Source organism: Sturnira hondurensis, unplaced genomic scaffold (assembly GCF_014824575.4).
Source record: "Sturnira hondurensis isolate 20B ecotype Veracruz unplaced genomic scaffold, ASM1482457v3 Scaffold0004068, whole genome shotgun sequence".
Lineage (NCBI taxonomy): Eukaryota > Metazoa > Chordata > Mammalia > Chiroptera > Phyllostomidae > Sturnira > Sturnira hondurensis.
The window spans coordinates 3533562-3605650 of NW_028076699.1; the positions used below are offsets into that span (position 1 = coordinate 3533562).

The following is a 72089-nucleotide window of genomic DNA, read 5'->3' on the forward strand; positions in this document are numbered from 1 at the left end:
ACCTGGTGTGTTGCACCTGAAGTTTGGAGGTTAAGTAACGTAAGTTCTGGTCTTGGCTCCCACTCCACTTATGGATTATCTGTCTCTCGCTTTTCTCATCTGCTCTGTAACAGCCACTGTCTTAGTTGGTTCGGGTTGCTATAACAAATACCATAGATTGGTGGTTTAAACGATTTATTTCCCACCATTCTAAAGTCCGGGAAGCCTAAGAGTAAGGTGCTGGCAGATCCAGTTCCTGGTGAGAATCAGCTTCCTGGCTTTCAAGGAGCCTGGCTTCTCACTGCTTTAGGGAGAGGGAGAGAAAGGGATAGAGAGGGACTTCTGATCACTTCTTCTTTTTGTGAGGATACTAATTCCCACCCTCATGTCCTCATCTAAACATAACCACCTCCCAAAGGCACCCCCTCTACACACCATGACTACATTGGGAGTCAGAGCTTTGAGACATGAATTTGGGGGTACACATTCAGACAATTGTGGCCACCTTATTAAAATATACTATATTCCAGAAATTTTATTTATTTATTTATTTATTTATATTGGTTCTAAATTTTCTGAACAACCTGTAAGGGAGATACTAACTTTGTTATTCAACAGTAAAAAAAAACAAACAAAAACAAAAAACTAAGGCCCAGTGAGCAAGCGTAAACTGCACAAAGTCACACAGCTATATAGAATTTGAACCCAAGTCGCTGCAAAGCTCCTATTCCCACCACTATGATACATTAACTTAGTGTTTTTTAAAAATAGGTTAGATTATATAACCATGGATTCTATTTCTCTGAATATTTTCTGAAAAAGAAAGTTTCACTGCCACAGAATGTGTTGATTTGTTAGCCTCTTGAGAAAAGCAAAAATTACCTAAAGGGAAACCTATGTTAAAACTTATACTATAATGACTGGGAGTACCTGCACCCATCTGACTCAGTTCCCTGATGGGCAAAGAATTGGAGGTGCAGGGAATGGAAGGGCCCTGCGTATGAATTCACACTACATGGTATAGCAGATTCAGAACGTAACTCCAAAATTCCTGGACTCATTCTCGGGTCTCTCTCCCCCAGAACTACACCTGCTTAGTTAGAATGACTTGTCTCTCCGATAAGAATCAGTGTGTAAACTTTGAATTTTAGTTCCCAAGAGAGGTATTATATTTTGAGTAGTATTTATATGCAAATATGACCTTCCTAACAGGTCAGAATACACAGAGCTGTTTTGTTTTCCAGGTTTAGGGTGTTGCCTTAGTAATGTCAGATTGGGATTTTCCCTCACAAGTCCGAGAACATTAGTTTAGATTTGGTTTCCCACTCTAGCTGCTCCTAATAAAAAATTAATTAAAACTGAGCTCCATGGCCAAATCTTAGGCATAAGTACCTATTAAATAATTTGGTTTAAAAAGAATGTCAGAATACAAATCAGAAGGTCTCTCTCTGGTCTCCTGTCCGTCACTAGCTCACAACTTTCTCCCAGTCCAAAGTAATCACTCCTGCAGACCTGTTAGCTCTGCCCAAATAAGCAAATCATTTCACTTTGTTGAAACTCACTTGCCTCACCTATATTGTGGGAATAATAAATTCCCACACCTAAAATGTGGGAATACAGAGGGTTATGAAGTTCTTACAAATTTATGAATATAACCATGCTTTAAAGATTATAAGAAACTGAGATGTTATTTGATTTTTAAGGTTTTAGAATGGGGACTCAGTATCCAGATCTTAACTCTCACGCCTGCCTCTAGAATTTCCTAATAAACTTCCAGTAGAGTGCCTATACATAATAGTTAATAACAAAGTCTGAAATCAAGTATTACATGCCTTACAAATACAAAACTTTCTGGTTACATGGGATTGGATTTTCTACATAAACAATTCTGTCAACCACAAATAGACTATTTTCTTTTCCTCTGGTAACATTTATTTTTCATTTTTTTCTTGCCCTATCTCTATGGCTAGGACTTCCAATCTGACAATAGATCTGGTGAGAGTGGCATCCTTACCTAGGTTCTGATTATGGAGAAAGTGTTCAATATTTTATCATTAAGTATAATATTAGCTCTAAATTTCTTATAGACATTTTTTATCAGATTGCTTAGTTTGCTATAACTGATAGGTTTTTAGAATTTGACTTCTACTGGGAATAAAAGGAAAGGGAGAAGGCAAAGTAGAAGTTACATGGCTGATATTTGGAAAATCATCAGTAGAATTTTAATAAAGCAAATATTCTTTGTAAGACAATTTCTTATTTGATGATGAGACATCTAAGGTTTTAGATTTCTACAAAAAGTGTGACTATGTGTCTTATTTTGTCTTAGAAAGTTCTGGTATATTATTATCATCTCAGGGACTCATCCAGTTTAGAATTTGTCCCAAATTTATTTTTTAAAAAGATGTTATTATTAATAGTTGTTGGGAACCACCCTGCCTGGTTTCAGAAACTAACCCCTCCAGGCTAAGGCTGAGTTAAGGATCTTGAGACCATAAACCACTTAGGAGACAAAGCTTATCCTCCCAGCCAGGGTGCAGCCTCTGCCCCCTTTCACCTCACCCTGCTTAGCCCCAGGCGGCTGACTGGTTAGCCAGTGATGAGTAAGATTCCTCAAAGGAGGGACAACCTAAGACAGGCATGGCCTCCAAGGGGCCCTCAGGGAAGGACTTGAGGGGCTATAGAAAAAGGTGGTGCTGGACCCTTGCTCCTCAGCTTTGACATAGCCTGAGTCCTCATTCTGTCTGAAAAAAATCTCCTAATCTCTTGGCTGCTTTACTTCCCCTGCCTGACTTAATCCTGAAACAGTGCCTTAAGCCTGAAACAATGCCAGAGGTAGGTGCCACCCTATACTGGAAAGGGTGGGTTCCCTGGGGCAATCAGGCCTAAGAAAGAATGCATAAAATCCTAAGAAACCTACTTTGCTAATACCTTCAATTTAAATAAGGGTCCAAACATTAAGTGAGTTTGTTCCCCAAAATATTATGGCCCTTTAGCTACCTGACCCTGACTCAGAATAAGCCCTCAGAGTTCTTTGAATGTTATCTATTGTTTGATCATTACTGCTGGACAATGACTGATGAGCTTTACGTATACACCCTGTATTCCTGTGCAAATTAAACCCAATAAAAGCCTGTCAAGGCAAGGGTTAGGGCGCTCTCCTCATGAGAGAGTGACCGTGCCATTCCACCTCCACAGGACTTTTCCTCCACAGGACTTTGGTGGTCCATATGAATTTGTCTCGCCTCATCCATAACGCCACGGACACTGCAGGCCAGTGTCTGTATCAAATAGTTGCATTAAAATGTCCTGTGATTATCTGGTAGAAAACCAATCTGTCCAAGTTTTTGTCATGATCTTGTCAAGTATGTGTGAGATAAACTCACTTTTACACATAGAGAAATATACAAATAATCACAATGACCTATATGATAATATTTTTTCCCTAACACTTTTCAGATGAAAGGTAAATATAAAATTCTCCAAGAACAGTTTGCTGGGTATTCACTGATAAAAGAGAATACACTCAAATATCACTGCATAGGAACATTGAACTCCTTTTAGTCTCAGGTGGGGGCAGTAGAAATTCATTCTGCTTCCCCTGCCCCCCATTTGGTGCACAGTCAATTAGTTGTGCTTTGGCCCTTGGACATAGAGATGCATAAAGCCATCAGGCTGACAGTCAGTGATGTCAGCAGAAAGTGTGTAAAACTGTACATTAAGTTTAAGTGAAATACATGCAAGGGGAAAAAGAGGCTGAGCAGTTCCTAAGGTAGAGTGTACAGAGAACAGTCCAAACATGCTTGTTACACTGGTCCTGTAACTATTTGTCAATAAACATTTAGGTGGCAATAGAGACAAAAATGCACACTAATGAAAACTAAGTATTAAATTTTCAGTTGTAAAGAAAGTTGATAGTGAACATGTAACATGTTGATAGTGAACTTTCTAATGGTCATGTAAGTAAAATAGAGATTTTTTAATTACTAAAGATGTTACTTAGTTTTTAGAAATGTTTTTGAAAACAATATGTGTATTGTTTATCAAGAAAGTTGATAGTGAACATGTAACTGTCATAAAATGTTTTATGATATTTCTGATCTGCCATAGGGCCCATAGTGATATCAAAAACTATGTGAAGGCTAGACACAAAAATGAAGGATCGTAATTCATAATTTATTTCAAAATTTAGTTATTTTAAGAAAACGTTTAAGAGACTTGACCTGAAGTTGACAACTAGAGAAGGTTCTCTCACATCATCCTGTGAGGCGCAGCTTTTCATTTCGACCAAACACCTCTTCTTAAAAACTAATTTTTCTCACTTTTCAATTTGATTTTCTTGTGCTTGCATTAAAAAATGAAATGATAAATGTTAACAGATTAACACCATTTTGAGAGGAAAATATCTTGACAAATAGCTAATGCCAGCTTTATATTAGTGTTATCAGATGTAACAAATAGAAAGGTGTTATTTCCAACAATGGGCATTGTTTTCACCGAATTTCTAGAATCAAAGTAAAATTTTTAGAAGTCTATTCTAACAAAGAGGAAATGTCTAATATTACCATTTTGCAGTCATAGTTAAATATTGAACATAAAAGTATTTTGTGGTGGTAGCATGAATAAAATTTTTTTTAACACAGCATGGTGCTGAAAATAATATTCTTACTAAATTAACAGATCTGTGGTGGGGGGCAAATACACTTGGAGTAAATAGTGATATACAGTCATTTTGCATTTATATAATAATTCACTGTCATATTCTACAATTGAAATATAAGGTGTAGGTATCAAAATTTGTTTTAATATAGAGAGATTTTGTGGCAGGGTTAAAAAAAATTGAACATAGTTGTGAGCATCTTCTCTCTTTGCTGCCTATTAATTAAATTTTAGGAATGTTTGAGCCTATGAAAAGACTATGTAAGTCAACTGAAGTGTCATTTGCAAGTGAGTATTGTAAATTTTGATTGCATGTATTCAAAATCAAATAAGAAGAAAATTTAAAAATTCAGCTTTTGAAACTTTTAGAAATTGTAGCGATAGAAAATAAAGCTTGCAAACAGAAAAAGATAGATTTTTCTAAGCAAGGGAGAAACTGAACGACTTTGACATTGAGATCTCAAACAGTATGCAACATTTAACTTTGAAATTCTGTAATTGCACTTTGGAATGTCTTAACTTGAGAAAAGAATCTTGATAAAGTTCCTGTTCTAATTGGATAAATATGTATTCTGTGCTGAAACCAAACACACTGAAAAGACCTACATTTTTGAAACATGCAAATTTGGTTAAAAAATAATTATAAAGAAAGAACTTATTTGGTGAGCTATATTTTCTGAAAATTTTTGTCCAAAATTTTCTAAATGAGGTAAGTGATAGTATCCATCAAAATATAAATATATTTTAATACACAAAAAATAGAAACTGTAAATATCGTCATTGAACAGAATTTCCTCTGACCTTACCACATACCACAATACCTATAGTTTTTTAAAAACATCATTGTCTTAAAAAAAAAGTTAAATTGAATTTATTAACAAAAAAATACAAATTAAAGAATGTCAAGCAATTGTATGGAAGAAAATTAAAATAATAAGACTATACTGGACAAAATAATTCTGCAGAAAAATACCAATGATATGGCACTACAAAGGAATATTGTGCAGAAATGTATTAAAGAATGTGGGCATGTATAATTATTGCATTACTTTCTAATGGTCATGTAAGTAAAATAGAGATTTTTTAATTACTAAAGATGTTACTTAGTTTTTAGAAATGTTTTTGAAAACAATATGTGTATAGAATTATTTTAGGTTGATAAATTTTTGTTAGCCAATCAAAAAGTATGTAAATTTCATTATTTTAGTTCATTGAAACATATCCCAGTTCGGACAGTAAACTGTGTCACTCTGCATATATGGGGAGAAATTATCTGGCCCACTCTGTAAACAGTGCAGCCTCCCCCAATTAGTTCTGTTCTCCCTGAAGGTTAAAAATGTCCTACTACAAGAATGACCCTCTCCCAAACGAGCATTTCTGATGGAGACAAATCTGCAAATTCTGAGAAACCAGAAATGACACCTCTCCTCTCAATCCCTCTAAGGCAATGGGCCAGGACATCTATGTTTAAATTCCCTTCCAAAAGAGAGCTCACAAACCAAGGAAAATAAAACACCAACTAGACCAGCCGTAGGGGTTTTATTTATAGTACCTCAGAGAATGAAATAATGCTAGCTAGAGCACTATGTCAAACGCAGGATAAACAAAAGGAGGAGGCAATTAACTCTGGCTGGGGGATCAGCCACGGTGACATTGACCTGGGTCCTGTTGGGTTGCCAGCGTGCGGACGGGTACTTCGAACTGGGCGGGAGAGAAGGCAAAGAAGAGGGAAAAGGGCCTCACACAGGGAAGGTCTGAACTATCGTTTTAAAGAGTTCGGTGGCGCCATACTGCCTATAATGCAAAGATTTGTCATGAATAGCTTTACCCAAGTTATTCTTAGGAGGATCACTTTGATAGCCATATGAATAACTGATTGTAGAGAGAGGAGGCATTACAGTAAATGTTTAATCAGAAAACCGATTAAAAAGCTATTGTAATGATTCAACATTGTAGTCTATAAAGGCAGTGTCATGACAAACTCAAACTACTTGGAAAGTCAAATAGAAGATAGTGACTAGCTAGATATGGATGTCTGGAAAAAGGTCCAATCACGCTGGAGAGTAATAACAACAACAAACGATTAAATAGAAGGAAAAGGGATATGAGGTCTGCAGGGGGAGATACATTGAACTGAATTTTGTTCACACCAAACTGAGTTCAGACCTAGTGAACTGACCTTTGGGTGGGAAATATCCAGCAGATACTTAGACACATGGATGTAAGTCTCATAGGAGTGACCAGGACATTTTGGCTACAGCCACGTGGGAAGAAGGAACACCTCCTCTGTTCTATCAACTTCTAAAACTTAAGAGCTTTTTTATCCAGAAATATGGAAGGTATCTTTGAAAAAAAGGTGGTAGCTGGATGGATAGTCTCCTCAGATGTGCAACACAAAAGATGTGAAAATGCCATTAGAAAATCCATCCTCATTCTAACAAAATTTTATTGCGCTAGTTAGTTGTCCCTAACTTTGCAAAACCCTGTGTTAGTGCATGTCTGTTCTTTCTCTTCATAAAGGCAATTATATTTTAATGCATTAGGTTGGAATACTGCCAAAAAGTTTGCAGGCAAGGATATGCAATTGTAACTGAAAATACCCAGCACCTACTTGGCCAAAAACAGTCCTGCTGGGGACCACCCATTTATACAGCAAGGGAGCTCTGTGTTGTGCCTGTTCTGCACCATTCGTTGTCCCAATGATACAAGGAGAGGATGCACCAGGCTCGCTAAAAATCTGGATCCTATTCAGGGAGGTGAGGGAGTAAAAAGGATAAAGCATGTGGAGATTGAAAAGCAGGAATGAAACTGGGAGACTCCAGGCTCTGCTTTGTTCCCAGTCAGATGTGAAGGAGTGGCCAGCTGCCTTGGCCCGGGACTCCTTCCACATCCCCGGCCAGTGCAGGAGCAGCCCCTGGCAGGGGCTGGCCTTGGATGAGCCAACATTTAAAGAATGAATTTGACTAACATTATGATAGTTATAGGTGCTTGATATTAAGTTTCCTTTGGTTTAAAATCAGCTAGCACTGGCTTAGGTTTAAAGGCAGCTGGAATTTTTTTTAAAGAACACTGGGATATCATATAGAATCCAAGAGAATTAATAAAGTAGCAGAATGGGGTAAGAACAAGGATTTCTTCAGGGACCAACACAAGTTGGTAGATTTTTCTTCTGGAAACATTTAAATGGGTGGGAATTGGCTCCCAATTTTTAGGTTCCAGGTGTTGGGTAAAATTCTCAAAGGAGAGAATTTGGCTCATTTTGACCAGCTGTGGCCAAAGGGTGAAAAAGAAATATAATATCATTATGGCTTCCATGGCTCTAACCTATGCCCAGGACCCTCTCCTGCAGCAGAGAAAAGTGGCCGGGCAGACATTCAAATCAATGTCTTCCACACAGGAATAGTGGCTTTAATTGGACTGTTCGGTATCGAGGTTTATCAGTCACATTTCACTAGGGTATCCTGTGATGACAAGCAATATTGATGTCATAACAAAACTTATTTTCCACTCACATTGCCTGCTGGCTTCACATAGGCTGTGACTCCATGCTATGTCAGGGATCAGCTGCAGCTTTGCTTCATGTGTCTTTTTCATTCTGAGATCCAGGCTGAAGAAGCAAGGCCCTGTCTGGGACCTGCCATTCTTGAAAGGTTGAACCACAGAGTGGTTCTTAAAATGTCTTCAAGGACATGTGTACATACTGTCATATTCTACTGGCTAAATCAAATCACATGGCCAAGCTTGATGTCTGTGTTGCAGGGGATAATACTCCTTCCGTTGGGAGGGCCTGCAAGTCCACGACCAGAGGTAGATCTATCTAAGCCTTTGAGATAGGTATGTACAATCATTTGCAAGGATAGGAGTGAACAACCATAGGAGTGAATCACCATAAGTGATCGAGGTCTTCAGTACCAAGGCAGCCTAGCTGCTGACGCCACTCAGACTTTAGATGTAAGATGTGGTCTCGATCACTAAAATAAGCATAAGCCAGTTTTCTTGGCCTTGTTCCCAGCTCTCATTGCGAACATTTCTATCACTGTGTCTGGTTGCACTCTAAGTTACTGGCAGGATAACATATCTGGTAGCCCTGTTTAGTTCCACCATGTGCATTTAAACCAGACTGACCTTCTCATATGTATCACATGTGGCAGCTAATAAAAGGAAATGTCAAGTTGATTGATTACAAATTGTTCGGCTCATCTATTCTTTACTGATTTTGTTTAGTTGTTATATCAACTAAACAAAAGTTTCGTTGAGAGAGGAGTATCAGAATATCGGTGACGGTTACTTTTATGAGTCATCTTGAGTAAGCCATGGAGGGCTCAGACATTTGGTCAAACACTATAGTTGTGTCTGTGAGGGTGTCTCTGGATGAGATTAACGTTTGTTCACTGGTAGCCTGCATAAAGCAGATCGCTCTGTCTCGGGGTGTCCAACCTGTGACCTGCAGGTGGTGTGTGGCTCAGGATGGCTATGAATGCTGCCCAACACAAAATCGTAAATTTACTTAAAACACAATGAAATTCTTTTGTGATTACCTGTGTGAGTGGGCTCATCTAATCAACGGAAGGCCTAAATAAAACAAAAAGACCGAGTAAGAGGAAACTTCGCCTGCCTGACTGCTTTAATTGGAATGTCAGCCCTGTCCTTGGACTGCAACTCACACCATCAGCTCTCCTGGTTCACAGGCCTTCAGACTCGGACTGGAAGCATGTTATCAGCTCTCCTGAGTCTCCAGCTTGCCAACCATAGATCTGGGGACTTCTCGGCCTCCATAATCATGTGAGCCAATTCCTTGTAATAAATCTCTTTATTGTAGGAATTCACACACATCCTATTCTGTTTCTCTCCAGAACCCTAATTAGTATAATCTCCAACTATATTTTTGCAAATGCCTATTTCTCATTTCTGTTCAGTCAGCTTTAAAATGTAATTTAAGCCCTGGCTGGCATAGCTCAGTGGATTGAGCGCGGGCCTGAGAACCACACGATCACGGTTCGATTCCCAGTCTGGGCACATGCCTGGGTCGCAGGCCAGTTTCCAGCAGGGGACTCACCAGAGGCAACCACACATTGATATTTCTCTCCTTCTCTCCTTCCCTTCCCCTCTAAAGATAAATAAATAAAATCTTTAAAAAAATAAATAAAATAAAATGTAATTTAAGTTTCTGGTTTTAGATGCATACATATTTATAACTATTATATCTTCCTGGTGTAATGATGCTTTCATCATTATGAAATAATCCTCCGTCTCTAGGAATTTTTTTTTGTCTTAAAGTCTATTTTTTTCTGATAATAATAAATTTACTCCAACTCTTATAATTATCGTACACATGGTTTATCTTTTTCTCTTTGAAAATTTTTTCTCAACTTGTTTATTTCTAAATCTAAGATTTAAAGATGGATCTTGCTTTTGTATTCAGTTTGACAATGTGTGCCTTTTGATTTAAGTATTTAATCTCATTTTTCCATTTATTGATATGGATGAATTTATGACTGTCACTTTGCTATTTGTTTTCTGCATGTCTTGTGACTGTTTCTTTTCATTTCTTTTATTGCCTTCTGTTGTGTTATATGAGTATTTTTAGTGTCCCATTTTAATTACACTGATAGTTCAACTGTATTTTTAAGGACTTTTTAGGGGTTGCTCCAGAGCTTTTGATACGCATCCATAACACCACAGCCTGCCTCAAGTTAACCTTGACTGACTTCGTTCCCACAAAGGATAGCTTCTTTGTACCAGTATAGCTCTGTCTCCTTCCCCTTCTTGGTGCTAATATTAGCATATCTATTAAAACTATATAGGCTACCAACCCAACAATACTAACTATGCTTAATTGCTTATGTTTTTTATATAAATCAAGAAATGAGAAAAGCAAAGTGTGTATATTCTGGTGCTCTTCATTTTTTATGGTGGTTCCAAGTTCCCACATTATGGTCATTTCCTTTCAACCTGAAGGACTTTCTTTAGTATTTCTTGCAGAGAAAGTATCTGGCAATAAATTTCCTCAGTTTTTACTTTGGAAATGTCTTTATTTCACTTTTATTTTTGAAGGATAATTTTGCTGGATATAGAATTCTTGATTGACAGGGCTTTTTCCCCCTCTCAACACTTTGTATATGTCATTTCATTGCCATCGGGACTTCTTTGTTGCCATGAATTATATTGTTTCCTTGTGACAAGTTTTCTTTCAATTTCAAGATGTCTGCCTTTGCTTTAGCTTTCAGCAATTTGACTAGGATGTATTTATGTATGGTTATTCTTGTGTTTTGTTTTGTTTTGTTAATTTGGGGCTCATCATACTTTTTGGATCTATAAGTTAATGGTTTTTGTTGAATTTGGGAAGCTTGAACCATTATATTTCAAAATATTTTCTTTGGTGTTTTCCTGTATTTACCCTCCTACTGAGTCTCCATATTACATATATTAAACACCTGACATTGTCTTACACTATGCTAATGTTTCTTCAGTTTTTGCCCTGTAATTCCATTTGACAGATTTCTAATCATTTTTATGTTTGACTGATTCATCTGCCCTTCCAACTGTCTTGTTGAGCACGTCTGGTAAATTGTTTTTACTTCACTCATTTTACTTTGTTAGAATTTCCATTTGATTCTTTCTAAGATATTTACCAGACCTCTTGTTTGTATTGAACATAATTTATTTGAAATATTTAAACATATTTATAATGGCTACTTTGAGATTTTTTTCTGGGAAATCTAGGATCTGGATTCTTTCACCCACTCTTAGTTGTTCTGTGTGGGTTGGGAATGCATTTAACGCTTGAGGAAATTCTCAGGTGTACTTTGTCTTTCATCTTTTGCCACACCTTTTTGGGTCTCCCCTGTACATGTGTAGTTTTCCACGCAAAAGAAAAGTATGAAAAAGCTTATCTCGGGCTTTCTATAACTGTCCTCTTTCCACAGTCTCTTCATAAAGTTTCTGAATATCTGTCAGTCATCCTAAATTGGAATGGCAACCTTGGTCCTGCACAGCTGTGGATTTTCCCCATCCACTTCCAACTAAGTCTGCCATTTTAGCTGGCAAAGCCGAACGTTTTTGCTTCCTGTCGCTATTTGAATTCATTGCTTCTGGCAGTAAAGCTGCTGGTTTTCACAATCAGTCCCAGTTGGACAAAGTTGCTGTTCTTCCTACTAATCTGGAGAAGGAAGGGAGGGAGGGAGGGAGGGAGGGAGGGAGGGAGGAAGGGAGGAAGGGAGGAAGGGAGGAAGGGAGGAAGGGAGGAAGGGAGGAAGGGAGGAAGGGAACAGATACAGGAAAGACGACCAGAGTTTTGTCCTTACCCCAAACTAAAGCAGCTTTTCACAAATCAATGCTTCTGAATTTTTTCTCTGCCCTTAGTTCCTTTTGCCTTGAAATGGTTACTTTTGACAATTTTGTCCAGTTTTATACCTGCTTGTTGTAGAAAAGAATCACCATCTTCTTCAGCCATCATTATTGAAAGTTCTCTCTTTCCTTCTCTTTCAATGTACAATAGTCACATCTAGCTCAGGTTTTTGAGTGTGAAGTGAGATCACCCATGCCAGTGATGTAGTATTTCATGATTACTTTAACTTTCAACACTTAGAAAAAAGATATAATATTCAGATCTAAATGGAAAAATTGAGTGTTTTCTTGATGAAAAGTTAATAAATCTACCCAAAGATGGTTTCTAAAGAAACCTAAAGAAAAAAACTAAAGAGAAGTTGCTGATGAAGATTTCCAATACCAAACTTTATTAAACATTGAGTGCAAGAATCTTTTGGTATCAGAGAGTGAATATATAGATATTAAAAAATTTCAAAGGATTATGAAGAAATATGAAGAAAATATTCTTCTGAAGTTTTAGAAAGCTTCATTAGAGATAATGTAACAATGTGAATGTTACATAGCTACATCTATTTTATATTTTGCAAAAAAGTTTTTACGGTAATTTTGACTTGTTTACTAGATAAACAGACATTGAACAGAAATGAAAATGAAATAAAATAGAGCAAAATTTCTCTAAATCATATTTTTAATAAAAATGTCCATGATGTATGGTTAGGTAAAAATTTTAAATAAAATACTAGATTTTGAATAATAGTAAAATTGATAGGCAATGATTAGGAGGATTCACTGATAAATGTAAAAGCAATGAATTAACTTGTTCAGCATTGAAAGTTTGTTTTTTGGCAACATTAACTCTGATAAAGTTATTATTCACCTTTTTAAAGTTAAGCATATAATTAAATAAAAATGAAAATTATCTGGATTTGCCAACCAGCTTGGTCAGTTTCTCAACCATAGGACCAAAGTGTTAGCATCACTATCAAGCCAATGGCAGCTTCCTTGGATTGCAGAAAGAAGTTCAAATACAGAAACATTGAAAGCAAAGGCTGCTTCCATGAGTTTCACATTCATTTGGGGGTCTAAGATGTATATTAGTTCCCTTTCTTCAGAGTCTAATTTTCTCAGAAGCAAAATTAACACAAAATTATTTGTATAAAATGAATGCCCCCAAATATCACTAGTTGAGGTGGGGGGGGGACCCTATTACATTCTAAGACCTAGTATCTGGGCTTCTATCTACCTTTTTTTGAGAACAGTTCCTTTCTCTTATTGTACTGCTTTTTTCTATTACGGTATTTATCCTGTATTATAACCAGTTTCTGTCTCTTTTTTTCCCCACTAGACTAGGAGCATTTAAAGAGTAGAGATCGTTTGATGTACATACAGGTTTATAGAACCTTCTGCAGAATCTGATAAAAAAGAGGTGCCTGATAATTCACTGATGTTTAAATAATTATTCAATTTATTCCTTCTTTTAGAAGCTCTATAGTGATTCTGGCAACATTATGAACTACAATAACACATTCACATATAAAGGTTCACTAAAATTTTTAGAAACTGGATATAAATGACAACTAGTTTTACTGTTTCATAAGAAATAAAAAGGAAAGTTGTATGTCAGCAGTGAAGATACGTTATAAAAATCAGCACTGATTATGTAGCTTAGGCCGTTCAACACCAAGGGCTTTGGTTTAATTATTACAGGGGAAAAAAGGATAAAAATGAGTTGGAACCAAGACAACTACATAAGCCTAAGACTCTCAATAAATGCAACATCAGAACTCATCACAGTTTCAGGTTGCTGTATCGGTAAACAAGATTCAGTTGCTGCTATAAACCTGTAAATCTATAACAATTAAAAACTGTAAACACCATTTACAATAACAAGAAAAATTAAAGGCACTTAAGCATAAATTATTTAAAACATATGTAGCCATCTGCTAAGATCTTTATAGAGGAAATCTTAAAACTTTATTGAAGAACATAAAAAAAGAATCTAAATAAGTGAAGATTTAAATTACATTCATATTTGGGAAGACATTTCCCAAAATTGATGACATTTCCCCTAAATTAAAATAAAAATGTGTATAATTCAAAATTTAAGTGTCTGCAATGGTTTTTTGTGCAAATAATATGTTAATCCCAAACTTTTACAAGAAAGAGTGAAAAGTCAAAAACAACTAATCCAATGGAGGAATGAAAGGAGAGTAACTTTTCCAGATGTAAATATTTATCAAAAAGATACAATAACTAAACAGTATGGTATTGACACAGAGCTAGACAAACCATAAAGTATACTATTTAGAAACAGATCAGCATAGATAGGAGAACCATGAATAGGAGAAAGGGATTAGAACTTAGTGGGGAAAAAGGACTAATTACTGAATGGTGCTGGGGTAATCTAGTGGAGGAAAAAAAAAGGTAAAATTAGATCTTTTCTTCAAAATTAATGAAAAAATAAATCTCAGCAGGCCTGAAGCTGTGAAGGTAAAAGCACAATTCTGTAATTGCAATAGGGAAAAATATCTCATGAGTTCAAGAGAAGGAATGATTTTTCTTAGTCAGTAGACAAAATGTACATCTAAAGGAAAGATTAATAAAATAGAATAGATTAAAAATTAAAACACATGTTCAGTGAAAACCAGCGTCCTTGTAGTGGCAAGACAAGGGATAGAGGGGAACAGGATATTGGTCATGCAATGAAATAACAGTTCTTAAGATGTTTGTAATGAGAGCAACTTCAGGAGAGCTCTGACCTCTGAGAGGAGCTGGCTGGAGCAAGGAGGTGTGGGATGTACCTGTCATTGTGAAAAGACAGAGATACAGCAAATTTTGCAACATGAAGACTACTGTTTCTGAATGATGAATGTACCTGGCCATCTATTCTGTGATTTTTCTCATTTTTGTGTATTTCAAATATTTTATAATTAAAAGAAAAACCTTCCAACTCTATAACAATCACCTCTCCCTCTTTGCTACCCTGCACATGGACAAGCTCCCTTGCTACGTTCTGCTTCTGTGGATGTAGGGATGAGAAGAAACTGACACTCAGTCCTTAAGTTGTTCACGGTAGTGGGCAGAGTTTCTCATAGATTTGTAGTATGTGGTATATAGCAGCTGCTCAATAAATGCTTGTTGAATTGAAATAATAGATTTCTGCAGTTTGCAGGATTTCCTGTGTTTCCCCTCAGACCAGGGCTCCCAAAGCTCCCTGTGCTTTGCCCTTTCATCCAGCACTCATTAGACTAGACTAGAAGGATTCAGGTAGTATCTACGTACCTCTGTGAGGGCAAGAACACCTATGGGCTATGACAGCCCCGGGTGACAGCACAGTGCCTCACACTTATGGACTAAAAGAATTTAATTTCATTAATAATCCCATAATATAAAGGTTCCGGTAGTCATTCTCCACTATTGGTAACTACCCAAGATGAGCATATTCCCACCTCACCATAGGTGGGTTTCCTTTGCCTCCTATGATATTGCCTCCTAGAGCAATATTCCAGGCCTGCTCCTCTCCTGCTCTTTCTGTCTCTAAACTCTGCCGGATTGAGGACCACCTTTGCAAACTTGTCCTCAGGGTATCCTCTGATTTTGGTGACCCTATACCCAACACCTCGGCCCTTGCTCTCACAGCCACCAAGAATCTTTTTCATCCTCCCCTAGTCTTTGGCCACCCAGGAAGAGTAAACTCAGTTCAAGGGTAAGTTCATGCTTAGGCTAATGTTAGCTTTGGGCCACCTTCACTTGGCAGCCTGCCTATAAGGAAACTATCACAGAGCCATTCCATTGAACAGGGCCTACTCCCAGGGCACTGAGAAAGCACTCAGAGTCCCTCAGACCTGCATCAATCTTAAATGGCTAGTTTTGACCCACATGGAAACTGCCCAGTAGACAGAGTGACTTTGAGGCTGCCTGATCTGGTCCCCAGGAGCTGGCCCTGCACTGGCCAGCAACAGTCTGAGGTAGTCACACAGCAACCACAAGTCAGGGCTTAACCATTATTTCCAGTGCGGAAGCCCTATCCTGGGCTAGCAAAGCTGGGCTTAGTGAAATATGCCCTGGTCGCCCTCTCTTTAGACGCGGATTAGAATGGGTGCTTGTTTTGTTTTCTTTCCAGTAGCTGAAGTTCAGACACTCCCCTCTCCTAGCACTTAACATTCCTACCCTGGGCAGCACTACTGCCATATATCACTTACACTCCCTGCTGATGTTTTATGGGGATTTTAAAGCAGCAGGTGTGTGAGATAGAAGCCATTGTCAATCATTGTGTTAAAAATGCTTCACCCTTTCAAACCCCTAATCAGCAGGTTTGATGGGTTGCAGCTGGCTGCTAACCAGCCAGGTTTTGAAGCTTTCAAGGCAAATAGCCCCGCCCCACTCTGGGAAGGGAGAGGGTGGAAGGGGGCAGCTGAGAAGCCCAGTTAAGGTCAAGGCCGTACAGCCTCATGGTGAAAGTGGTGGGAAGTCTTATCAACCAAATTGAAGTCAGCAAAATAGGAACGGTCTTGCCCCTCTACAGTCGTGAAGGGCTCTATTCAGAGGAGGTCAGCCTAATGCAGGGATTGATTTCCTCTTTAGATAACCTGACGGAGGAGTCCCCTCTAAGGGTCTTGCTGAAGTCTGGCACTCCTACACTGGGTGTATCAAATAAAAGACAAGTCCCTGACCACTTCATATTAGGGTCCAGATGGGCCGGGAGATTGCTTCTATGTTTGCCCGTTGGCTAAATTAAAATTAAGTTCATTCAGCTTATCTCAGATTCTCTCTCTCTCTGCCCCCGCCCACCCCACCCAAAGCTTTGGGGGAGAAGCAAGTACTATTGCGGTAAGTCCTTGGCCCTTCATTAATGTCAATAACCCTACACTCACTTTTTAATTTCCATGATTTACAGAGCCTTAATCTTTCATAAGAAGCTGTCCAAATATATTTCAAGTGTCCTCTTTTGATCCAGACTGGACTCCCAAATTCTGCCTACTTATAAATACCACAATTATACCCAAAGCAGGGTACCATGCCTTTAAGTCAAGTGAAGGAGCACCGGGGTGGGGAATGTATTTGGGCCTTTGTAACCATCACAGGATGTTTACATGCGGCTGTGTGGAGACCCAGTGAATAAATCTGAGTCTCTGTCAGTCCTAGTTTTGGATTTGCCTCTCACACACTGACTCTCTATTGTGTCCCCTCTTGAACTTCCTGTCTCCTTTTGTCAACTTCACTTGTGACCTCAGTTTGTCCACTCAGTGGGTTCTCTGCATGCTCACTGCTGACCTGTCTATGACCCCAGCATTTGACCTCAAGTGCAAACCCTATTTCCATCTTTGAGCGGGCTCTGGCAGCTCAGTGGACCTTTGTTTATGAATCTTTCATCCTCGCTCAATCAATAGCCTCTGGAAGGAACAGACTGTCTTTCAGCCATACTTCATTGGTAATAACTCAAATACAAAGTGGGTTGTCTTGTTAATCTCTGCATTACCAGTCACCAACCCTCTATAGCACTTACCATATAGGATCCAACTTCCATGAGCTCATAGTCTTCTAGGAGGGCAAGGTAAGTCAACGTATCTTAAGGAACTACACAAAAAATACCACCAAGGGATTGTGTATGAAGGGACAGTGAAAGAGTCAGCCAAGTTACAAATACCCAGAATATTATGGGATAGGAAGTTAATTCTCACATGGGGACTAAGAGATGTGCTTAGAATAGGTGATATTTCCAGAATACTACAAAGCCTAGAACTCCCACAAGCAAAAGAAGAGCTGATGCTGAAAAGACAGGTAGAACCTAAGCTGTGGAGGACCTTGAATGTCATTGTAGGGATGGGGTTAAAGGAAGACAAGACACAGAACTTCAACCCTTTCCCCACAGTCTGTTCAAACCCATCCTGTTTGGCTATTTCTCAGCCCAGAGGGTGAAATCCAGGGCAGTTCCCTCCCGCCCTTAGCTCACTCTTTTTACTTTAGTAATGAAAAAAACTACAACCCCATGTAATAACCAAAATTTTCAAATTTTATTGAAAGTTAAAACATGTTTTCTTTAACAGATTTAAGGGGTTAGCATTTTTTTCTATGTCTGGTCTCCTAATTCCTTCCCCCATGCCCCAGCTTGCTAGCCCAAAGTGTAACGAGGGGTGGGCAGAATCACAGAGGGAGGAGCGAGAAGTCTTCCTATCTTAAAACAGTCGTGATCTTCCATTAGGGCCCTCTGGGATGGATAAATGTTCAAAGCCAACTTTTCTCTAATGAGCTGCTTATGGGGACCCTTCAACAACTGCGTTTGGGGAACATTTGACTACCACTCTCAACAAAGACGTATTAGTTATCTATTGTCACGTAGGGCTATATAAAATATCCTAAAACATAGCAGCTTAAAACAATAAACCTTTATTATCTCACACGGTTCCTGTGCTCAGGAACTCAGGACCAGCCCAGCTGGGTGGTTCTGGTTCAGGGTCTTTCAGAAGGCTGCAGTCATTGGCCAGCGAATAGGTCATTTGAATGCTTGACTACAGCCAAAAGATGTTTCCAAAATGGCTTAATTCAAGTGGCTGTAGGCTTCAGGCCTGTGTTCCCCAATATGACAATTTCCCCTCAAAGCTGCCCTGGTGTTATGACAGGAGAGCAGGTCTCTTACTACTCCCTCCTCCAACCTTCACATGAAGTCCTCTTAGGTGGGATTCCTTTTAAAACAAACCTCCATGGGGTCACTCCAAAGGGCCAACCTGGTTTATGACACCAGGGAAGTAAGTGCCACTTGCTCCAAAAGCAGCCACCTCTCTGCTCCACCACTATGGAAATAATAAAAGCTCTTGCCCTTGGGACATCTCAGATACGGGTCAGGCACCGGCCTAGGAACACATACCTGTCTCTCCATGGACTTTCTGTAGCCCTCCTAACTAGTCTTGAGATGGAAAAACATCCACAGAGGAGACAGAACAGGGAAAATGCCACAGCATTATAAAAACATTCTCCTCAGTCCAATGCACACCTCAGAGATGGAGAAACAATTGATGCTGAACAGGCCGGAAGTCACAAAACCTCCCAAGAGCATCCCCTGTGCAAGGCCTGCACAAAGTGGTGGCCCCCTGTTTTCTACCCACTAGTGAAAGTTTCATCCAAAACTGAGAGCACCCATTCTATCTTAACATTTTGTTATACCAGGACGAGTATTTCATCAATGCAAGGGTCAGCCCACCTCTGTATTCTGAAAGTTATTTGTCTTGGCCATCTCCAGAAGCAGACCTTAAGACAAGGATTTGAGTGCAAGTAGTTTATCTGGGAAGTAATGTCAGGACATACTTGTAGGAGAGTGGGGGGAAAGAGAGGAGAAGGAAATAAGCAAATGCTATATTAAGGAATCAGTTACTACCATGGACAACTGGAGCTTAATCCCTCGGAGGAACTTCTGGAAACAGCAGAAAACACTACAGTTGTCCTCTCCCAAGAGGCCAAAAACCGGGGCCTTTATCCACCAACTCCCAGTTCCTCACTGCTTGAGAGCTGTTTCCTGGGTATTAATTAACTTGATGAAACTCATGACTTTCCTGTCTTAAAGGCTAAATATTGGCAAAAACAGAGAATAAAGGCACTTGCCCAAGCTAGAATTATTGGGAGCTCCATTTGGAGTTAAAAATCTCATCTTTTTACAAAACTCATTTTTTGTCTTTCTCACTTGTCTCCCTCTCCTCCACCGTCTAATCACTGAACTACTTCAGGTCCCAGGTTTCTTTTGTCTGCTTTTCTATTCACCTAATATTGAGCACTTACATCTATCACAAGGCTCTGCATTAAGTGCTAATGAGGATGGGTGATTACACATGAATATCATGCAGCCCCTGCCTACAAAGGAGCTTGAAATATAGCAGGGTAGATATTTCTAAACATAAGTAATTATTAAAGGTTATAAATGGGAGAAACAGCTGGAGTGCAAGGAGGTGGTGGGAAGTTCATGTGCTCCATGCAAGTACATCCTATTAAAAGTGAGCTCTCCAGTTTCCAGACTGAACTTAGAGCCATTTTGAAATTTTCTCCCAATTACAGGTCCACAGAAAAGTTGCTTCTTAGGTATGGAAGACCAGAGCAGGCTGCCTTGGAAAGCCACTTTTAAATATGCATCCTGCAGTGTGGGCAGAATTAATCCTATAGCAGCATTCCCAGCGGCAGGAGGATGCTCTGTGAAAATACTCAGTCTAACATTTGAGGGCCTTTCACTCTGATTCCAGCCACCTTTTCTAGCCTTATCTCCTGCCCTCTTCTTCCTCTGAACCCTAACTTTTCACCACTTCAGTTTTATGCTTCTCCACGATAGTGTCCTAAATTCTCTTTCTCCCATGCTTTTACTCTTCTGCTAAAACCAGCCTCCTCTCTTCCCTGGAAGAGGTGATACAGTATATTTGCTGGGATTTCTGTAGCCTGAAATCAAGGGGCAATCAAGAGGGTTGTAATCCTAGATTCAAAATACAGAGTCTAAATTCAGTCTCTAGCAAGGAGGCTTACAAACTACACGATTTCACAATCTGGAAGAGCTTACCTCTCTCTGGATCTCAGTTTCCTCATCTGTAAAATATATAGTGAGCCCTGCTTACCTAATAATAGCTGCAAGACTAAGATGATCAAAAAATGCTTCGTAAATGGTGAAGCAATCCCTCATGCATGTGTTTGCTTATGCAAACGTAAGGGATTGTCATTAGTATTCAGGATCTTCCTAGCTGATGTGTTTTTGCAAGAGTTTGGCTAGAAACATGATTAAGATATGTCCCAGCTGAGTAGCTTCTTCCACTGCAGCTTCATCCAATAGCCACAAAGGGGATAGAATCGGTCTTTTGTGATTGTTTTTTACATAGTTGGAAGCATTTCAAAGCATCAGATTTTTTTTAAGTGAACTCTATTTTATTTGCATTAAATCTAGTTCCATTAGTGCTGAAGAAGCACTGTAAACATATGGTTCCAAACTTAATAGTTTAAAATAAAATATACATATCCTGTTATTTAAATAAAATCAGGATTTGCAAAGAATTCATATATCATTGGCAATACTGATGAATCACATGTGAAAGGAGAATTGAGGAAACAATTTTGGTTAAACAGGAAGTTTTTCTAGGCTGATAATGAAGTGTAAAGCTTTCTCCTTGACTGTTGGAAAAATATAACTTAAATCCAGTTAATTAATCAATCAATAAATCCATAAGCAAAGAAACATAAACTAGAAAGAAAAAATAAAATAACCCACAACTTTTTAGAAGAACATTCCTAAGTGAAGGGCACTGGAGAAGGAATAAGTTGGGGGAGAGTACGATGAAATCACTTCGGAACAAACTGACTTCAACATGCCTTTCAGAGACTCCATTTTGGAGTTGAGTATGCAAAGCTAAAATGCAAACATGGTGAGTAGAGCTCAGATGGAAATATGACAGTTATTGTCATGCAGATGGATTGTAACTCTGGGAGTAGAGATGATGAATGTAGGGGGGACTGCCAGCCTTTAGGGGTCTGGTCAAAGATGAGTATCCAGCAAAGAAGACTCAAGATGGACAGTCAGAACTGTGGTAAGAAAATCAAGTGAATGTGATATCTCAGAGTCAAGATAAGAGTAAGTAGAGGGCCAGTGGTCAGCAGTGATCAATGCTGCAGATAAGTCTAGCACAATTAGAACTATTAAAAGTGGTCCACTGGGTTTAGCAACATGAAGAAAACTGTAGTGAGACCCATTTGGGTGCAACTATAAGGCAGAACCAGATTGGCACGGGCTGAAGAAAGAATGATAAGTGAAATAGAGACCAAGCATAGATAATTTTTTTCAAGAAATTCAGCAGTTAAAAAGAAAAAGAAAAGTAAGACAGCAGCACCTGGGAGGGTTCCTGAAAGTACTTTAATAAATTGGAAGAGACTGAGGGACACTTGATTATTGATAGAAGGGGTCTAGTCTAAAGGGAGAAGTTAAAAACACAGGGGAAAGAAGTATAAGATTTCTAAGAAGACAAAAGAACACGTTTACCAACACACGGATCAGAGTTACCTATCCCACCTGATGGTTAAGGGAGGCTCACAGACAGAGGGAAGACCTGAGTCAAAAGAAGCAGATAAAAAAAAAGATGGGATTTCTCATCCAGTGTTCCTTTCAGTTTCACTGCTGGGCCTTTCAAACTTGCCTGGATTGAGTGGAATAAAGTACTCTTGAATAACATTGTATGGAACTGTCATTTTTCTAAACTCATTTTTACAAATAAAATGTGCATTTGCTTGCACAAGGCTTATATTGTGTATCTCCACCCAAGGTATAATTCTCACCTGGACTATTTTGTTTAGAAAATGTGCAGTCAGTGCTCATGAGTCTTAACTCCCAACTGCCTGCAAGTATTTATAAAACGTAATGGGTTGTCTTATTCCTGATCACACTTCCTCTGTATTTCATAAGTGAGTAATTTCCTTATAATCCTGGTGCTGCCTAATTAGAACCCATCCATCTCGGATGAAAAGGAGAACTTGGCCTTTTAGGTGGTCAGGTCTGAAGTCACTGATGAAGGATATTTTTCAGTGTGAGAGGTTAGGGATTGGATCTAGTTTGGAAATGAGACTTCAGATGAAGAATATTCTGTGAGAGGGACAATCCACAAGGAAAAATAAGTTATTATTTTTATTAAAGATAAAAATTATGTTTCTAAATTAATTGTTACACACTAAAACTTAATATACAAGAGATGAAATTCAAAATAAATTCATGAGATACTTTCAAACTCTCTAGTAATTTAAGAAATGTTCATTAAATTGAAATAACATTATCATTAGTTAATTAGCAATAATTATTTTAAAATTATAGTCCCCAAAGCTAGTGAATGTATGGTGGAAATAGTACCTTCAAATTTTCTTGGTATCAGGTAAATTATGGTAATTCTCTTGGAAAATGATCTGGAACCATGAAATAACAGAGGTAAAAATGCTTATGTATCTTGACTCATAAATTCTTCTTCAGGAAGTTTATCTTTAAAGAATAACCTAAACGTAGATATGCATTTTAGCTCACTTACTCAGAATTGAAAGAAGTATCCTAATGTTTGCATAACAGCTCAATCTGACTCTAAAATCCATTTCTCTGGTGGTCCTGGAAAGTTTAGTCTCAGTTATTGGGGTCTTCCTGAGAGATAGTGCTCTCCCACCCCCAAATACACAGAGGAGAGAAAAAAGAATTATGCTCTGACTGTATTTTCCAAGACACTCTGCCTCTCCCCAGGTCCCCTGGCTGCCCTCTCCTTTCCTCCCACCAATGCCCACACTCCTACCTTGGAAGGCAAAAGTCAAGAGAAAAATTTGATAGAAGGCTGTGCTTTTAGCCTGACCCCAAGCCTCCTCTAGGCTGGAATAAGAAGAGAATATCTGTTTGGCTAGGAAGTCATGGACACAGAAAAAAATACCTCAAAAAATTATCCTAACATGTATGCATGAAGATTGCCGTGAAAAAAGGAACTGGAAACAAAAAAGTATGCAACAGTGAGGACAGGATCATGTAACCAGTCATCACAGCCAACTTCTTCCCCAAGTTTACCTGAATTTAATGCCCATAAAAATCTTAGAGTATCATATAGTTATTAGAAATAATTTTAAGGACAAGGCATCAACCGGAATTTAATATTTTGTTTAGTAATCTCTGACTGGATACAAAAATGTTTTACACTATTGCAAAACCCAAAAGGCATCAGCAAGAATGAAAATATCTGTGTTTGGGTGGCAAGATTTTGTGTGAATTATTTTTATAATAAGGATTAGTTTAACAACATTAAAAAGAAATAGAAACTAGAGGAGAAAACTTCTTTCTGGATTTGGAGTGGAAAAAGGAGAAATCCTTGTGGATTTTGCCTCAAAGGATATTGTCAAGTTCATTTCCAAGAATTTGAAGCTATTCCAGCTATCGGCATCATTGATGAGTCAGAATCACAAAGACAGTTTCTGTCTTGATTTAACTTTCTCTGATTCACTCAGACCTAGTCTCTGCCTCTCCAGATTCTGTCCATGCTTCAAATGCTGGAGAAACCCATAATTAAAAAGAAATACTGAGTGAAGCTTCTGATAAGAGATGAGCAGTGTCTGGGTCAGGTGACACAGCATTTGTTTCTAATGAAGGGGGTAGAAAATTTACCATCATTATCACATTTCATAGACTTCATTGGCTCCCTTTTTACCAACGTGAAAGCTGAAGCCCAGGAACATTAAGTAATTTGCCAAATGCCACTCAACAACTCAGTCAGAATTCAGACTCAAGTCTGGCTGAGCCCAAAACCCAGTTATTTCCTGAGACAATATGTTGCCTCTCCTCTAAGTGGCCTCTCATTGGCAAGTCCATTTTGTCTGCCTAAAATAAAAATTTTAAAAACATAAACAGCCTCATTATCATAAATTAGTGGGAATACTAAACAATACACTATTCTTAGTGAAAAGCAGTTAACACCGCAGGTCAACACTTCCTAAAAGTGTAGTCCATGCAACGCTCCCTTGTTTTTTTAGTTTCTCTCTTGATTTTATTGTGTTGGGTTTTTTTTTTAAATAAAAGTACATCTTTCACCAATACAAGTTAAAATGTTTCTCCGGAATGAACCAGGCGCTGAAGTTTAATTCTCTGTTGAATTTCAGTAACACTCGAAAAGTCCTATTTTCAAATCAAGGATAATTTTGCTGTCCTTTTGGAAAAATAACTTAGTAGCAAAAGGAAAGTCATTAAACTGCCCACATACTCCTGAAACCCTGTGTTCTTTTTACTTGTGACCAAAAGCCGTCTTGTAAAACAGAAGTTCACAACAAGCAGAGATAGGCATATACACCATCCTCCTCAGAAATCTTGTGTTGGCTTCTTCTTTGACAAGGGAGCGTCTCACAATAATCCTGGTGGTTCGATCTTATTTGAAGTTCACTTGATTATTTCATTAAGGCCCTGAATGAAGTCCTGTCCTTGCAGACTGTATTTCAAAGGCTACTCCAGCCCAGTGTCCTGAAGTGGAGGTCACCCCCATGCCAGGGGTAGGGCTCGGGACAATTAACAGCCTGGATAGATCTAAAGAGGACACATTGCCATTGACCTGGTCCACACAAAACATACTCTGAAACTCAAGTACACCACTAAAAGCCTCAATGAGAGGCAGATTAAAAAGTGCAGAAGGTACAGTATACTACAGTTTGAAAAAAAGAAAAAGAAAAAAACACGTGCCCAGGCTATTTTTTGATCCTGGACACGATTTCAGCACAGATTCTTGCTGTGTGTGACAGAAAGCTTTGAGAGACTTTCTTCTGGAAAGAGAGCTCAACTGAAGTGGGCCTGAGGGCCTGAGGTAGTCTCAGATCCCATTTTAAGGCATCTCTGGACATTAAAACCACCTCCCAGCACCAAGCAGGACTCGGGTCAACTCTGAATGTTGGGGTAGCCTGAGTGCCCACACCTCGGAGCCCTTTCCAGGGGGTCCAGGTTGTCCCTGTCCATCCACAGCACACCAACAAACAAGCTGGGGATTATGAGACATTTCACAGGATCAACACCAACAGGGGCCACAGGAGATGGCCTCAGTCATTGGCTAATGTGACTGCTTACCCTTACTTCTCAAACTAAAAAAAATGTTTTTAAACTAATGTGAAGAGGGGAAGAAGGTAACAGCTCCCATAAGGACACTGGTGGCTTTGCTTCTGTGGATTTCCAAAAGCAACGTCTTGACTACAGCCTGGGCTGACGTCAGCAATAATGAAGACAGATTTGAAGGCAGCTTCCCAGGTTCCAGGCATTTGCTGAAGCTTATCGTCCAGCGGCATGCTGGTGCTGCCTGGCTGTCTGTCAGGTCCATCTCTGTTCTTGCTCCTCCATCCTGAGGTCGGGCCACTTGTTCAGTTTGGCCACTGCTCGTACATGAAGTTCCAGCAGTATGCAAGTTTGGACCCCAGGGCCCCTACCTCCCACAGCAGGTCTGCCATGATGTTGAAGGCTGCCATCCAGGCCACAGACGAGAGGAGGTCCTACTCATGGAGTCACCCAGACCACATCTGAATGTCCCCAGTGTGATTAAGCTAGAGCTGGGTCCCCAGGGAGCCGTGGGAGTAAACCCCACCAAGCCAGTGGCCTACCCAGCTGTGTCTCTCCTCTCAGCTTCCACGGAGCTGAGCATGGGGGTCCTGGGATTTTCCTGCTTCAGCTGCACAGCCAATCCCTGCCTTCACCCTTCAGTCACTGAACACATTCTAGGAGATTCATCTCCTCAAGCTCACCCTCCAGGAAGGCATTTCTTTCAATGGCTTGATTCAAGGGCTACTCCTGTTCTTCTAGACATGGGATCATGGACCGTTTCACTTTTTCCAAGTTGTCATTTGCTTGCTCCAGCTCTAAAGTATATTCCTGCAGCTGATCTTTAATTGCTTTTGTCTGGGCAGGTCATCCCCTAAGGGGGAGATCAGCCCATAGGCTTCAGAACGCAGTCAGACTTCCCCTTGGTGGTTTCTAGCTCCAAGCAAAGGAGTTCCTTCTCTTATAGGAGGTCCCTGTTCCTGGTTTCAGTTGTTGCAGCCACATCTCCAATTCAGCTTCATGTTCTCAGCTTCCCTCCTGGGATTCTCAGAGGTCCTCTTAAGTATTCTCTGCCCTGGACTTGTAGGTCATAGCTAGATCTTTCCAACAGCCAGCTTCTTCCGCCTCAGAGCTGAAAGTCTCTCCCAGGTCCTCTTTTGTGAGAATGTGTCACTTCTCCTCTTGGCATGGCATTGGGACCATCCAGGGATGAGAACATGTGGCCACGGCAGCAGGATGGGGGGCAGTGCAGCCCACACGATGCTCCCCTGATAGAAGTGTTCCAATACCAAACAACACGGGCAGGCACCGTGCCAAACAGGCCTCCTTTGTGAACGCACAGTCCCCTGAAAGGCTCTAAGTGGTTACCAAAATATCCCTTTTCATCTTTTTAAACAGTGTCCCACCCATGGCCTGCGGGCCACATGCAGTACAGGATGGCTATGAATGCAGCCCAAAACAAATTGTAAATTACTTAAAACATTATGAGATTTTTTTTGTTGTTTTCATTAGTGTTTGTGTATTTAACATATGGCCCAAGACAACAGTTCTTCCCGTGTGGCCCAGAGATGCCAAAAGGTTGGGTACCCCTGTTTTAAGTCCAGGCTCACTTAGTCACAGGATGCTTTTCATCCTGCTCCTCCTGCAGCTGCCAGCCCAGCTGCACGTACCACGCCAGAGACCCTGGCGGAGTTAGAGGGTGCTGGGGAATAGAACTAGAGAGCCCTCCGCACAACAAAGACCCCCCAGAAATGTGACTCCACGTGGCACAGCCAGAGAATGCAGCCTTGGGGCCATCGGGAGAGGGGTACACTTGACACAGCCAAGTAGAATCCAGCCTGGAGGGGTAGGTTCTCTAGTGAGAGGGCAGTTAGGACAGGAGAGGAAGCCTCGTGCCTGGCCCAGAGCCGGCACACAATCAAGACTAAAACTTTGCTTGAATGTGCTGAAGTTCCTTCTAGGACTTGAAGAAGTACCTGGGTGTATTGTCACAGCCTTGGAAAGAAAGGGATGACAAACTCAGCAAGGCTTTACTGAATAAGAATTTCATAAAGCAAGTTTTTACAGAAACACAGGGACGGCCAAGGGAGTCAACAAAGGATGGGGCTTCGTGGCAACCAGAGCTTTGAAAGAGGCCCCATCTGACAGGGGATGCAGGGGGAGAAAAGAGCCAGGCCAGCGGTAAGACGTTCGGGATGGACTAATAAGAAGCAAATGGGGAATATAGCCAGCAAATGTGGCTGATTATTACTAAGAGGTCACAACTTACGTTTATAGATTGGGGAAGCCTACAGACACAAGAATTACTCCCTGCCCCGCAAAACCCCTCAAAATCTAAGAAGCTCAAAATCTTCGAATCTTAAAATATAGACACTCATGGCTAACCTGGAAAAAATTATATTTGGGTGAAACCGAAGCTCCGCTTCCCACTAAATTCACCTCCCACTCACGTATGCAAAGCATGCTGAGTTAACCTACGTGCATTGCCTTCTTTCCAGCTTTCCTCAGAAGGGACACTTGGAAGCTGTGGTGGCAGGTTTATTTGCCTAAACCTTTTCTGTGGACAAGCCCGCCCACCACATCTTAGGAAGGGTTTATGCCTTGGGAGGAGTGGTTCTATCCCAGGGAAATAGAAAGAGGCTGTCAGCCACCCTACAAGCCATTCCAGAAACACCCAAGGAACTGTTTTTCTTGGGACTTGGGTCCCCATGTCCTTCTCAAAAATGTGTTTGGAAACCACAGGATGCCTGGATAATGGCCCATAATGTGTGGAACGTAGGCCCAGGATTCTGCTGACCAAAAATAGATGAATACAATCAAACTTATCTGGGAGTGGGTTCTGCACAGGGCAGAGAGGAAAGACTGACTTGGGGAAGGTAAGGCAACTCCAGTCTTAGCCGCAGCAGAAAGCTGCTACCATCGATAGGACCTGAGAGACAGAAGCAGGAGCTCTTTCCAGGACTTCAGGGAAGCTGGAACTGCAGGGGGCCTGCCCAGTGGGAGCCTGGACCACAAACAGAGAATTCCTTAGTGGAAGCCAGGTCCATGGAAGCAACACAGGGAGAGTAGGGGAAATACTCTGGCCCTCTTCTTCTGCCCTCCAGTCTTCTGTCAGGGTCTCCTGGAAATTCAACCCGGTCTGAAGTCAGTTGGTGAAGGATAGTGGAAACTGTTTTTCCCTGCAATGTAGAACAGAGTGAGAAAAAGGGATGGGATGGGTTGAGGACCAAACAGACAAATTTCTAAACCCAGCTCCACCCCTCCTCTCCTACACTGTATATTTGGCATATTCAAATGCCGGTTGGAGACCTCCAGTTGGAATGTAGTGGGCATCTCACATACGATATGTTCTAAACATAACATCTGTCTTCCGCATATCCAACCTTTTCCTATTTTCTGAGCTCAGTTCTGTACTCAGAGATGTGGAATGTGCATATACTGTGCTAAATATTATGAGTACATTTTTGTCATAACCACTATCAAGTATTTCCTTCAACAACTACTAGCTGAGTGCCTGAAGTGCCTGACCCTGAGCCAGGCACTGAGTAAACAAAAGTGAACCAGACTTGATGCCTGGCCTCCACGGAGAGGCAGACATGTTCTTTGCGCCCATTGTGCATATAATCAGATCCTCTCCCCAGCTTAAGTCCCTTGGTAATAAGTATGTCATTATGATTCTTTGAGTTGAAATACAGTCTAGTTTGAACAAGAAGTGAGGCCCTGGAGCCTCCTCTAGAATGTGGGGAAGACAGAATGGTCACGGTACAGAAAAGCAGGGGCCTCGGGGGCAGTCTGTGGGCCTTTTTCGAAAATGCTGCACTACCAAGACTCAGCTCCTGCTCTCATTGGCGTTAAGGCCATAAAATCACAAAGTGTAAAACTGATAAAGGAGATCATCTCTGTGAACCTCAGACTTCTCATGTGTCCAACGGAGATGTGAGTAACACAGTGCCAACTGCGAGGGTTAAAGAACTTAGCACGTATGAAACACAGGGCATGGTGCTTGGGCACAGTAACAGCGGTACGGTTCACTGGGTGCTAACTATTTTAGTTTTCATTACCATAATTATTTACTCCTAGTTCTCACCTTTTATGTAGATGGGTTTTAGAATCCAGGTAGGAAGCAACTTAATGTCACCCTGTAAGTTGGGCAGGCACAGAACTGGGGCCAGAACATTAGCTACTGAATTGCCATCCTCACACTGTGCTTATACCATTTTTTTTTTTTTTAAGATTTTAGAGAGGGAAAGGGAGGGAGAAAGAGAGGGAGAGACACATCAGTGTGTGAGTAATACGTCAATTGGTTGCCTATTGCACGCCCCCTACTGGGGACCTGGCCTGCAACCAAGGCATGTGCCCTCACTGAGAATCAAACCAGTGACCTTTCAGTTCTCGGGCTGGCATTCAATCTGCTGAGCCACACCAGCCAAGGCCATGCTTGTATCATTTAATTGACCATCTTTAATTGCAGCTAGACTGATTTTTCTAACATGCAAATCTGACACCCCTACTTGGTCCCCTATTATTTACCAAATACATTGTTAACTCCTTAGCATAACTTAATATGAAGACATTCATTATAGGACCTGTGACATGTCTCACTTCTGCTTTTCAGTGATATGGTCCTTTGAAGACAGGCTGAGAAAGTCTTTTAACAGTTAAAGTGGAAAATGAAAGTGGTCCTAATGAGGATAGTGAGATTAGAACTTCAAAATGGGGGCTAACTTTGGAAGGCACCTCAAAGGTAAACTCACAAGAACATGGTTGTCTCTTTCTCTGCCATTCAAAGTCACTGCTGCCAGATTTCTGTTTTAATTGACAAAAGAGATCCTGGCACCATTTACTCACAGAGGGAGCTTGGGGAGCAGAGGATGGCAAGTTCAGTTTTCAATGAGACTGAAGGAAACCGCAGTGCAGACCAAGGTGAGGGACTGTGGGAGACACACCACTGGAAGCTGCACACCAATCAGGCAGCCTGATGTGCAATCATCTTTTTTGGTGGCTATAAGACAGTGCTGGTTCTTATTAAGCTACAAATGGAGTAAAATCTGGAGATGAAAGAATGATGAAGTCTCAGACCCTGTCTGACCTTGGAGTAGGAAAACAGCTTCAAAACAGCCACTGTATATGACTGTAGAAGGTTGTTTTTATTGTTGTCAATAAACGTTCTACTTTGCTCTAAAGATTTGTTTATCCTTTAATCATGAAGTATGCCTCTGGCTGTAGTGACTTTTCAAAACTCATGCTTTACTTTTCTTTGCCCAGGACTAGGAAGTCATCACCCATTAAGGGAAAGGAATGGGTCTTCATTTGGCAAAGGAAAGAAATCTAAACTAGAATGATACCTTATGCCTCCTAATGCAGCAGACAAGCATTTGCTGGCCTCGTTGGTAGGAAACTTGAGGTCAGAAAGACAGAGTAATTCGTTTTAATTCTATTATAATAAGTACCATTTTATTATAATAAGTACTAATAGATGATCAATAATTGTACAAAAATCTGTTTTTCACATAGGAATATTAAGGTTCAGACCAGTTAAATAATTTATCCAAAGTCACACTTCTACTAGGGGCAGAAACAGGTCTTGAACTCAGATCTGTCTGACTCCTTGAACTTGGGCTCATTATGCCCTTCAAAGCATAAACAGAGCTAATGATCAATTCACTTCATTTGAGATTATTTCTCACCTGAAACATGAGAAGAATACATGCATATATAATTATCCTCACCCAAGGACATGCCCATTGATTTCAGAGAGAGGGAAAGGGGGACAGAGAGGGAGGGAGAGAAACATAGATGTGAGAGAGGAACATTGATTGGCTGTCTCTTGTCTGCACCCCGACAGGGGACGGAACCCACAACCTCAGTATGTGCCCCTACTGGGAAATGAACCTGCAACCTTTCCATCCACAGTATGTATAATGCATCAACAAATGGAGCCAAACCAACCAGGACAAGAAGAATATTTTTTGTCCTACTGTGGTATTCAAGCAAGATCAGTTAAATAAAAATAATTTATAAACTTTAAAGCTTTATACATATATATGCAGAAATATTAGACATAATCATGATGCTTGCTTATTATGATTGTGACTTATTATAATAACAAAGTCGTTTTCTTTTTCTCTCAGCCCTAATTGCCACATTCATAAAATGTTTGGGTTTTATCTAAGTTTCCATGGCCCTCCAAGCTCTATTAGCAAATCATGAGACTTTAAAGTACAGAAAGTAAGAGGCTAGGGTGTGCTAGACACCAGGGAGACCTCTTTTGGCTGCAACAATTGCATTGTAGATTAAATCTGAAAAGGGGTTATCAAATCAAATGCTAATTCTCAACTTAAGCTTAAACATGAAAGTATAAAATAGTAAAAAACCTTCAGTCTAGAAAATTAATGAGCAGGTGATTTGGGACCACCTAAATAGGATCACACCTGTGTGTGGTCAACCATAAAGACAAAGCCATAGATGGTGACTTGCGATGCATCAACTTAAAAAGCTTTAAGTCATTCTCCTTTCTCAAAGCCCATGTGACCTGCTTATCCCACATGTTCCTACCTCACTTGTTCTCTTTCTAAGCACTTGCACACTGATTCTCTCATTTGAACATAACATGACCCTGTGAAGGGTCCTGAATAAAGAGTGTGGAGGGTGGGTTAGGGCCCACACCCTGCCATCTACTTGTCATGTGGGACCTCAGACAAGTCTGATTTTAGCTGCCTTCTAGGAGGACTTCTCTGTAACTTTTAGGACTTCCTCTACTTTCAGAACTGTCTGCTGCTTCTAGAAGTTTCCCAACCCTTGGCGAAGAGGGGTTAAATCTGCAATCATGGTTTAGTCAATGCCAGGTCATTTGTGGACGAAGCAACTCACAGTGTATATCCACAGGACAGACCCTCCACTTCTGTGAGCACTGGGCGTTTTATTACATGCCAGGAGTACTATAGACAGAATGTTTGTGTCCACACCCAAATGTATATGTTAAGTCCCAACCCCACAATGTGTGAGGTATTTGGAAGTGGGGCCTTTGGGAGGTAACTTATAATAGTGGAGCCCTCCCAGATGGGATCTGTGCCCTTATGAAAGAGTCCTGGAGGCTCCCTTACCCTGTCAGGCCCTGTAAGGACACAGGGAAAAGGCAACTGTCTATGAGCCAGGAGGCAGGATTTCACCAGACATCCAGTTTCTTAGTGTCTTGATCTTAGACTTCAGCCTCCAGAACCATGAAAAGAAAGTTGATGTATTTTTTAATGTAGTTTATTGATTATGCTATTACAGTTGTCCCATTTTTCCCCCTTCACTCCCTTCCACCCTGCACACCCTCTCCCACTCACATTCCCTCTCTTGAGCTCATATCTAGGTGTCATAAGTTCTTTAGCTTCTACATTTCCCATACTATTCTTACCCTCTCCTTGTCTATTTTCTACCTACCATCTATGCTATTTATTCTCTGTAACTTTTCCCATCTCCTCCTCCCACTCCCCTGTTGCTAACCCTCCATGTGATCTCCATTTCTGTGGTTCTGTTCCTATTCTAGTTGTTTGCTTAGTTTGTTTCTGTTTTTGTTTTAGGTGTAGTTGTTAATCATTGTTAGTTTGATGTCCTTTTACTGTACATGCTTTTTATCTTCTTTATCTTAGATAAGTCTCTCTAACATTTCATATAATAAGGGCTTGGCGATGATGAACTCCTCTAACTTGACCTTATCTGAGAAGATCTTTATTTGCCCTTCCATTCTAAACGAAAGCTTTGCTGGATAGAGCAATCTTGGATGTAGGTCCTTGCCTTTCATGACTTGGAATACTTCTTTCCAGCTTCTTCTTGCCTGCAAGGTCTCTTTTGAGAAATCAGCTGACAGTCTGATGGGAACTCCTTTGTAGGTAACTGTCTCCTTATCTCTGGCTGCTTCTAGGATTCTCTCCTTCATTTTAAACTTGGCTAATGTAATTGTGATGTGCTTTGGTGTGTTCCTCCTTGGGTCCAACTTCTTTGGGACTCTCTGAGCTTCCTGGACTTCCTGAAAGTCTATTTCCTTTGTCAAATTGGGGGAGTTCTCCTTCATTATTTGTTTGAATAAGTTTTCTACTTGTTGCTCTTCCTCTTCCCCTTCTGGTACCCCTATAATTCAGATGTTGGAATGTTTAAAGATGCCCTGGAGGGTTCCTAAGCCTCTCCTCATTTTTTTGAATTCTTGTTTCTTCATTCTTTTCTGTTTGGTTGTTTCTTTCTTCCTTCTGGTCCACTCCCTTGATTTGAGTCCCAGTTTCATCACTATTGCTTCTCTGTACATTTTCCTTTATTTCACTTAGTATAGCCTTCATTTGTTCATCTAATTTGTTACCAAATTCAACCAGTTCTGTGAGCATCCTGATTACCAGTGCTTTGCACTATGCATCTGATAGTTTGGCTACCTATTCATCACTTAGTTGTATTTCTGGAGCTTCGATCCGCTCTTTCATTTGGGTCATTTTTTTTGTCTTGACACATCTGTTATGCAGTGAGGGGCAGAGCCTCAGGTGTTCACCAGGGTAGGTCGACCCAGTCACTGGGTTGTGATGCTGTATGTGGGGCAGGGGTCAGAGAGGGAACAATGGTGCTTGCTCTGCTCCCTGATTTATTTTAGCCACTTCTCCCACCTCCCACAATCAAAATGGGTCCTTCTGGTGATGATTCCTGGGTGGGTGGGTTTGTGGATGTTTAGGACCCTTTGGGTCTCTCCAACAAACTCTCCTGTGAGGCTGGGAGCCTCTCCCGGCACCTCAACCCCCACAGGTGTTTTCAATCGGTGTTTTGAGGCTTTATTTCCCCCACACTGGAACCCTGGGTTTCACGGTCTGTCTCAGTTCCCAGTTTCACCTGATTTATCTGCATGTGAATATGGGACCACTCAGTCCACCAACTACCTTGTGTGCTGCACCCCTCCACAGTCAGCCGCCTTGCTGGGTCCACCCACTGCCGCCTTGGGTGCCTGGGGTCCAACAGCTTTGCCCCAAGTCCTCTCCATCCAGCTGCCTGACTTCACCCCTCCTACAGGTCTGGATGAATGTTTCTTCTTTAAATCCTTGGCTGTCAGACTTTCATACAGTTTTATTTTGTCAGTACTGGTTATGTTTTTGTTTCTAAATTTTTGTTGCCCTTATTTTGGTTGTGCAAGGAGGCACAGTGTGTCTACCTATGCCTCCATTTTGTCCCGAAGTCTCAAGTTTATGTATTTTATAAGCCACCAAGTCTATGGTATGCTGTTATAAGATCCTGAATGGACTAAGGCCATGAGAACTGCAATGAGCTAATGACCCTGCTCTGACCGGGAGTACCAGATTCAGTCCCTAGAATCAAATTCCTGCTCCCTAGGGTCCTCTTAGGAGAAGTGACCCCACCAATCTGTGCTTCAGATTCCTCATATATTAAAGGGACAATAACTATACCTATCTAGTTTGGTTTTAATAAGGATTAAAAACATAATTTATTTAAATTATTTACATTAGGATTTCTCAACCTCCACTCTACTGACATTTTGAACCAGATGATTCTTTGTTGTATATTATAAGATGTTTAGCAGCATCCCTAGCCTACACCAACTAGATAACCTAGCACCCCAAAACCACCTCCAAACATTATCAAATATCCCCTCAGTGCCAAAGTTACTCCCTGTTGAGAACCACTGCTTTACACAATGCCTAGCATGACTATTATTAACTATTACTATGACTTTTATGATTGTGTCATAATTATCAATATCTTCCTCTAAAGACTGCAATATGGATTTCTCTTTGTTCTTTGGTATCAAAGAGAGACAAAGCTCAAAGAAATAAAATCTAGTTTATTTAGATTAAAATCTAGTTTAAATCAAGTTTATTACAGACTTGCTGGCTCCAGTTTCCCCTTGTGTTAAACAGAGACAATATTGCTGCTCTTAGCCTGAGAATTCTGCTCTGAAAAACCCAATTCAAAGACTTGCCTACATTTGAAATGCCCATAGGGGAAAAAGAGAAGATGACCCTTTTGGCATTTCCTTGCAAGGTCCCAATTGTGGCAATTATGTATTCCTAAGTGCCATAGACATCCAAGACAGCAGTGACTAATTCTGCGTGTGGGAGTCAGAACTTCCCAGTGAAGAAGAAGGCTAATTGGATCTTGGATGAGCAGGAATATGAGTGAAATGACTTGTTCCTAAGTCTGGGCTTGATGTGGTTGGATTTTAGCATGCATCATTAAGAAGCAGGCCTGGCCAGTGGGGCATACACTTGCTGCTGGTAATTCATGTCCCTCTAGGATATCAGATCAAGACATTAGTGAGGAAACTGGAGCCCAGAAAAGTAAGCTGACTTGTTGAGGGCCTCTCGTAATTCCCAGAACTACACTCTTCACTGCTCTGGGCTGCCTCTTGCTTAATCACCCTCACTTGGATCCACAGCCTATTTGTCTCCCACCTGCCTCAAATTCCTGGGATCTCAAACTACATGAGACTTAGGAGGATGCGTTAGTCATTTGCATTATTATCCGACTAGCATAGTTTCCTGGCCATGAATCCTCCTGGCTTTGGAGATCTGTAACATGTGCTCATTTCCCTGCAGGGTTCAGCTTCATTTAAGCTCAAACAAATGAGAAATGCTACAAAAAAATGTACAGTTCTTGACCTTTAAGTTCTTCCACTTGGCTAATGGCCTTGGGTGAATTCCTCCCCTTGAATCAAGTCAGGCCAAGTTGTATTATTTTAAGGACTTCAGGCTCAATGCCTTTTTCCTGTCTGGAATGTTCTTCCATTCTCCCAAAGTCCTACCAAGTCTTTGAGGGTCAGGACCAGTGCCATCTCCTTTAGAGGCTTCTCTGATCCCTAGTTCTCCACCACATCCATCCCAGAGCTGTTGCTCCCTTCTCTGAGCTCCTAACACACTATCTCCAATACCCATTCCACGCCCAGCATATTTTAATTAAACACACAAAAAGAAAAGTACAAATTATGTCTTGTAACTTCCCAAGATTATACACCCTGGTTTTGCCCCATCCTTTTGGTTTCGTGTGTCTTAGACAAATGCCATATTGGCTTACTTCCATTACAGAACAGAAAGTTTGTCTACAGGCACTTAGCGAAGCCAAACACTGGACACTGAGGATTGCAGTGGAGGAATATTGGCACTTTTGTCATGAATGGCACCATCCAGGAGAATGGGGAGCTAATTCTCAGGGGCCTAAACTCCCCAATGGCATAGGGTTACAGATTCTATAGGGCAAAATCACAAGACCCTGTAGTTAGGGATTTGGAGTCATGCTGGGAGCTGATTGGTCAGAGGTGAGGTACAGGTAATGACTCATTTCTTCAGCTCTTGAGGACAGATATGAGGTCTGTTCCAGTGTCTAGTCTCATGGGAAAGTAGCCAGGAAGTCAGCCCACCTTAGGGGACAGAAGCTGAAACATATTTAGGTCAAGATGTTCTTTATCCTGACAGAAATCTGGACCATGTAACAATTAGTCAGGTGTGAGCTATTGTCTTCTGCTGTCTTCAAGGGTTCCAATTACCTTGGGAAAAGGCTAGGTCTCTGATGGGTAGAGAGAGATTATTTTTAGAGCTAGGATTTAAACTCCTAAGTTTAATCAAAGTTATAAGGACCCTTATAGATCCAAAGTTATAAGGACCTAAGGAGGCAATAATGAAGGGAATTCTGAGTTCTTTAGATTTTAGGAAGCCATGTCCTAAAAGCAGTCTTATATGAAGAACAAGAGTCTTAAAATGTGAAGTTCCTGGTGTTTGTTGGTCCATTTCCTTTTAAAAGTTTTTCAAGAATATTACATTCTTAGTCAGAAACATAGCTCTTTTATAGCATGTACATTCTTTAAAAATAAGCTTGTCTGTGTCTGTGACACAGATAACAATATGGTAATTGACAGAGGGAAGGGGGGCATGGGGAGAGGTAGAAGAAGGCAAAAATGGGGTAAATGGTGATGGAAGAAGGCTTGACTTGAGGTGGTAAATACACAATACAATATAAAGGTGATGTGTTGTAGACTTGTGTACCTGAAACCTGTATAATTTTATTAACCAACATCGCCCCAGTAAATTCCATTAAAATAAAATTTAATTTTTAAAAAAAGCTTTGTGGTCAGATGCATATATATGACTCCAAATGCTAGTGCTGCACGTTTATTTCTGCATTATCTTGGGAGAGGTACTAAGCCTCTCTGAGCACCTGTGTCCTCATCTGTCAAATTGTGGTGGTCTTATCTCCATCATTGGACATTGTGGGGAATATGTGAGATCAGCGGTATATAAAAGTCTAGCCCAAGGGCTGCACACAGCCACTGCCCCACACATGCTGCTTCCTTTACATTCTTTCTGTAACAATCTTTTCCTGGAACTAAAACACAAACTGCATTCTGCGGAAGGACTTCTCAAGTTTGAAGACTTGCCTGTCGGTTAGTAGGAGCCAGACCAAAGTGGGTCCTTGAGTGTCAGTCAGAGGGGTTTAGATCTTTGAACCTCTAGCTTCTCATTGCTTATGACTCTCTTAGTCACAGATCTGTCTTACTTAGTACGCATAGCCATCCAATTTCAACATGCTCTCACTGAAACTTTTAACCACAGGGATCTTGAGAGAACTTTGTCTGAACCTTTGTGGGTAGGAAAGGGAGGTGGAGCTCAGAGAGGGCTTGTTTAGGAAGGTCTTGTAACGGACTAGTCTGTGCTAGGAGGATTTCAAAGTGATTTTATATGCTTTATCTCATTTTATTTCTAAGGGTCTGTGTGTAGCCCATGTGTGTCCTTATTGTGATTGTAGCTGCTACTGCTACTATTACTATTATTAGTGCTATTAATGGCACTATTACTATTCCATACTACTATAGATAGTTCAGAAGTGTCATAACAGAGTGGTTAAAGTCATGGTCATTGAAGCCAGACTGACTACTTCAAAGCCAACCTCAATTATCTTGTCCAAAGTGAAAATATTAACAGTATTCATTTCACAGTGTGGTTCTGGGTCTTAAACATATCAAGATACATGAAGAGTTTGGAGAAGTATATTTGGTCCAAGTAGTTTATGTAAGTAGCAGGTACTGTATTGTGTTGTTATTATTATTATTGTATGCAGTCATAACATATCCTTAATTTCAAGTTAAGGAATTTAGCCTTTAATTGGTAGTAAGAACACTAACCCTCCAAATGACATTACTGTTGGCTATTTCCAATTTATAATGATGTGCATATCATCATAGCATCATGTGAAATTTCCTTCACTAGACTCAGTTTCTCAGGCACAGGACAAGGACTGGCATGTAGCAAAACCACGAAAAAAGTGCTAGAGGGTCCTGTTTCTCAAATTTGGGAATACTTACATAGGGGATGAATGGTGGTGTGTTAACACCGTATATAAAGAACTACAGGATAAAGGTATTGCATTTTCATGGACTGTCAGATTTATTAGTAAGTAAAGTTTTAAGTAATAGTAAACATCCAGAAATATTATGAACTGGAAGGTCAACTTGGCATAATTTGACCTTCTATTTTATAACTCTTAGGTAACTCTTAGGTAAGCCATTAATTCTCAGAGGACTCTCACCCAAGTCTGCTTTAGGCCCCACCTTTAGACCCTGAGGGGTACCTGATCATTTTCCTCTGTTCTTTAGGGAGTTTTGGAGGTCATGTTTGAGAAGTATTGTCTAGTTGCACACCCTGGGAAGTGATTAGACAAAACAGTAGGGTGTAAGTAAGGCCTTGAAAAGTGAGCAAATGTTCTGCAAGCAACAGTTTTTAGTCACAGGTTTCTAAGAACAACAACATGATCAGAGTGACTTTTTACTTTTTTTTTTTTGAAGATCACAGTGGCAACATTTGGCAGTGAGTAGGAGGTGAAACAGACTGGAGGCAGGGGGACAAGTTAGGAAGAGTTTAGAGTTGCCCGTGGGGGAGATGAAGTTGTCAACTGAGGGTAGGGTACTCCACATGAGGCTATAGGTACAGGCTTGGGAGAAAAGTTAATGTAATAGGAGTGAGGTCCATGAGCATCTGGGCCACTTCATATAACTGACTTGGGCCTTCAGGGCCTGCTCAAGCCCTGAGATCATCCATTCTCATGTCATTATGCCGACATAGCCCAAATTTATGTTTCTAGCTCTGACTTCTTCAGTGACCTCCAGACTCTCCTTTCTACCTTCTAACTGGACATCTCATCTGGGTGATAAAACTATCTCAACTTAAGTTTCCCACAACTGGACTCCCCCAACCCCCTCATTCTTGTACAAGATCTTTTTCTCTCATGGTTTATCACAATGAAATATCACGTCACAACCATTAGGATGGTTAGTATTTAAAAATCAAAAACAGAAACCTGTGTTGGTGAGGATGTGGGGAAAAGGGAACCCTTGTACATTGTTGATGGGAACGGGAATTGGCGCAGCCACTATGGAAAACATATGGCAGTCCCTCAAGAAATTAAAACTAGAACTCCTACATGATCCAGCAATCCATTTTCTGGGTATAGATTCAGAGGAAAGGAAATCAGGTTCTTGAAGAGATATCTGCATTCCCATTTCGTTGAAATATTATTCATAATAGCTAAGATACAAAACAGCCTAAGTGTCCATCTACAGAAGAATGAATAAGAAAGTTGTGAGACATCCATCTCCATCTCCATCTCTATGTATAAAACCACTTTCATTTGATGATGGAGTACAGGTGTGCCTGACCAACTTCATGGCTTGATAGGTTAAACAACATCAGGTTTATTATGAGAAGCTCAGGGCAAATGTTAACTTGGAGGCCCATAGCTAAGCATTCAGCATTTACTAAGCAGCAGTAGTAATGGTGTAGGGTTGCAGAGAAGGAAAACATTATGAGAACACTGTAAAGGGAGGCAGGGATGACATTCTGAGGCAGAAGTGAAGCCAAGAGAAAGGGTTAGGGTCACTATTCTAAGATTGGGGGAAGAAGCAAGCAAGAATTTCCAGGCTTAGATCTCACAAGAGTCCCCCAAAAGTTACCAAAAACATAGTTTCAGGAACAAGCCCTGAGGCTAATTACAGGAACATGAGAAGAGTCCAAATATCCAAACCAGAGACTAAGGCAGGAAGGAGAATGAGCAGAACAAGTGACTTGATGCAGAATCTTATGATACTCCAAACAAGGGCTGCTACGATCTCGTGTCTGGGGGCAAGATGTGCAGGATTTTACTAAATGCTGACATCAGAAGAGACACTAGAGACATATGGCCAAAACATAAATACTGAATGTACACGGCATTGGGGGGAAACAGAAAATAGTCTATTGAGCCTGGGATTGAGAGAAGTAATATTTAAAACATGTTAATTGTGTACAGATTACAGAAGACTTTGAATGTCAAACTAACGAGTCTGAAGATAGTCAACAGTCAGTGATGCTAACTGGTTGATGATAGAGAAGAAGACACCAGGCCCATGGTTGGAGCTTAGTAGAAAAAAATGGATTATACCCTGACTTCTGCCATAGAATGACACACACAGCAAAGAAATTAATGAAACTATTCAAGCTAGAAAACATCTTGGAGACTTTGTGTAATTTTCTGTTTACAGTTAGGAAGACAAGCTTAGAGAATGGGAACTCACAGTGATCTTTGGGGAACTGGAAACCAGTGCTTCTTCCAGCCAATTGTACTTTGAGATTGCAAGGTTAATAGAAAAACAATAGGTCTTCAAATTTTGACATTGTTGGCATAAAAATTGAATGGGGAATAGTCATAAAATTGTGTCCAAGGAATGGGGTTGAAAAATAAAACTCAAAGCCAATCTTCTGACCTAAATTCATAGTTCAAGGACCTGACCGTAGGTTGCCTTTGGCTCTTCTCCCCAACTTCTACAGGTTGGCCTAATGTATATTTGATCCCTTAGTCTGCAATACTTTTACTCTATAAATTGCATAAACCACTGCAAAACCAGACAATGCCGACAAGAGGTTTTCTGTTTTACTGACTTAGTCTAGAAATGGACCCTGATTCCAGAAAAGAGCTGGACACTGACTCCTAGGAAAGGCTAGGTCAATTTAAAGGTAAACCCAATCAAGTCACCAGCCACTAGCTAACACATTTCTTTTCCCTTAACAGGGCCCTAAATAGAGGACTAAAACTCCATTTCTAGAATCAGGGTCTCCCAAGATGGCAAAGACCCATTGCTTATTCCTATTTGTTTTGTTACACTCTGGTGCTATATCAGTAAGAGAAAAACATTCAAAAGTGTAAATGGAGCCCAGCAGAGGAAGCCAGTGTTATTAAGGGGACCAGAAGACTCACCAGGAAATGTTTGATTATTTTTGAAAGAGTGGATGGTACTTCTCCAGATAGAAGATAGAAGGAAGATTACTTCAACAGGAAATAATTTGTGCACAGATATAAAAGACTATTGGGTGGACAGCACACAGCTCAGTGTGGCAAGAAAAGAGGAAATTGAGGGTGTGGAGAGAAAAACGCATTTCAGGATTGTGTAAGGGCATTCAGATGCGAGAGAGCCTGATGTGTCAGGACAATATCAAATAGTTCCATGTGGGCTGAGCCCAAGTACCAGGAGGAGTGTAAAAGGGGATGAGACATAGCTGGAATGTGGGACCACTCAGGCCAAGGAGGGCCATGAGTATTTCTCTTAGGAATTTGGCTTTTACCTTTCAGGTGCGATAGAGACAGTAGTGGGAGCCTAGGGCAGGGGTGTGGAGCCAAAAGTATCTGAGCAAAGGAGTCACATCATTAGAGCCATGCTTTAGGGAAAATGGATTGGAAAGAGAGAGACTGAAAATAGAGTGACAAATACATGCCCGTGTGAGAAACTGGAAAGGACACAAACCAGGGCCTTGTTAGTGATCTAGACAGTTCTACTGAGAACTTTTCCCCAAGTTTTCCCACCTGCACCAACATCACCCCTTTCTGAATACCTTACCACTAACACAAGTCTTGGTCATCGAACCTTTAAAACACTGCTGTAGATTTGCCTCCCTTGTGCTATGAAGAGCTTGAAGACAAGGACAGGGTCTGAATAACATCTCTAGCCTGGCACCCAGCAGAGTCAGTCTCCATGACAACGTTTGTTGAGCGAATGTAGGTTGGCATACTGGAATGAATGAATGAATGAATGAATGAATGAATGAATGAATGAAAATAGATGCAGCTGGGTGCCCCACCCACCTAGTCCCTTTCTCTTACACCTTGTGCCCAGGTCCTAACGCTGGCTAGGTAAATTGGGTGGAGTTGTTCCTTTATTCATTCACTGGTAGTCTTATTAATGACTTTTAAGTGCCACTTAGTTACCACTCAAATAGGAAATGTAGAAGCAAATGTAATCAGTTCACTGGGCAACTTGTGGAATGTGCTATTTCCTGTGACCAAGACACCATGAATGCATCCCACACCATTCCTCAGGTCCCCCTTGGTTTTGCCCACACAGATTCATAACCTACAGAGCCAAGGCAGATTCCTGATATTGAAGGTGGATGATTAAAGAATACACACAGCTGGTTCCTCAAGACCTGAGTGTCTCTGGCTCAAAGTCCTAGGCATAGGATCTTTCCACACAAGAAACTGCCACACGGTGATCATTGCCTTTTAACAGCTATTGCATATCTTTTATTGGATCTTACAACACTGCAAAGCAGGTTCTGCTGTCCCCATTTGACAGATGAGGGGCCCAAAGTTTAAAATGGTTAAATCGCAACCCTGACTGCAGTGGAAAATCACTTGGGGAGCTAAGTGATTTCCACCTCCAGACCCCAGTCCAGGCCCCTCCAATCAGTTTCTGGGGTAAGACCCAGGCATCAGGGTCCAAGTGATGAGTAAAAAACCCAGGACTGGTGTTCAGCCTTCCACAGCCTCAGAGGACTATCCAAAGCTCCTTTGTCAGTATGTAAAATTCTTCTCCAGAACTGTCCCGGAGAGCTTCATCCTGGTGTAAACAGTCAGGAGCTGGGTAGGAAGCAGGGTAGTCAATGGATAGGGGAAAAAGGCATCTTATCAATTTTTCACTTTCCTATGCTGCTTGCTTTTTGATCTCAAACCACAGGATTTATTTGTGACTTCGATGGTGCATGAACTGCTTGGGTTCCTCAGGCCTGTCTCGGTCAGAACACAACACAGCCTGTTTTCTGGCAAGCGAGGCCTTCCCGGTACAGAGGCCCTGCCTCTGCCTCCTCTCTGATTGGGGCAAAGCAAAGGGCGACTTTGGCAGCTTTATGGGCTGCTCTCGGGCTGCTGACACAGCCGCCTGACAGATGGCCTGCCGTGCTGCGCTGCTGGGGCCATGTTCCCAGTTTCACCAAAGAAGCCCACTCGGGGCATGTGTTTTGGCTTCTTTTTATGAGATTTGTGTTAGCCCATGAATCACAGGGTAACCATGTTGGAAAGAACCTTAGAGATCATCCAGTCTACCACCTCCACTATCACCACTCCCCACACACTTTCCTGGTGGGAAAATGGAGGCTTATTTGATAATTAAGTATGAATAATCATAAAATTCAACACAGTAAAATATTTCAATACCAAGAAATTATTATAAAAATAGAGGTTTATTTTGCATCAATTATGTGCCAGAGACTTTACACATTGTCTTGACTAATTCTAAGGACTCTCAGTGCGCAAATCTGGGACTGCCATTAGTTTCGCAAAGCCCGTATTGCATTGCCAAGAGGGTCATGGGTCCCCTAGAATAGCGCTATTCATAACTTGTGTGGGCATACCTGGTGGCCCTCTTAAGACTGATGACAACCATAGGAGGAAGCCGTCATCCCTGTAGTGAGTCGGGATACTGCATAACTCTTTCCTTCTCAAGTATGAATAACTCATCACACAAAGATCACCAGCCAAATGGGAAACAAGCATCACCACTTTAAATTTGTGCAATCACCATGTGTATCTGGTAGCTTTTGCTACCTAACAGATTACCCTAAAATTTAAGGGCTTAAAATAATAACTACTTGTTATTACTCAAAAATCTGCAGGCCATCTGAGCAGTTCGGCTGACCAAGAGTTTGGCTGATCTTGGTTAGGCTCATCGATATATGTGCATCAACTTATGGGTCAATCAGAGGATGGATAGTCTTCAGCAGCCTTGGCTAGACTGGCTCAGATGACTAGGACCTCTCTCGATTGGCCCCCCTTCACTCAGAAAGCTAGCCTGGGCTGTGCTTGGAGGTTACAGATTTCAAGAGAGCAATGGGAACAGGTAAAACCTTTTAAGGCCCAGACTCAGGCCTCATACAACACTTCTGTTACTTTTCTTTGGCAAAAGCAAGCCAAAAGGCCAATACAAATGACAGGGATAGAGAAAAAAAATTCCACATCTCAAAGAGAGAAGATACAAAAATTCATGGCCGTTTTTGTACTCTACCATACCTTGTAAGAACAACAACAAAATTACAGAGTTGTAAGTGACATTGGTTAGAGAACATTGCTTAGGATTCCCTCTGGAAGAGGTATGACCTATGGTCTCCCCGTGATATGCCCAGTTATAGGTGGAGTAACTGGATCACAGAGAGAAGATGGGATTGTCGTCCAAGGCAGTGACTTCACCCACTACTAAGGGACTAAAGCTTGACCTTCATTGGTATCGAGCACATTAGACACTCCTTTTCAGAGAGAAGTATATAAAAGAGTGGAAAAAGAGTTTGTCCCACTAACTGAGAGGGAGTTGGAATGCACATTCTCTCCCCCATGGGTTATATGGGAAGAATAGAGGAGAAGGTCCCTCCTTGATCAACAAACCTTAAATCCAGTCAAAGACATGGAGACTCAGGGGGATTTGGATACCTGGCCAAAAACACGGGGACAAACCAATTAGGCATGCAGCCCAAATTGTGATACCCAAGTCAATTAAGACAGCCTTATTTGGATTCCCATCCTGAATACCTGTACTCCTTTGCTGAAAGAGCCAAACGAGGCTCTCAAAAATATTGAGCAGCTATTTTGGTCCAAGCACCTTTCTATAAAACAATGTGTAAAATCTTTGCCACTCTGAATGACAAGCATTATTATTTTCATAATGAAGGAGAAACACTAAACTCAGGGCAATGAGATGCGTTCAACATGATACAGTTAGTAAATGGGGTAACATGGGATAAATTTGAATTAATGTTCCCACTAAGTCCAAATGTTCTATTTGTTAAAAATTACTCAATTCCCTTGGCATGCATTGTATGCAACAGGCATAGCAGATTATCTTTCTCCCCCCCTCCCCAATTCTTTATTCTTGAGTTCCTGCTTTCTCTCTACCTGGAATGTACCACCAACCACATTTTGATGACCAAAGATTTCTCATTTTCCACCTGTATCTGCTACCCTAGCTCTCTACCTATAAGACCTCTGCCATCTTTAAAGGACCAGCTCAAATGCCACCTCCTCCAGGATTCAGAATTGTCTGCTCTTTTCTCATCCCTCCAGGAGGAAGTCATTTTCTCTTACTCCCTCTGTGTCCTTACATTTCATTTCATACCACATAGTGCCATATGCCATTACCATTTGTTTACTTGTTTAATCTCCTATGCTTTGAAAACTTGTTGACTCATGTGGCTCATTATTGTAATGCCAATGTCCAGAACAGAGCCTTGCAAAAGCAGACAGTTTAAAAAAAATAAAAAAGGAGCAATAAGATGCCTATGGTCAGGTAGCAGGTATTGCGTAAATCTTCATCTGCTGCTAGAAAACCTTGGAAGGCTGCCTGGAGGAAGTGGTGGGTCTGAAATCATGAGAAATTTCTGTCTGAGTTTCCTCTTTGCCTTCAGTTCTTCTCATCCCTTTGGTCTCTGATGTCTAAAAGGTGTTGAAAATGCTTTGGTAGATAACAGTAGTTTGTCAAGCTTGGTTGTGACTATTCTTGGAAATGAGAAGGGGAAAAAGTGTGCGCAGGCTGGTGTGGTAATAATTTAAGTTTTATCCAAATAAGATGTGGAGGACTGCTTGAAGGGACACATTTCTGGCAGCTGGTTGTCCCTGGAAAAGATAAAAGGAAGGATGAGAAGAGAGTATTTTGTAGGAGCTCTCGCCACTTTGGAACCACACCACTTTTGTTTCTAATTCTCAGAAAAAAAAGAGGGCTTGGGAGTAGTGATTTTCTAAAGGTAAAAGAGGAAAAATCTTTACTTACACTGCTTGTCACTGATTTATCTGATAATTCCTAGCACACATACATTATTTACAATCTATAAAGTGTTTTCCATCTGTTCTCTAAGTCTCTAAACAAGTGTGTGGAGTAGATGAACCCATTACAGAGTGAGAAGTGCTTGAAGCTTAAACTCACAGTATAATTTAAGTTTTTCATTGTCTCTTTTTAAGAGACTTTCAGCATGACACATGTTTTCTTTTCGATGACTTTTGATTCTTCTTCCAAGACATAAAGACTGACTCTTTGAAGATAACTCTCCCCCCAACCAGGCGATCTAATCTAGAGGATGTGATTCAAGACAGAAGAATAAAAGAATAAGATAAAGGCTTTAAGTAAAAGAAACATTCTGGCCCCTAATTCTAGTGTGGTCTTGCCTGTGGCATCTCATGGTCAAGAGCAAATTGCTTCAATTGTCTTAAATTTCCCAGACAGAACGTTAATCATTTCTTCCCTTCATCTCCCAGAATACTTTCAACACTATACTATCATTTAAATTTTATGATATATGTATTGTTTGTCTACAGTCACCCCCTCAGAGATGCTCTCCCTGACCCTTCCATGTAGAGAGGCTTCTCCTATCATAGTCTCTGCCTTTGCCCCTTGTTGGTTACCTTCATAAACACTTATCACAATATGTCATTAGATTCTTTATAGCTCACCTTCCTTGGTAGAGTTTCTGGCTCTTTCCCCAACTGGAATGCCAACTTCATGAGGACAAGAGCCAAGTCTGTTTTGTTTACCAGCCCTGTGCTTCAGTGAGGTCAGCTCTCAAATATTGATGGCCTGGACAATACCTCCTGCAGGAGACAGAAGGCTCCTCATTAGTCCAGGATCTGGTAAAAGGGCTGGTGCTGAGCCAAGGGTTGTGTTGACAAAAAGAACATGTCCCCAACCCTCACCTCACACTGCAGCCTTGACCTATGGAAGAGGGAAGGTCTATTTTCAACCTTGTACTCAAGTTCAAGTTCTCCACCCCTTACCAGTCTCTCTGCAGAGAAGAAAGAGTTGTCTATATGGTTGGAAAGACCCTGACAGTGCTGGGTGGGCCCTGAATTGTGAGTGGGCAAGGACACTCTATGAAATGGCACCAGGAGCTGTGTGTACATCCTCTTCTGCTTCCTGAGGCCTGAAGAACATTAATCTCCTGCTCTCTGAGTCTCTTTTCTGTCTTTCAGATCAGTTAGCCCACTTCTGCCCTCCTGCAACGAGCATCTTCTGAGGAGAGGGCCAGGCAAGTCTCCCTCATTTGTGTGATTATTTTTGGATCAGTGACCTTGGGCTTGTCTTCACCAACCCGACATCTCATTTGGCAGACCTTTAGTTGTAAACTCAAACCCAGATCCGGGGTGTGAGAAGGCCTGGTTAGGTCTAAGCTGCTTTCTCCAACACAGTTCTTAGCAGTGCTTTGCAGTGGGGTATTTGGTGCTTTCCCAGCCACTAATGAAACTGGCATTTTATTTTCTGTTGTATTATGGATTCGTATATATGGTACCTCTGGAGGCAGGAGGGATAACAGGATTTAAGCACCAAACTGCACCTAAATCACTAAGTATTTTACTTCATGGCAATGGTTTTAGACCATCTGTAGCCTAAAAATTCAGAATCCCTAAGTGTAGAGTAAAAGAATATAAAGGCAAGAAGCATCCCAGGACCCCTACACAATTTAAAATTTGAAAACCACGTCCTAGCAATTGCTGAATAAATGTCCTGTGAATTTGACTGATGGACCTTCTAGATTGATCAAACCAGCTCTGAGGTCCTGAGTTTACTCCTTTATTCTCAACTGACAATCCAATTCTGCATGAGGAAGTTGCTAGAAAATGTTTATGGGCATTGGCATTAAACCCATCTGAGTTGGGGTAACAGCTCAGTCAGTCCCCGGCTGTGCAACCTTAAGCTGGGTACTTCACCTCTTTGAACAGCAGTTTCTTCAATACATAAAACTGGAAAAGTGTTAGCCACATCTTAAGATAGGTGTGAGGGTCACCAATAGCGTACGTGCAGTTTTTGATGCGTAGAAGTAGTTAGTGAAATGTGCTGTGAAAGAAAATGAGCAAAAAACAAAGAAAACTTCCAAACCTGAAGGGCATACGGCAGAAGGATGGAATGTGCATCATGTGGTGAAGAAAGAGTACGTTAAAGGTTTTGAACTTTCATCTGGATTCTGGGGTAAACACATGCCCATCCTCATATGTGCACGGACACACTTGGACATGACCTCCAATTAGTCTCATTGCTGCAAGACAGAACACAGCCTACTCCAACCTCGGGGTGTATCTGAACCAGTTCTCTGTTTGCTTCTATCTGACCTCCACCAAGCCCTGTCACAAGAACACCTTGTTTCCATAACCTTGAAGATACCAAGTGCACTATCTTCTCTGCAAGGGAATAAAACACTCAAGGCCATGATGTTTTGTCTCAGAACCTTCATTAGTAGAGATCAGTGAAACTAATTGAAGCTCATTAGTTGGAGAGTAAAGCATTCTTGTGTAAAATAATTTCCAAACTAAAACCAGAGAATGTCTGTGCTGTAACATATACTGGGGGGTGATTTCGTTCAACACCCTATTTTTTTTTCAGATGAAAAAGCAGGCCCAGAAAGGGAAAGCGACTATCCTCAGGCCAGCCGCATAGCCAACTTCTGGTTAGAACACAGTGGATCACAGCAAACCATGATGCAAGGCCAGGGAGAGGTCTAGAAATCCATGAAGAGAGCTTCAAAGAAAAATATTTTCCCTGGTGTGTATGGGTCCTTCACTGGAGAGAAGACTCTCATCCTTTGCACATAGCCTAGGCACTTGGCCCTTCACATAACAGATTCTTTATTCAGGAGATCAGTCCCTAGGAAGCTGTAAGCCAGGGCTATTTCTTTAGTCCTCATAACCATTTATGGAGGTGGGCATTGTCATCACACACTGGCAGAGAAGGAGACGGCAAATGTGCTGAGGCCCTGATACGCCGAGTCACACAGCTCACAGCTGCCCGCCCTGACGTGAGTCACGTCTGCCTGGTTTCTGAAGATCTCTCTCCGCTGCACCTGCTGCACCTGGTGCAGCATATTTACTTATTTTTTGTAATAACTTTTTAAAGGAAAAAAATATGTTTCATGAGGGCACAGGATCTTGTCTGTTTTATTCCCTATTTCTTTATGCCTTGGACAGTGCCAAACACCCAAGAAGGAAGGGAGGGAGGAAGGGTGGGAATAGATGAGAGGAAGAGAGGGGAGGGGTGGGAGGGATGGATGAGTTCTGCTTCTGCTTCAGCACCTCTATTTTCTGTTATAAAAGCAGATCATGGTGCCGAACTCAAATGTGCACAGCCTTTATCTTTTAGAAAATGCTTTTGCATTCTTTGAATCCCTCCCAATAGAAAGAAAATAGAAAAGGGATTTTTACCACTGTTTTATAGCTCCATTTATATATGATGGTCTCCTGAGAGATACTAATAACTATGCTAACCTTGGGATGCCACAATGACCACAACCTGGTTCTCATGAAGCCCTTTCCATCTGTCTCCCCACATGGAGTACTGCAGGCAATGGCTGGAGTGGGGTGGAGGTGGGGGGGGGCGGTGCTGCTATAGTGGGCCTGTGTAAAATGGGAAGAGATGCTTCCTTGAGGCCTTCCTGATCTCTGTCCTCACACAGAGCAGATGCTGGAGATGAGATTTGGAAGAGCACACGTAGAAGGAACAGCGCATACAAAGGCACACATGCCTGAGAGGTACAGTGCCCTTCAGGAACACTGTGGCTGGAACCTAAGTTGCGTCCAGAAGAGCAGGCACAGGTGCTGGACCGGCAGCCGTGAGCAAAGACCAGACCCTCTGGATTCCCTCACTGCTTGGACTTCAGGCTGAGGCAGAGGGACTACTGGCCTTTGTGTGCCAGAGCGTGGCCCCATCTGATCCTCAAGGGCAGCGAGAACAGTTAGAAGGTTGGAAGGATCATCGTGGAGAGGATGAAGAGAGACTGCAGAAAGACCAGCCAGCCTGTGGCACTGCAGGAGAAAATATAGGGAGACTTGGTCAGAGCCAGTGCATAATGGCTGTGCTTCTAGGAGGACAGAGGTTCGCCCAGGGTCTCCCCCATCAAGCAGATGGCAATCCTAGCTCATCACTCTTCCCTCCAGCCAGGGCCAGTGCCGCCTCACACCCTCAGCATCCTGGCCAGCTCCCTGCAGAGGTGCTGCATTCCCCAACCCCCTGCAGCCCTTGCTCTCTGCTCATATACTTGCTCCTGGCCCTAGGGCTCCCGACCTCTGCTTACGACCCCCAAATTGAAGGCTTTTTACCCCTCAGGGAGGCTTAGAAGTTAGTTACAAAGCTGCAAGCAGTAGGAGGATGTACAATTTCCTCTACCCTTGAGGGTGAAAGTGGGCCATCACCCCCTACTGAGGGACCTCCTGTTCACTCATTCATTCAGCAAGTATTTATTTTGTGCTGAGCCCTGACACCTACCTGGCCTCTCAGGACCTCTCCTCACTTACATTTCTGAAGGCTTGTTTAACGTTAAAGCTCAAAGAGACTTTTGAATTCACCTAGGCTCAAGGTAACCACGAGATTCTTCCACAGCTACAGTCAGCAAGTTGGCAGGCCAGGTCCCTGGACTGACTCCCAACTCTCTGGGATTTCCATGACCTGGTAGCAGCCTAGGACCTTAGGCCTTCAGTGTGGGTCTGATCAACCCATAGTGCTGTCCACTGCTGGAACAAGAAGGATATTGAGGTACTGAGAACCAGCAGGTGAGTGACTGTCCCTGGTGCCAGGTGAGAAGGGAAGAGGGGGTTCCCTACCACCGTGCCACACCAGCCAGCGCTCTGGTACAGGTGGTGTTTATCCTTTCCTCCTTCTGCCTCGATGTGCTCATTGATGAGCCGGAGAGCACATCCTGAATGTTTTTGGAGCTGTTAGCTATTATGTCCTAAAAAATAATGATAATAAATTGCACACTGGCTCTTTTTCTTTCTCTCTTTCTTTCAAAGCAAAAGGAGAGCTAAAAATACCAAGCTCCTTCCAGGGCCCACATCGTGTCCGATTTACCACCAACAGGAGGGTCCCCCCGGCCCGGAGCCCCTGTTTACTTTGAAGAGCTCACTCAGCACCAGCTGAGAGGCCTCTTGGCCCCAGTGCCTCTGGGAGGACGCCTTCCCGGGCTCCTCTGCACAGGCAGACGGCAGGCTGTGCACGGCCGACAGCACGGAGCTGCACCCCCGCCCGCCGCCTGCTCCTCGGGCCACCAGGTCTGCGTTTATTATTCCAGATGATAAAGCATACTGTCCTGAGGAGTTCAAAGCCCTCAATAACGCCGCTGCCTCACGGGCAGGAAAGTTGCCGTTGTTTATTTCGTGGAACAGCCGGCCAGCCTCCTGCGCTCTCCTCTTCTCTGCCCCTCGCCCTCTCTCTGTTTCCCTCTCTCCCCCTAGCCTCTTTTCTTCTCTCCTTTTCTTCCCATCTCAGGCCCTGTTTCCTATTCTTTTGTTTTCCCTCCTTCTCTTTGTCCTTCCCTGTTCCTTCCTCTAGAGAGGCCCCCAAGCAGCTCTGTAAAATACAGTCTGAAACCCCCAAGTTAGGTGCTAAGCGCCTCCTTGGCGCTAATACTGGGTAAGAGCCGTTCCTTTCCACTGTGTCTTAGACCACACGTTGTGAGTGGAAGTTCCCAAGGTGGGCGCTCACAAGGTGGGCACTAACTGCAAGTGCCCAGCTTTCACACCCGAGCATGGAAATCACGGGCCCAGCCTGCCTGGGATGTTAGTATATTAGAAAACATGAGAGAAAGCGGGGAATCCCTATATGCAGTGGCGTTGCGTTGACCAGAAGGTTAGACAACTCTGCAACATTCCTAGATTTGTCATCGTGGGGAAATTGATTCTGTGGACCTCGTTTCTGGTATGTCTAAAGCAGTTATAGGAGTCCCTACCTGACCCTCTCCAAGGAAGGACAAAAGTTTACCTAGGGTCATCCGTAGGAAAATTCTTTGGTGCCCACACAGTGGCATGGTAATGTTATTACGGGCTACCCACTCCCGTGGTTATTATAACAAGACGAGACTGCCTGCATAAACTCCCTAACATGTTGTCAGGCACGTGTGAACATCGGCGACAATTATCATTTGCCGCCGGCTGGGTCCCCCAAGCAGAGGGCTGAGATGGAGGTGTGCGTGTGGAAGCTGTGTCAGGGACTGCTCTTGGGACCCACCCAGATGAAAGGGAAGGGACGGTCGCGGGGTGGGGGAAAACGTGGGCCGCTGCGCAGCCTCCACAGAGGGCTCAGCCTACTTTACAGGGACCGCTGACATGGGAAGCGCCTTTCAGAGTTGCCTCGAATTGGGGCTAGGAGGCCAGGCATATTTCTGCCCCGCAGATTTAGTCATTAGCTGTGGGCTGCCCCAGCAAGGCAGTGGGATCTCGGGAGAGGTCGCTCTCGTCAGCTGATGCAATCCTCAAAGGGGACTAAGAACTGAGGGCTGTCTTCTGGCAGCCCTCCCAGAAGCTGGAGAAATCGTTCTTTAAGTGCAGAGGCGAAGTCTGGGCCATGCATCCAAGCATCCCCTACATCATCATTATTATTACATCAATATAATGATTTACTTCATTTCCTCATGTGGCTGAAAAATTCTGGCATTGGCCAAAGAGTCTGTAATTATAAGAGAAAAATGTGGAAAAATTATTTCTACCTAACCAACCAGTAAGTAAACACTCATCTGCGGCTACTCAAATGGAAACTCACAATGGACGTCAGGTTGAACGGTCCATTGGGTGCACAACAGTCGTGATTTACAAGACCACTTACAATGGTCTCCTAATAATCTCCCCGATTTGCGCTCTCTGTCATCCCCTGCTGGCCACTTCTGTGTATTGCCTCAGTAGTTCTTTCTGACTCTCACTTCTCATATCACTCCATTGCTTCACCATAGCCTAGGGCTTCCATTCCCCAATAGGCCTCACTCTCCCTTGGAAGCCTCATTCCCCGTCCCTTCTTCCATCCCTCCTCCTCATGACCCCAGCAACCATTCTACACTCCAGGGACCACACTGTGTCCATCCATGCCTGGAATTCCCTCCCCATATTCTCCCTGGGACGAATTCCTACACATTGTCTCTGAAGCCCAGCCTATGCGCCCCCTCCTCTGTGTTGTAGGCATCTCATTTCTAACCCTTAGAAAAATAAACCGCCAATCAGACTCAAGGTTGTGCTTCTTTCACTAGAAACGGCACTGCGACGAGAAACTGCCTAGGCATTACAGTCAGCCTCAGTCTGAATCCATTGTACTGCCTCCTGACTTTCAGCTGTTTGGCAAAGGACTCTGAGGCTGTGTCCTCACCTGTGTGATGAGAATAATACCTACTTCAAAAGACTGTTCGAAGGTGAAATGAGGTGACAGCTGTGAAGCACCAGGCCCCGTGCCGGGCATGGTCAATGCTCGGCCACCTGTAACCACTGTTGGGGACCCAGAGAGCAGAGTCCATGTCTGTTTTCTCTTCTCGAAGCGCAGATTTGGCACAACACGGTGGTATCTCCCCCACCAGACTGCAGGTTCCCTGAGGGCAGGGTCCATAACCCCTTGCTCAGGATTGCCTTCCTAACACATAGCTCGGGGCCTCCATAGGTATTTTTAAATAAATTAAAAATAGTCCAGAAATGTTGGCATAGATGGACTTGAATTCCTTAAGGTTTTCCAATGCAGAGGGCATCTGCGCCATTTTTCGAGAAGGAGAAAATGAAGTCTCACGGTGGCCAGCCCCGCAGCCTTGGCAAACAGACTGAGGGAGGAAGCACGGGCCTGCTGCGGTGAAGCTTTCCTCTCTCTTTGAGCAATGCCGCCGTGCTGGACGAATTCAGACTAAACACTTATACATCATTGTCTCCATGTGCATTTCTAATGTGTCTGCATCAAACTCTGGGGAGGGCTCCTGAGGACAGTGCATGAGACTGAGACCACCACAAGGTAATTCTGAACATGTATAGCTGTCATTCTTCTGTCACTCTGCCTGGGGCAGCCTCAGGGCCAGTCCCCAAGGGCAATGACCCCATCTGATTCATTCGATCCCTGAACTCGTCCTTTGTGACCTGGGCCCAGGCCGGCTCACCAGATCCTGCTTCTGAGAAGAGACAACAGATTGTGTGGCTAATATAAATTCCACTGAGAAAAGATGGTCACCTCTGGGCTTCGTTAATTGTTCCTCATAAGAACATTTATGATATGATGAATATTTGGGGGAACTCACGTTCAAACAGTTATTTACTTGGAGGAAAAAACTCAACCACATAAACACTGAAAAAGACAAAGAATATCAAAGGTTGCATTCCTCTCTGTCACTTGATATTGAACAAATATTTATTGAATGTCCACCATGTGCCAGACATTACCCTGTGGATTGGAGGCCCCAGGATACGAGACGTCAACCCTGTCCACGTGAAACTCAGAGCAAATCAGGCAGGCAGCATAATAAGCACTATGGTCAGCTAAACACACATGCAGATCAGAGGCCCAGGGCAGAGTTGGGAAGGCTCCCAAGAAAATGGTAATTATGCTGAGACCTAAGGGATCATCTCAAAGTTACTCATGTGAGAATGAGCAAGTAGGTAGAGGAGAAAGGACTGTGGTCCTATCAGAGGAAATGGTGTGTGGGAAAGCACAGAGGTCGAACAAACAAACACTGGTCATCGGAGTGACAAATCCAGCCCCCGTGGCTAGAGCACTGAAGATGCAGAGAGGTGGTCATGAGGAGGCTGCAAAGACCCTACAACGAAAAAAACAAAACCCACGTTGGGACATGGCTTTTCCCAAGAGCATAAACTAGCCATAAAGCCCTTTAAACAATATCCTAACCCACAAATCCTCCCCCAAATCCTCTGTGGAAATAACATATCGGCCACACTCAGTCAACAGGAATGTCCCCAGTTCCAGATCCCATACTGTGTGCCTCTAAATTACCAACTCAATCTAAGAGAATTTAAAGCTTTCTTTTAGAGCTTGCCTAAGACTGAGGAAGTATGAGAAGTAGAAAGAATAGTGGATTCACGTGGTGGCTAATTGTGTGTGTCAGTGGGCTAAGGTCTGGTACCTGACAGTTTGGTCAAACAGCAGTCTGGAGGCTAGCATGAAGGTCTTTTGTGTGAGGTGGGACAAAAGTATATTTACAGTTGTGAGTCCACAGAAGAGTCTGTTATTGTATTATTTATTAATTACTTTGTTATTTTTCATAAGAACAACTGTATACCTACCATTTCTCCACCCTGTATATTAACATTTATAATCACTTGTCTTTAAGTAAAGCAAATTACCCTACACAATTGTGAGTGAGTTCTATCCAATCAGTTAAAGGCCCTAAGTGAACATCAAGGTTTCTCAAAGAAGGAATTCTGCCTCCAGACTATATCATGGAAACTCTGCCTGAGTTTCCACTCTGCTGATCTTCCCTAAGGATTTGACACTCAAGACTGCAACATCCAGTCTTGCCTGCCAGCGGCCCTGAACACTTCTGACATGCCAGCCCCTAGAATCCTGTGAGCCAAGTCCTTAAAATTAATGTCTCAGTGGATAGTGAACAGATAGGTAGATAACTACACTGACAGATGGATAGATAGATAGATAGATGGATGGATGATAGATAAGAGAGAATGCGTACACACACACAATCGGTTCTGTGTCTCTGGAACACCTCGACTGTTACAACTGGGCTTCACAAAGCCCACTCCAACCTTCTCTATCATTGAACTTCTCTGAGCCCGTTGTCTCACCAGGACAACGGAACCTAATCACCCTCCTTTAGTCAGCACCTAGTGGTTACCTCAGAGTATTTCTCTTCCCTCTGGTTGACTGATTGGACCGATACACACGCAGTGAAGGACGTTCTTCTGCTGACACAGGCCGCCCTCGATTAAACCTGATCTGGAGTGGGCAGCACTAAACAAACGAAGAAGAATTTACTCTGAGTATTATTGCCGCTGTGACGGATGGCTGTTCCAAAGGCTATTTCTCAAGAGTTCATGGTAGAGAAAAATGTTCAAGCTTGATTTTATGTGTGTGTGGAAAATAAATCGTATGACAAGGGTGGCGACATTTGGACGGGGAGAGGGCTTAGCTAAGGAATTAAACATGTCAGGAGCCTCAGAGTGAAAATAACACTGAACTAGAAGGTGAAAGGGGCACGTTTGGAAAGCTTGACAGGTGGCACAATGGGAGGAAAGGTGGCATTCTGGGATGGGATGTCAACCATTCTCGGCCACTAAAGCCACGATCTGCCCTTAATAACTCAGCAAGGTGGAAAGGAAAAAATATGAGCCCAGGTTCTAATGCTCTATTATCACAACTGGCTTAAATTATTTTTCCTTGCTTAATTGACCACATAGCAAACACAGAGAAAGTAAAACCAGGCAAGCCTTTTTTTTTTTTTATGGAATCTTTGCCTAGGTAATCTCTCAAGCTCCTGTCAGCAAAACTCTCAACATTAGAGATACCCAAGACCCAGCGAGAAAAAGTATCTGGGATAACGTCATATGTAGCACAAGTGGAAAACCCCTGTCTAAAACCCAGGCCCGTGAGGTCCCAACCACAGGCTTTGTAAAGAACTAGGAGTGTTATCTAGGCAGGGATGTCGAATCGATTGCATTCAGCACACCAACTCAAACTGGTTGGTAGTATTGGGGTGAGGTGTACAAGAGTGAATACAGGTTCAGCATGAAAGAGGAGTTTGGCTGATTAGTGATGTCTGTCGTGGAAGTCAGAGGTTCTGCAGGCAAGCCAAATTTTTGTCATTCCTTATCTGGTCCAACTTTTTTTCCCTTACAGGTCAATAAAATATAGTCTCTGGGCCAAATGAGGCTGCCTGCATATTTTTATGAATGAAGTTTTATTGGAGCACAGCTCTGCTTATTCAGTTGCATATTTTCTATGGCTGCTTTTGCTGTACAGCCAGAGAACTGACCAGTCACCATAGAGACAATGTGGCCCACAAAGCCTAAAATATACGTACACAAGTCTTCCCCTATAAAAAAGTTTAGCAACCCAGTTCTAAAGTACACTGGGACCCAGACTGACCTGATCCCGGTCAAATAATGATGCCATTCATTCCTTCATAATTCACCACATATTTATTACCTATCTCATATGCTCCAGATACTATATATGTATAAAGCATACATATATAATATAGTAATAGATATTGGGAAATATAACATGGTTATTCAGCCAAGATAGATAGATAGATAGATATCTGGAGAGATGCATATACAGATATCTAATGTATGTATATATCCAGATATCTAATAATATAATATACTTCATTTGTTATATATTATATAATTATAAATTGAATAATTATATATAATTATATATTATATGACATAGTATATAATATTATATATGTGTGTATATATCTATATATCTATATCTATATATATATCTCCAATTCACATCATCTTAAGTCTATTCCCCTTCATAGTCACAGGACGGTTGCCAGGGGCCATCTGGTCTGTATGCTTCCCTGTTTATATCCAGCAGGAAAGAGGAAAAATCCACTCCTCCCAGCAAGATTTATAAGTCCTTCCTCTCCTCCCCTTCAGTCTAATTAAGCCACTTAGATCACAAGTCTAATTTCAGACTGACAACATTTGCCAGGGGTGTGCCATGCCTAGACTGGCTCAGTTAGGACCCACCCTTAAGCTGGGGAGAGTGGCAGCATCCTCTGAGCCATGTAGGAGAGAGGTGATGCTTGCACAAAATCACATTTCAAGTAGGAACACGGAGAGGGACACGGACAGGGACTGGACAAGCTGCTAGCCCACCCAGCGGCTACTGCACTAGTGTGGCCAAAGGATGATGGGGACTTCCTGGTTAGGGGAGAGCAGAAGAGAAGGAACAAGGAACAAGGAAGACGGGAGCAATGGTTGGAGGCAGAAGGACTCATGAGCTTGCATGTGCCAGTGGTGAGGGAGAGAAAACAAAGTTGACCCTCAAGCTCCTGGCTTGTGCACCGCGTCAGTGATCGTCACCAGGAAAGCACAAGAGTGGACAGGGGAGGGAACTAGACTAGCAATCCTCCATCCTGCCTGCCCGGTACAGTCCCTGGAAAGCTTCTAGAAAATACTTACGTCTGGGCCCCTCTCCAGACCAATTAAACCAAAAAGTCTAGAGAGGTGCCCGGGCACGGGTGTTTTTAAAAAGCTCCCCAGGGAGTTCTGTGTGGCCTGTGTCGAGAACCACTGCCCTAAACCATTCAAGCAGGAGCAAAGCCTGGAGATTATCTAACCAAACTCCTCATCTCGTGAGCAAAGAAACCTAAATCCTGCCCAGTGTCACACAGCCTTCACCGCATTTTCCCTTCCTCTCAGTTAAGTTGTGTTCGGGTGTCCGCGGTGTGTCAAGAACTGGACTATGTTACAAGACAGCGAGGTTAGCAGCAGGCCTGACTGCGTTTAACCCTCAGAAGTGAAGAAATCGTCGGGGGGAAGCAGGGCCAGAGCTCTGGTCTCTGCGGTGCAGCAGGGAGAGCGAAGATTCTGGAATCAGGCAAACCAGGACACAGTGCCTGGCTCTGCCATGGCGAGGTCTTGGCCGAACCGTTTAAACAAGAATCCTTGTGAACTCTGAGAAGTGAGGACTAAGGTGTCTATCCTGTGGAGGAGTGCAGGGGGTTAACTGAGAAAATGTAGCGAACGCCCAGGGAGGACCCACTTGGAAGCCATTAGCGCCTTTTAAAGCAGGTTGGGAGGATGAAACCCTTATTTGTGAACTGGAAGGAGCCTGAGCTGAGAAATAATGCTGCAACTGAACATCGAGGCCTCTGCCAGATGATCTCTGTGGGCCGGGAGCCTATGAATGCTTAGCAAAGATGGGCGATTATGATTTCAATTCAGGTTTTCAGAACGAAATGACATCTCGCTAAGATGACCAATCCCAGAAGAGAGCCCAGTCTGAATTTAGAGAGTTGCATTGTTCTCTCGAAAGCCCAGACATATGATTGGTCTTCAGGCTCCATAGCTTCCAGGATCGTCTGTGGTAGCCAAGCTGACGGTGGTGTTCTCTCTAGCTGCAGTTCCAGCAGTGAGTCACTGTGTCCATATGGTCAGGCTGGGATCTGAGAGATGCACTTGACTGGAGGCCCCTCCCTGGAGCCATCCAGCTTTCCATGGTCCTCAACTATCATTAGGAGAGGATGTGAGTCATTGGGAACTTGCACATGTGCGTGTGTGTGTGTGTGTCAGCACGAGCGACTCACTCGCTCCTTCTCCACTAAGTGACAAGAGCAATCACAAAGCCACAGGCAGCCCGGAATGATGGGGTCAGGGAAGGGCCCCCAGGCCTGACGCAAGGCCAGCCACCACCACTGCCAACAAGATGATTCTCACTTCCCCTGTGACTTTCCCCAGGGGACACCTTGCCTGGAGTTTCATCTCAGGAGAAATCATTCTCATCCACAGGGAGAGGATTCAAGGTCCTTGGAGAAAAAAAACCTCACTAAAAATGTAATAAAAGAAATGATCTTCAACAGCAGTCCCTGGATTGAAATTTGCAACTGAAGACATTTCTCTGGAGGGGGTTAGGACAAACATACATCATGTGCTTCCTTCCTATGTGCCAGGCACGGAGCCCCCAAGTACAAAGCGTCAGCGTAAATTAATAACTGTCCCAGCATCAACTTCTTTGTCACAGCCTGACTCAGCCTGAGTCAGGGGCTGCACCACATTTGTCACAAACACTACCGCCTGGAGGACACCGTCCTGTGCAGGAGGCAGAGCCCAGAGCCAGGGCACAGGTGAGGGAACTAAGGCCTCCAGCGGCGCCCACCTGTCAGATTCCACCCCGTGGGAGCAGAATCAGTATTTAAGCCCTGGCTGCCTGACACCAGTTCATTGTTCCCCCTGTACATGAGGACACTATAATTGGGTGGCACTTTAATTTTTCTGAACCTCAAAGTGGCAAAGTGTGGATATGAGCCTGGCATTTTCTAGCCCCGGTTCACTATTATTTCAAGCGTCTGCCATCACATGTCCCATAAAGTGTGAAGCAGGTCAGATGGCCAAAGAGGTTGGGCAAATTCCCTGAAGTCTCATGGTGTCTAGGGGTCTCCTCTGCTGAGTAGCCCCAGAGAACTGAAAGCCAATAGGCCAGATCAGAGCTCATGTTGTAGTCAGAAATACTCAACAAAGGGTAGTCGTGTGCCAAGCACCTTATCACACATCATCTCATGTCATCAGCATAATCCTATGGATTACTTTATTTTATAAGAAACTGAGAGCCACAAAAGGGAAACGACTTGTCCAAGGTCACCTTGCTGGGCTGTAGAGTCTGCATTAGACCAATATTTTGTGTGTCCTTTTACACCTAAATCCCCTGAGATCAGAAGCTGTTTTGGATAGCTCTGTTTTCTTAGCTCTTATCATGGTGCCCGAAACAGAGTAGAGGCTTGGTCATTGAAAGTGAGTGCTGAATGCTTTCTCACACACTCCTTTCTCCGTGTTCGAAGTAAGCCTCTGGGGCAGGTTTCAGACACATTTGTAAGGTGAGGAAACACACTGAGAGTGACAAAGTTCATATGATTAGTACATGATGGGTACAGAAGTTAATCGAGGTTCATGTAATTCCAGTACTATGTGTTGTCCAAATTTACTCTTTTCTGTGTTTTGGAAGAAGAATGTCATGGCCCAGAACCTGATTGCTGGAACCTCCCAGCGTCCATATCCTTCGTGCCCTCAGCCGTCTGCTTCCGTTAGCACTGCTATACGTTACAAACCGAGAGACTTAGGCGCGCAGAGGTAGGAACTGAGTTTGCCAACATTTTCCAGGCCATCCAGGGTTCCTAGAGTCTGAAGTGAGAATTATGAAAGATTGGCACTCCTAATGAACTATTTTTATACCTGGAATGTGTTGGGAGCCAGCTGGCTACTGCCAAAGCTCAGATACCACCTGATGCTTTCTTCTGAACGGGGTCAATAAATCACATGAACAGCTCAACCAGACTGTGTCTGTCTGGGTCTGTATCTGATAAGAAGCTCTCAACAACAAGTGAGCTGTGTTCTGCTTTCTGCAGAGCTGGCTGGGTAAAAGGCAGCAGCCACACGGATAAGAATCACCGGATTTCAAAACAGGAGGGCCTATCCAACCACCTTGCTTTATAGGTAGAGAAACTGAGAGCCAGAGCCTTAGACCGGTAGATTGGGTTGCAAAAGACGGAAATCCTTTCAACTTAATGGAGAGTGGTGTGTTGTAAATATGGAAGAGTATTTCATAGAACCCATTTGTACCACCAGAACACACGAGAACTGGAAAGTCCTCCCCCTTGTGGTAGACAGAGATGCAGCACACATATCCCCTTCAAGGAAAAACTAGCTGCCCAGCTGGGAGGAGTGTGGCAGACAGCTTCCAACTATCAGCTCCTTCAATATCTGCCTTAGCTATGCATAGAGGCCAGCCTCATCCAAGGTCATGCCCTTTCTGGGGTAGCTCACATTTCATGATTCAGCAAGGCAGTATTCAAAGGCCTAGTCATTTCAACCTGACGAGGGACAACTTTGATGGACACAATTTTCTCCAGAACATGAACTGCATTGCCTGAAGCTCAGTTGGACCTCTAACACAGCTCAGCTTCTCCTCTACCTAGTATTGCTTCTTCCCACTTCCTTTCACAGATGTTGATCCCTAATCAATACCTTGCACCCCAAACTCTAGGTATTTCCTTTAGAGAACCCAGCCTGTAACACCCTGACCCTGTCTGGGCAAATTTTCTTTCTGCATTCCTTGGTTTGTGTGCCCTTTTCAGTAGTCCCTTTCCTATAACCTAGCTGTGACTTTTGTCATCATGGCTGCCTCCCAAGTGGCTGCCTCAACAGCTGTGGCAGACTGCGTTTTCTAGTCTGGCTACTGCAACATTTTTTTAATCTTTTATTTTCAAGCCTACATGTTCCCAGAAGCTGGCCACTCCCTGTCAAGAGGCAGAATCTATTCCTCCTCTGCTGAAGCTGGGTTGGACTTTGTGACTGCTCTGATGAATAGAATGACATTGCATGACGCCTGAGGCTAAGTCATGAAAGGCAATATGGCTTCTGCCTGGCTCTTTCTCTCTGGGGACAGTCACTCTTGGAACCTAACCATGCTGAGAGGGAGTCCCAGGTAGCCCATGTGGCAAGACCACATGGAAGGGAACCAAGGCCCCCACCTGACAGCCAGCGTCAACAGTCAGCCATGTGAATGAATGAGGCTTGAGATAATTCTAGCCCCCACCTTTGAATCTTCTAACTTAGATCGCAGAGATGGAGGGGACAGGCACAAGTTGTTCCTGCTGTGCCCTGCCTGCATTTCAGACCCTCAGAATCTACGAGCATTACAAATGGTCATCACATACCACTAAGATAATTTGCTTCACACCCATACTAACTGAAACAGCCCCAAAGTTCACAGCACTCTTTGACTTGTCTCCCAGGGACAACCAACTCCATGTCTAAGTCCCAATTCCAAATTCCTTGGAAAGAAAAATTGATTGGACCAGGGGTGAATACCTAACTCAGATTAGGCCAATCATCTGTGGCCATGTAGCCAGAAAGTCCGGGCTTCAAATCTAAAAGGCTTTTCCTTTGGGAATCCTTTCTTCCATTAAGCAATTACCATAGCTTGTGTGAGTTATGTGCTGTAGAAGCTACTGCACATCCTATTTACTGATGAATAAGATGCATTCCAACTAGCATGAAGCTTATGTGTAGAGGACTGAGATACTGAACAAAGCAAACATACATTCTTTTCCTAAGATAGCATGTAACAGGGATAGCTATTACCAAGGGAATCTAATTTGTTGGAGAGTCAAAAGTGTGACCAGGGAGAAAAGGACCATCATATGTACTCTATTCAGATTCAGTTCAACAACCATTTATGGAACATCTACTATGAGTCTCAGGGGCTATGCCAGAGCGTATTTATGTGTACAGATGATCCCATATGATGAATATTTGAACCCCCCACATGCTTTGAGCATAATAAGTCCAGAGAGGTAACAAAATTGCTTGAGTTTTAGCTCAGACCCAAACTGCTGTGTAGTGTGTAGTGTAAGTGCTGTGTAGTGTACCATTGCTGTGATCTCCCTGTCCCATGCTGCCTCGTGCAACATCTTTCAACGTGGTTCAGAAGTGGAAGGAATTCTATCTGACTCAGAATAGAGTAACACTTAAGTGCATGGGCCCTGGGAATAGCCTGCTCGGTTTCTAATCCCTTCCACTTAGTGGGCACAGCTAATAAGGGGACAATAAGGGACAAGTTTAGTCTTTCTGAGCCTCTGTCTCCTTATCTGTTAAACTTAGTTATGATAGTACTGACCTCATTGGGTGGTGAGATAAGAACAGACTAACCATGTAACAACTTTACAATACTATCTGACATGCTGTAAGTGCTCAATAAATATTAGCTCTTAGGACACCGTCTGAGAGACCAGAGGAGGCTTTCTAGATTTCCTGGGCCCCAACACTGTGTGGTCTTTGAACATTAAAGTTAGAAAGATTGATTTCCTGGTGGAGGAAGAAATAGAACCCAAACTAGGAAAATGGTGGGAAGTTTTCAGAAACAATAAGCAATCCTGTTTGGTGGAGCTTTAAGTAAATTTGTCTACTTTTTATTTTCTGCTTTTCCCATTAGGACCTCAGCTTTGCGTGAGATAAAGGGCTTCACTCCACCCAGAGCAGAGCCTGGTGCGGGGCAGGTGTGCAGTAAAAATTTACTGAGTAAGTTAACGAGGTGCGCACTGTGTGGTCTTGCACAACCGTCCTCTCGCTTCCTCTCCTCTCTAACACTTAGCACCTCGCCTTCCAAGACACGAATAATAACATCGTTTTCATGGGTTGTCGAGAGGCTTCGGTAAGATGATCATACAAATCCCGGCCTGACGCAGGTGTTCAACACCTGCTAGTTTCCTTTCCTTGAAGCCGTGTGTCCAGTCAAAGGTCAGAGTGGAGTGGAATAGACAATTACTTAAAAATGTAAGGAAGTCAACGAGGGGAGGAATTGGTGTACCCTGGAAAAGTTAGGGTTATCTTCCTGGAAGAAGGAGAACTAAAACTTGGAACCTAACCATGCTGAGAGGGAGTCCCAGCTAGCCCATGTGGCAAGACCACATGGAAGGGAACCAAGGCCCCCGACAGCCAGCGTCAACAGTCAGCCATGTGAATGAATGAGGCTTGAGATAATTCTAGCCCCCCACCTTGAAGCCTTGAAGAAGGGGGCTGCACTGTGTTGGCACCAGAACCTTGGAGATGGATTCCCATGTTTGCACTGAGGTAGAGACTCGAATTACCTGTGTGTGCCACCTGCCAGGCTCCCCATCAGAACAGAAACATCATGGAAGCAACAGAACATGTGCTAATGGATGTGCCCTCCCCTCAAAGCTTTTTATGTTGTGTACTCCTGGCACCGAAAAATTGACCCAGACCCCTCAGCTAAGACACCTGCTTGCTCAGCGACTCGAGCAAGTCACTAAACACGCTGGATTTCTGTCTCCTTCCAGAGGATTCTGTGGAGGAGCCCCAAGGACCCTACTAGTTCTCTGACACTCTTGAGTCTGTGGAGAGACATCAGGCAGCCAGTCCTGAAAGATGTCAACAAATGCAGCTATGCAAGCATTTGCACGTGTTCTTTTAAATTAAACTTTCACCATAAACCCTGAAGGAAGATCTAAAGTGGTTTGATTGGAGACGTGATTTGGGAGTCAAGAAATAGTTAACAGACCAGGAGTGTGAGTTACTAGCTGTTAGCTGTAAATTCTCTCCTCTTTTCTAGGCCTGATTTTCTCATCTCCCTCTTTTAAAGAGGAAGCTGGGTGAAAGATTAGAAAGCATCTCTGAGCCTTTCAGATCACCAATTTTGTGTGATCTTCCTGGGCTCAGATCCTTCCCAAATAAATGCCAGGACTACTAATGGGTTCCTCAGAAGCTGCGCATTTGGACAACCTGCAAGGCTGTGGAATTTGGGTCTGTTTGCGGCCACATCAGCATGGGCCTCACCACTGACCTCATTCTCTGGCACATCCTTGGTTATGACAAGGCCTTGGTGTGTCCAAAAGGCCTGCCCTGGGCCAGGGGTGTAGCTGTAGCACTTCCCAGCCTCAGCTGAATGGCCTAAACCTCAGCAGTTGTTTCCATAGGTCCCTTCCTGTGCCAGTAAGAAGGGTGGATGGATAGTAATGACTCCCAAAACCTGCCAAGGTCAGTCAGGAGATTGCCAAGATCCCTCATGTCAGTCAGGAACCCTGGATGTGCACCCAGCCTCTGTTTCAACCAGCTGTCTGTCCTTAGGCAGGTGCTCAGCCCTTCTGAGCACCCCTCTCTACGTCTCAGCAAGGGGCTGGGATGCTGCACTTCTCAGAGTGGCCTTGCGACTATCTCATGAGGTCATAGAGGCAGGCCCTTGGAATAGTGTCAGCTCACAAGGTTATGACAATGTTGTTTTCGATGGCTTGCACCTACAGACTGCAGGACAATTTACAAAGCCCATGATTGCTAACGCACATCCATATCAGTTGTTGCACCCCACCCACCACCCGCCTCAGCCCTGTAAGCAGACGGGTGAGCCTTCTGATCCCCTCACCTCTTATCTGTACCTCTCATAAGGCACTTAGAACATTAAGCCTTCAACTTTGTATTTTAGTTATTTATGCGCATGTCTAATCTCCCTACCTTGAACAGAAGCCAGATCATCCTTGTCCCATCCACCCCACATCAACACATGGCCTTCTGCTTGGTTGGTTCTCAGTCTCCAGGGAAAGTTAGAAAAAGGGGAGGGATGGAATGGAGACAAAGAGAGATGGGGACGTTTATAATTGAGTCCTTGTCTCAGTTCATTTTAATGGTGTAAATTAAGCTGTCTACTATGGTTAACTACTAGCCACATGAGATTATTTAAATCTAAGTTAATTAAAATGATGTAAAATTAAAAATTCAGTTCCTCTGTTGCACTGGCCACATTTCAAATGCTCATTAGCCACAGGTGGCTAGTGCCTACTGCATTGCTCAACATTTCCATCATTATAGAACAGTCTGTTAGACAACACCAGTTTAGAGGAGAGAGCATGGGCTCTGGAGTCAGACAGAACAGGGTTGCAACCCTGCCTTGTGATTCTTAGGGAGCCGCCCCACCTCCCTGAGCTTCAGTAGGCAGATTTATAATAGGAGGATGCTCTCGGAGATAACCATCTCCATGTTATCTCCATGTCCCTCTTATAGCATAGTTAAGAGAATGAAGCACACTTATTCTTTTTTTTTTCCCACATAAATGTCAGCAGTTTCTCTGCTCTGCTGCCTCCACACAGTGGTGACGGAAATGCCAGATGCAGAGGCTGGTGTGTGCACCATCGGAAGTGACAGGGCAGAGAGGGAAGAACAGGCAGATGTGCAGACAGTCTGCAGTTCGAATCTTAGTTCTGCTTGCTAGCTGCATATCTTCAGGAAGATCATGTTCTCTCCCCAGGTCTCATCACCCTCCTTTTTCAGGTGGGAAAAAAAGAATATTCTCTAAGTCTCACAACATTTCTACAGGTTAAATCTATAAAGAACCTTATTCAGTGGCTGACACACAGCACATGTTCAATAACTAGAATATTACTACATCCTATTAATATGAAAAACACATAGTTAAAATTATTAGTGTCTAATGGCTTTAGATATGTTCACCATTTTTATTATTATTATTATTTTCACTACTAACTAGTTGGTTAAGAATAGGTACCTTGAGCATAATGGGAATCCAAGAGACTCTGAGAACTTAAATAATGTGCTTTCTACAAACTGTCCAGAAAGGTATCATCTATATAAAAATCAGATCATGACTTTATCCTAATAAAAAATGTCATTGTCTTCCCCTCACCGTTAGAATAAATTTAAATCTTCTTCCACCTCCAGAAGCCCTTCAGCATGTAACCCATGCAACCTGTTCCTCTCAGCACCGCGCCCCGGCCACACTGCAGGCCCTGCTCCCTCAGACACGCCAAGCTTGCTCCTGCTCGAGACCGTTGCACTTGCCGTTTTCTCTGCCTGAGCCGCTTTCCCCCAAACCTCACAGAGCTCCTCTCCTGCCTCCTGTGAGCCTCTGCTCGAACTTCACCTCTAGGATAGCCTCCCCGCCTCCATTGGTTTCTCTCTGTTATTCTGCTATATTGTTCTTCATAGCCCTGACAGAGAATGATCTCAAGTAGTAATTTGTGTTCTTTCCTCCTTCCACTTCTTTATTCACTTATCAACTCAGTGTTTGTTAATGTATTAATTAAGTAATTCCAATGTAAGCTCCTTGGAGAGATATCCATCTTGTTCATGGCCATTGCCAAATGCCTAAAACCATGACTCACACATGACAGCTTCTCCACACATTTCAATGAAATGCAACATTTGAACAAAATCTCTGAGATCTCTGGACTTGACCTTCCCTTTTGTGATATACACAGTCATGGGTTTGAGCTAAATGGCCATACTTTCCAGAGTATTCCTTCACCCACTCATTTCCCCAACATAAGTGGTGTGCCTGAGCACCTAATACAGTGCCTGCCACTGGAAGGAAGCAGATGATCTTCCTTTAAGGAGCCTGCTCACAGTGCATGGGGACCCCACCCACAGGCATGGAAACCAATAACTGCAGCCCAGTATTTTGGGTTGAGTTGAGGAACAAAAAGTGGTAGAAACCCGGAGAAGGGAGTGGGCTCTTCAGCTGGAGTCCATGAGGAGAAACTTCTCAGGAGAGGTTGTGTATGAACTGGGATCCGAAAGAAGAGTTGGTGCTGGAGCTCTCATTGACAACAGCGTGCCCTCTGGAGCCGGGCTGCCTGGATTCAAAACCTGTCTCCACCACTTCCCAGCTGATGAGCATGGCTAATACCCTCAAAGGTCTGTCCTCCGGATTCCCCATCTGTAGAGTGGAGTCTATAATATCATATGCTGTATAGAGTTGCCATGGGAATTAAGTTAAATTATCCATTAAAAAACTCTTAGCTTGATACCTGGTACATACTAACTACTCATTAATTATTACCTGTGCAACTATTTGCTTGATCAGGCAGAAGCATGCTAGATGGGCATGGAATGAGACCAGTGGTTCCTCATAGCTGGAGCATGGAGTGTATGGGAGGGAGTACCGTGAGCACATGGAAGGAGAACACGTGGCTGAGGCCATGCCATGGAGGGCTTTGTGGGCAGGCAGAGCATTTGACTTTGGTCTGAAGAGAAGTGAAGGGTCACAAAAGGATAAGTTGGAAAGTAGCATGCTCCAATATGCTTTAGGATACCATCTGGCTGTAACATGAGGATAGGGAAGCTGGACAGATTGGAGGCAGGGAGGAAGGAGGCTGGCATACAAATTCAACCCAGAAATGAGGAGAGTCATCAGTTGAGGGAGAGAAAAAAATTCTGGGGAAATAAAATTAATAGACTTGGCCACTCTATCACCCTTGGTCTGGCAGGACACAAGGGGTATACCCACAAGAATTTAACCCAAGAGAGTTTAATAAAAGGCCTTCCTCAGAGGTACGGGCAGGGATAAGGGAATCAGCACACCCAAGAGAAGAAAGGCATTGCCCCCTGTAGACCTGAGGGGTTAAGGGAAAAGAGTGGTATTACAAGAGTCCAGAGAAATCAGAAACCAAGGCAAATGGCCGAACCAGCAGGAGCTATAGCCTTAGTCAGGAGCGCAGTTTCTACAGATCATGGTCAGGCTTGGAGAGCGAGGTGTTGGGAATAATATACCCAACCTCTCTCTGCTTCCACTCTAATCTCATGCCCGTGCCTCTCGTTGGCCAAACCCAACTGGAATCCAGGGGTCAGGAGAGCTTGAGTCATGTGGTCTGTAGCTGTCAGCCTTCCTGGGTCAATGGCAGGTCAGAGAAGGGTGAAACATGGATCTGGGTGCAGGGTGCATACATGAAGAATAACTATCATATTCACCAATTAGATAGGAGTGGAGAATAGTTGGGGGTGTTGCTGGGGAGGGAGAGAAATTTTCCCTAACTCCTGAATTTCCTTGCTAAGGAGATCTACCCAATTAAATATATATCCACAAACTGGATGATTGAAATTCCCGTCCGAGGCAGTCACATTTGAGTTCTCAAGCACCCCTCAATATTTGCCCCAAACATCTGAACTTTCTTTCATTTTCCTTTCCCCAAACAGATGTGGCCTGTCGATGAATGCTTAGAAGCGTTTGCCAGAAGGGGATTTGCACCAGATTAGTGTAATTCATTGGTACTACAGCTAAAAAACACACTGGCCTATATCGTATTTTCAAAGTCGTAAACAGAGATAAATACAAAAATGATCTGTGCAAAAAAAAAAAAAGAAAGAAAGAGAAAAGAAAAAAGAAGGTGGAAGGAGGCATGGTGCTTCTTCTGCAAAAAATTTTCTTTCCACAAGCATGGCTGAGGACCAAAAATTACACAGAAAATGTGCCAGCACTCGAGCCCTGGCCGGCTAATTCCCTGTGTCTCTGATGGCTTTCAAACCTGGATGGATATGCTCACACTGGAGCACCAGGCCCCAGTGATGGGATTCTCTGAGTGTCCCTGAGGCAGGCACACCCAGGAGACAGCGAAAATGCCCGAGGGCCAGGACTTTACTACAGGAGTCACAGGAACTGTAGACAGCAACAGTCAGGCCATCTTTCACGAAGAGCTCTCAGGAAGCCTTCACAGGTCGGGAGAGGAGCATGGTTTCCATCATTAGTTAACACGCTTTCCACACTAGGGCATGGAGGAGACAGATGGGCAGCTATGGGCAAGTCTCATCTCAGAACTTCACTCTGGATCACAAGAGAAATCCTAGCTCCTTAGGAGGTCTTTCAAGGCCCTTCATGATTTGATGCCTGGGCGTCCAGGTCATTGCCCCAGCATTTCACGCTGAACGTTCTCCCAAAGCTACTAGCATTTTGTCCAGAAACACTCGACAAGCTCTTTAGTCGTCTGGATTTCTTCACGTGCCACACCATTCTCTTCTTCTCCACCTGGAACTCTCCTCCTTCCTCTACTACTGCCTCCGATTTCTTCAGGAAGGCTCTGCAGAGAAGGGCTTGTCAGGCATTCCTGCTTCTATGCCTCCATAGTACCTTGGACTGTGCTGTCAAGCAGTAAACAAGTAAACAACTCATTGGGGCGCAACGTGCTGTTTTCACCTCAAGACAATGAGCTCCTAAAAATCAAGGTGGCATCACAGTCATCCATGGTATTTATACCTTAGGACAGGGTCTGTTCCAGGAAAAGGGGCAGCTCAAGCACTAGAGCTGACAGTTCTCTCCTTTGGGACAATTATCCTCACCAGAAATTGTTCCCCCTGAAATCTGACAGGCACCCATTTTGCTTTCTAAAGCCGTATCTAACGATTCCTCCTATTGCCACATCCCAGCCATCAGATCTTCCAAAGCAGTGGCCATGCCCCGCTAGGCCTCCTCTGCACCGTGTTCTTTCTTTTAGCCTGAACTGTTTTTGGTAAAACATCTCTTTGGAGTCAAACAGGGTTGAACTGGATATGAGCCCTGCCATAACTTAGCCCCAAGTTGGTAATCTATGGGAATAATAATATCTACTTTGTAGGGATTTGGGGAGAACTAAATGAAATATCAATTAGAAAAACATAGGTCCTGGTAGATAGGATTCCCTTAAGTGAATATTGAATGGCTGAACAATGAATGAGTGAACTGGGGCTTTGTTTACTCCATGGTGAAGAAACATTTTTTAAAACTTAATCTTTAGTTGCTACTTCTCTTATTTTAAAAATTTTATTTATTTATTGAAGGGAAGGGCAGGGAGGAAGAAAGAGAAGGAGAGAAACAGCAATGTGTGGTTGCCTCTCATATATCCTCTACCAGGGACCTTGCCCACAACCCAGGCATGTGCCCTAGACTGGGAATGAACCAGTAACCCTTTGTTTCACAGGCTGGCACTCAATCCACTGATTCACAATCCACTGGAGTTACATTTTAGACATAGAACTCTATTATCCTAGTTAAGAGTCAATAAATAGTAGATTGACACAAGGTTAAGATCTTAGAATTGAGCACTGCACAAATAAGACATACATAACCCCATGGTGCCCCAGCTTCTGGGGAAGTCACTGAACAAATTACGACAAACTCAGGTGTGATAAGTGATATAAAAGTGAACTTAAGGTCACTCAGCTGAGTTCATTTGAGCACATCAGTGAAGGGCTCCTTGTGGAAGAGGTCCTACATCAGGGAATACAATACTGAGAATATAAAATTCCTTGCTCCTCGTCCTACATCATTTGTACAGTTCTCTTGAGACATTGTGGAGAAGGTTGGCCAGATGAAAATGTTAAATGCTGAATTTAATATTCCCCAAATTGAGCAGCTGAAAAGCCTCACCCCTAATCTCTGTGAGTTATACTGACTGGTAAATGTGATAGCAAACACACTGCTGGTAAACACACTGAGTCAGTGGTTCTCAAGTGATAATAGACGAGTTACACACCTTCCACAGGTCTGAGGCCAAATGTGTGTCAATGCATGCCATTTATGTTATGAATGAGG

General features: G+C 42.7%; 1 pseudogene; it reads right to left on the bottom strand.

Moving 5' to 3' along the window:
- Positions 1-25574: 25574 nt before the first annotated feature.
- On the bottom strand, positions 25575-54149 carry LOC118985032 (nuclear distribution protein nudE homolog 1-like; annotated as a pseudogene).
- Between the last annotated feature and the right edge of the window lie 17940 nt (positions 54150-72089).